This window comes from Miniopterus natalensis, chromosome 2, assembly GCF_054644295.1.
Source record: "Miniopterus natalensis isolate mMinNat1 chromosome 2, mMinNat1.hap1, whole genome shotgun sequence".
Taxonomy (NCBI): domain Eukaryota; kingdom Metazoa; phylum Chordata; class Mammalia; order Chiroptera; family Miniopteridae; genus Miniopterus; species Miniopterus natalensis.
In genome coordinates, this window is record NC_142082.1 from 170,103,042 (window position 1) to 170,175,130 (window position 72,089).

The 72,089-nt window shown below is 39.9% G+C and overlaps 1 protein-coding gene across 1 annotated transcript; it reads left to right on the forward strand.

Annotated features, from left to right (window-relative positions):
- Positions 1-455: 455 nt before the first annotated feature.
- On the forward strand, positions 456-34,689 carry NEDD1 (NEDD1 gamma-tubulin ring complex targeting factor). Its single transcript, XM_016221821.2, has 15 exons — positions 456-891; positions 2,140-2,283; positions 5,017-5,111; positions 8,983-9,099; positions 11,767-11,907; positions 19,467-19,696; positions 21,425-21,626; positions 22,025-22,208; positions 25,197-25,325; positions 27,637-27,684; positions 28,619-28,821; positions 29,722-29,875; positions 30,919-31,075; positions 32,520-32,586; positions 33,036-34,689. Exons 2-15 carry the CDS (start codon positions 2,148-2,150, stop codon positions 33,138-33,140), a joined length of 1,968 nt encoding a protein of 655 aa, XP_016077307.2. The 5' UTR covers positions 456-891; positions 2,140-2,147; the 3' UTR covers positions 33,141-34,689.
- Positions 34,690-72,089: the final 37,400 nt, after the last annotated feature.

Here is a 72,089-nt window from a genome sequence, read left to right on the forward strand (position 1 = left end):
CCCCGCCCGCCCTCCGGCCGCCTCGGGGGGCGGGTCGGAGGTCCCGGGGTTCCGCGCGCCGGCCGGTCCCGCGCTCGGGGCGGTTGCGGGGCGGGGCGCGGCGGCGGGTTTGGCGCGGAAGTTCCCGGACGCCGCGGGCGGGGGTCGCGCGCCCCGTTTGCTAGGCGCCGGGCCCGCTGGGGCGCGCGGGCGGCGGCCTGCGGGGGGTGTGCTGCCCCGGGAAAGTTTGCCGCGTCTCCGCGGCCCGGCCTGTTTGCAAACGTCTCCCGCACGGCTCGCTCGGCCGGCGCGAGTGCGCTTACGGGCCGTCTCCCGCGGCGCCGCGCGGCCTCCAGCCTGCAGCCGCGGGCTGGTCTTGGTTTGCAGCGCGTGTCGCGGCGCAGCTGCCTCCTGGGCGGTTGTCCCCGAGCCCGGGCCGCGGGGCCGCCGGGCGCCGCCTCGCGTCCCGACCGCTCGCTTTCTGGGGGCTGCGCCCGGACACGCCGGCGTCGCTCGCGCCTCTCCCGCGAGTGTGCCCTTCCCGGGACTGGCAGGGGGCAGACGCGCCCCCGCCCCGCTGCGCTTCACAGAAGGGCATGGACACAACGACTCGGCCAGGGTCGCTGTCGCCTAAATTCTGGACACATCCCTTGAATCCACTTTTTCTGAGCCCCGGCTCAGTGGTCTTCGCACCGCCTCACGCCCCGCGGGGGCCTGGAGTGAGACTGAAGCGAGGGCGCCTTTCGGTCGTGCGGGGCGCAGAGGTCGCCTCTCCTGCCCGCTTGTTCCTGAGCAGGGCGCCAAATCCAAACTCTCTTCCCACGTTGCTGCAGATGACTCTTAACGGCTTTTAGTAGCACCGTATTTATCTGATGAATGAAGCGTAATGAATCACATCAGTGACTTTTTTAGGTAACGCAAGTTTTGGCTTTTTTATAAACACGTTATTATTATTATTATTATTATTATTATTATTATTATTATTATTATTTATCTCTTGGGACTCAAAGGGCCCTGTAATTTATTATTCCTCTAACTTGTCCTTCCTTGGAAATAGGGTATGCTGGACATAAGTGCATCGTTTTGCTAATGACTTGGGAACCTGCCTGTGACATCACTAGTGATGTGCCTGTGCTCTTGCACTGCCCCCACCAGGAAGGCACCCAGGGTCTATTTCCAGGTCCCCTTCTTTCCCTTCCCCTTCCTCATGTATTTTTGAGCAATTCTTTTGACCTGTCGTGTATTACTGCTTGCCGCTCTTTAAAGGTCGGCCTAGAGCAGCTTTTTTGCTTTCTGTCTTCTTTCTAGATTGCTTCAATTTGTGAAGTCACTTTGTCAGCATTGTGCTTGAACTATATACTGTGAATAAATGATACGAGCAAGGACATTGTAGACCAAGAATCGGTATAGGGACTAGTGACATCTCTTTTGGTAGTATTTGCTCATTTTGGAATTTTTTGGAAAAACTGGAGTGTCTGGATTCAGACCTGCTACAGTTTATGATACAATTTTTTAAAGATTAGGAGGTAACCTATTCAACACTTACTTGTGAGTACCTACTGTGTGCCAGGGATGTTTCAAGATGTAAATAAGACAGAACCCTGTTCTGAGGATCTTTGTTTTTTTCAAGTTGGCATGGGGACAGGAGAGCAGACATTATGAGTAAAATAAGAATTGTATATAGGAGAAAGTGCCATGAAAAAAGTGAAACAGGATAATGGGAATAGGGCAACTAGTATGGGGCTGCTTTAGCCATGCTGATCCGAGTAGGCCTTTCTGAGAAGGAGACATTTGAGCTGACACTGGAATGATGTGATGGACAAGACCATGGGAGATCTGGGGAAAGAGCATTCCAGGCAGGAGGAGGGCAGCAAATGGAAGACACTGAGGCAAGAAAGAAAGCTAGTGAGCCTGGTGGGTCTAGGAAAAGAGTTGCACCCAGGCTAGGTAGGCCAGGTAAAGCATGCTTAGAGGTTGGATTTCATTATAATTGCTATGGAGAGCCATGGGAAGGGTCAACTAAGAGTGCTTGGAAACACTCTCCTGGACAAAAGTGGACAGTAGTGCCACTTGTCTTGGATAAAATGCTTCACTTTAACTTTTTTTTTTTTGCCTGTGTTTAATTGTTTTTTTAAATATATTGTTCTAAATTACTTTTAGGTGCAGTCATGCAGGAAAACCTCAGATTTGCTTCATCGGGAGATGATATTAAAATATGGGACGCTTCATCCATGACATTGGTGGATAAATTCAACCCACACACATCACCACATGGAATCAGCTCAGTATGTTGGAGCAGCAATAGTATCCTTTAAAAAGAAGAAATAATCACTCTTTTGTTAGGTTTAACAACCAATGGAACTTTTGCATGTGACCCATAATGAGAACTATATTTTGCATAGCTATAAAGACAGATAAAAAGAAACAGTTTACTAAACAGTATATTATATGAATACTCACTGATTTTTCTTGATTTCCTTTTCAAAAACTTTAGTTTCAGCCCACTACATTGAAAAACACTGCTATTAATATATATACACACACTTATATGTTAATTATTAGATCCAGACCATAGAATTGGTTTTGTTATCTAAAGTGTGTTATTGAGTCAAATGGAATAAGGTAGGTAATGGTAGAAAAAATTCTGAAAGGTTTTGGAATGATTTTTTGCGTCTACATTTGAATATTTGTGGATTTGGTCTGGAAATCAATGATAGAACTCAAAGGCAGAAACAAAGGTTGGGGGAGGAGATAAAAATTAAAATTGTCCAGTATCCCCATCTTACTGATGTGCTCTTGTATTTTTCTTCCTTCCTGTCTCTGAGGAAAATAGTCTCATTTCCCAAACGTTCAGAGAAATTAGAAAATAAATCCTGTCTTTGTAGGCTCCTATGTGTGGATAAAATAAATGAGGCAGTGAAGCTTATAAATCAGGATTTTTCAGCCTCGCACTATTGACATTTTGGGCCAGATGATTCTTTGTTATGGGGCCTGTCCTGTACATTAGAGGATGTTTAGAAGCCTTTCTGGCCTCTACCCACCAGAAGACAGTAGCCCCTTGTTGAGAATCACTGCTGTAAACAAATTACTCATCACTTTTTGTATGCAGATGTTCTATATACTTGGTGCGCTAGAAATTGTTATTCTTTTGTGAAACTCATACACTGCTTCTTAAACAAATTAGGTTTTTACGTGTCTGAACTTATCAATACCAAAATGCTAATACTCTCTTTCTTGATGAAAATAAAAATATCAAAGTTTTAAAATGTGACTGATTGATGAACAAAACCATTAGACATTTTCATGCTCAACCTAATTGTTCTTGCAAATATGTAACAAAAATGACAAATTTTCTTATTGATTAAATTGACTTCATCATTCCTTGAATTTGTATTATAGTAGCAAAATAAATTACTTCAGTGGTCTATTAATCAAACTCATGGTGCAGTGGCTACAGTTTTGAAGCACTCTCTAGATGTGTAGTGGGGGGGAAATGTTTTTAAAGAGAGCGACAAATAGGTGAGGTTGCTTCTCTATTACTGGATTTTTATTATGTTTAGAGGTTAATTTTTCTTTTTGGTTTATTTGTATTCCAAGGAGTTTTATTAACAGTTGGCATTTACTGATAAACCCCTTAATGGTCTGTCAATAAAACTGATGTGACTATGAGGAGGTATCATATGACTTGGAAACTGACCTTATTTCTGTGTGGTTTCCCTGTGCAGTAGATGTGCACTGGGAGCCTTTGTATAATCTTTTCCTAATGAAGCTTTGACCCTTCCCATGGAGGTTAGTTATGGGTTAGTTATGGGTGAACAAGGACTTCCCAGGTGCAGAAACTTGGGGGCCACTTTACATGGATTCCAAAGACGGCGTTAATGAAGACATGCCAGGGAGATTTGTTTTCTATGTTTTTGGTTTTTGGTCTTCGAGAAAATGTTCCTCACTTTCTCATGATCTCTAAAAGTACCTGAGAAATAAAAGGATTTACTATTTTACCCTCATAGTATCTTTCTGTTTTTTCATTTCTATATTCTAAGGAGAAAAGTAGCAGTAAATAGAGGAAGAAGCAAAGGAAATGATTTATTTTTCTCAATGCTATAAATCTAGGTAGAAATGATTTTGTTTGAATCATGTATCATAATAAAATCACAACCCATGGTTGGTTCACAAAATATCAGAATGTTATGCAAGTCATCCAGAAGTAATGCATTTATAACATTGCTTGTTAAAAAGCATTAAACTTCTGATATTTTGTTATGAGTTTCAAAATCAAACTCTTATTCTTGGTTATATACTATTATTTTTAGTTTTAAAATACTTACATTGTTTTGTGTTTACTGATTGTTCCACATAAAATAAGGTTAATTTTATTTAAAGGTTAAGGTTATTTAAGTTTTAAAATATTAAATTTTAAATAATTTATGTTTAATTTAAAATAAAACTCTTCCATAACATAAATAGCTGCTATCTAACCATATTTGTTTATATTTGGTATACTTACTGTAATATTTACTCTTAATACATTTAAGATTGAAACATTGTATCACAGAAATTCTAGTTCTGAGAAAATACCAGGTCTTATTTTTTTAGTGGACAAATAGGAGACTAGTGTAGATATTTTCTTTCTAGTTTAAATGGGCACCAAACACTGCATTAATAAATAACTATCTTGAGCAGTGTTTATAGATAAAGAGGCTGATTAATATTTGCTGATGATGCCTCGTTATGCTTTTGTTCTTGAAGGATGAAATTAGACCTTCTGGCCTGCTTGTTGAAAGTGGAGTAGTGTTTCACGTGGGTTAACTAGCTCTCAGGTGATAGCAAACCCAGAAAGGATCATTCCTCCCTGCAGTGGTAGTAAAGAGAATTAGTGATTGGTAAACTGAGCCATTTCCGAAAGCTAATGCATAAGCTATGTTCATTTACTTTTCTTTTTAGGCGAGTGTGCTTGCTTTTATCATCACAATTCTGTGTTAATAGTCTGGTGCCAGTGATGCTCATGGATTGTTTTATGCTCCATAACTCTTCACTTAGATAACTTTCTAGTGACAGCATCTTCCAGTGGTGACAAAATTGTTGTTTCAAGTTGCAAATGTAAACCTGTTCCACTTTTAGAGCTTGGTGAAGGGGTAAGTGATTTTTTTACTTAAAAGAAAAATCTTAGTTCTGCGTGGGTGGTAATGGCTTATTTATTGTGGTGCTCGCAACTAAATATAAAGGTGTTTAAAAGCATTATTCTTAACCTAAGCTCAAAATAATACCGTAACACTTACAGGTGAGATAGGTACTGAAACATGTTTCAAGTAAAATAATACTGGATTCCAGGGGAGCAGCCAAGGACTCATATTTTGTCAACTAGGCACTTGCTTTCTCTATTTTTCCTCTGTGGGAGGTGCCCTGGTATTGCTGCCTTTTTTAGGGCTAAGTTCTACTTAAGTCACGAGGTTGATATAACAACAAAGCCCTAATGATGTAGCCCTGCCCTCACCACGTCGGGCTGAGGACTCTCAGCTAAGGACCTCTGTCTGATGGTTGCCTTCTGCTTTCGCTTCTCTCCACCTGTACTGAAGGGCCCACCTGAGTGTCCCCAAGCGCTCCTGGAAGAGAATGGCTTTGTCAAAATGAGCTTTGGTCCCGGAGCCTTTAAATGAAGCTTTCATTACATATTGTTTTCTTACTCTTTTATAAGTTAATCTCTGATTCAGGATATTGCTGTCTATCCCATTTCCAATGTACTGGAAGCTGTTTCCAAGCTCTTTTTAAAATAAGATACGAGCTAAATAAAGTACAAGTAGTTGATCACTTGTTCTTTTTTAAATTTCAGATTTTCCTAGCAGACCCTAAAACAGTATGAACAGTCCTAATTTTACACACTGAAATAGGTAAGGGAGCCCAGTTGGAAAGAACACAGCCTGGCAGTGGGATGTAAGCTCATCTGATTAAAAAAGGACTTCTGATTTCTCCCGGTCCTTTCCTAAAGGTATCTGGTGGGACTGACCAAAGCTTCAGTTCCAGCCCGTGTATGTTGGAGGCTGGGGCAGAGAGGATGCTAAGGGTGGAAGTGGAGCTTGACGCCCTCTTCATAGTCAAACCCAGTTAAGTAAAATTGAGGCAGAGCATCCCTGGTTGATAAAAGTCAGAGTGTACCCTTCAAGAGCAGGCAAAACATCTTAGCCACCATCTTTGAATCTTTAAATCCCATCAAAGGTGGTTGACCAGCATGTGTTTAATTAAATATCAACATCAAAATAATTTTGATTGCCACCTCCACCACAATATATGTTATGCTTCTTTTTACCTTTTTGTTTTTGTTATTAAAACATGAAAATAACATAGATGATATTCACCAGTGTAACACAATTCTAAGAATTTTTGTGAATATTCCACATTGGTTGCTGTAGATCTGTTTCCCATACATAGTTAAGAAATCACATCAGAGTGCACGTGGCTGAAGCAAGGTCATTATTGTTATTATTTGAATCTGCTTTAATTTATTCATTAAAATATTTTGCAAACATTGGTTCTTTAGCCGTTATTAGTAATTTATTGTAACATATTAGTGTGTTGAACACCTTTGCTTTGTAGGATCCAAGTTCTTTTACTCATGTGCTATTTGAGATATTAGGCCTATCCTACATGGGAAAATATGATTCTTACTTAAACATTATTTTTTGAGTAGAACTTTAAGCTTATATTTATTTTCCTTGATTTCGTATTTTACTTCTTTAAAGTAAAGAAGACTGGTATTAACAGTATTATAAGGGATATGACAGGCTACTATATAACCTAGAAATTTGACCAGCTGTTATTTTTAGATTTTAAAACTACATCCATTGCTTGTGTCTTGGGGTGTAGGATTCCTGTAATAATTACACAGTTTCTATTAATTATTTAAGTTCATTAGCTACATTAATAATATATTAACATAAAAAATCTTCTATTATCCTGGTGGGCCAGCTATAAATATAGCTTTTGTTCTGAGCCCTTAAGAATAATTAGTTGTTTTTGACAATTAGAATCCTAATATATCAACCTTTGATCGACATCATTCTTGTCTTATTTATTTAAAGGTTATTTTTATAGCTCTTAGCAAACTGTCCTGATTTGCAGTGATAACCACATTCTAAGTCTTATTAGCTTGTTTAGACTGAAGTCAGTTCCTAGTATGGTGCATTGCAAGAGAATGATACCTTCTGTACTGACACACTGACCTAAAGTGTCCCTGATATTTTTATATGTGTTAGTAATTTTGACTCTTGGTCAAAATTTGAGAGTGGTAAGAATCTTGGGTGCAGGGGGTGGGGGTGGAGGTGGGGGTGCGTCTGCACCCTTGAGAATTGTATGCTCTCTTGAGGATGTTGTTGAGATGTGTGGACTCTCACGGTAGGAAAAGTAGATCTAGTCGTTTCTCATTTCTCAGATGAAGAAACATAGGCTCAGAAAGGTGAGATGACTTGCCTAAACCTACATAGCTTGCCTTTTAACTAAGTCACAAATATATCCCCTTTGGAATTTATTTCTCTGTGTTTTTCCCATAGCATTCATCTGGAGGTAAGAGTGTTAGTATAACTACGTAGTGTACCTGAAGGCTAAATAGGAAAAAACATGCAACCTCCATAGTGTGCTGATGGATGGGCACCACCAGGTAGTTGAACACTCAGATAATTATTCCGAGAAAAACTTGGTAGCCTCTGTATTATTGGCCATTTATTTTATAAATACTTATTGAGCATGGATATGGTCTTTGCTCTAGTGAAACTGACATTCTGGTGGAAGACAGACAACAAACTAATAAACCTAATACCCGGACAGTGATAAGTTGTTATGTCAAGAACTAAAATAAGATATTGAGATAGCAAGTTACCTTAGGTGGCCAGGGGAGGTCTTCTGAAGAGGTGGCATTTAAGATGCTGTCTGTTGACCAGAAGAAGCAATACAGCCAAAGTTCAGGGACTTGAGCTTTCCAGGCAAGAGTAGCTGTTGTAGAAGCCTTGAGGCAAATTATGTTTAAGGAATGCAAGAAGGTCTCTGTGGCTGGAGAATTAGTGGGCAAGGAGGAAAATGAGAGAGGAGGTAGGAAGGGGCCAGATGAATAGGCTTTGATAGCCACGTTAATGGGTCTGGAATTCTGGGGTTGAGTAGAAGCCATTGAAGATTTTTAAATGGGAGAGACATAATCAGAGTTACATTTTTTAAAGGTCACCCTACTTACGGAGAACAATGTGTAGAAGTGGGAGTAGAAGCTGGACGACCAGTTAGGAGACTGCAGTTGTGGGTTTGGATTAGGGTGCTAGTAGTAGCTGTAGATATAGGAGAGGCCATGTGGGATTTATTTTAGTGTTGGAGTTTAGAGAATTTATGGTAGATTTGGGGGAGGTTAGAATGAGGAATCAAGGGTAATTCTGCAATTTTATCTCGAGAGACTGATGGATGGTGTCCTTACAGATGTGGGGAAGACTGTAGAGTCAAGTTCTGACGACTTGATGTTTGAGAATTGGGTTTCTTAGAGCGAGATTTGCTATGAGGCTTTAGGCAAGTCTCTTGTCCTCTTTATAAAACTGTCCCCATCTGTAAAATGAGGGATTTAGACATCCTTTAAAGTCTCCTCTACCTTTAGTGTTTCCTGAGCTGTGGGCTGATTGGAATTCAAGGTTATCCTATGGAAGTGCAAGAGCAGGTTTCAATAAGGGGAGATAAATATTAAGGGCAAGTAAGCCCTGATGGGGCGCCAAGACTTGCTGGTATTTCCCAAGCTTCCTCGGTCACCTCTATTGTATGGCAGAGAACATGAACCTGGTTGATTTCCTTGAAGCCTTTTTGAATTTACAAGCTGTTGGATCCATGTGGAAGATGAGAGGTAAATCTTTAGTATAAGTATTAGCATGTTTGTAGCATTTAATTCCACAAATAGTTATCAAGTGCTTACTAAGTATCTAACAAGACTTGAAAGTCATCTCTGGGCTCTAGTAAATTAAGATAATTTTTTTTCCCCTTTAATAGCAAAAGCAGACATGTGTCAGTTTAAATTCCACATCTATGTATTTGGTAAGCGGAGGCCTGAATAACACTGTCAATATTTGGGATTTGAAATCCAAAAGAGTTCACCGATCTCTTAAGGTAAGGAACTTGGGGGGGGGGGAGGGGTGTTAATCCTTACAGAAATGGGTATTTCACAATGTGTTTAGTTACCAAACTTTTCATGTTGAGCTTTTATGATAAAAATAAAATGCTTCAGAATTGAGATTCGCTAGGGAAAATAAAGATGCTGTTTAGCTGAAAACTTATGTATATGTATTTTTGTCAGTTTTTTTTTCCCCTCCCTGTATGTCACTAAGGCATGTTATTGGTGTTTAAAATGTTTTATTTTTTTACTCAGTTCTAGTCTCATTTGAATGAACCACTTTCTTTACATTTTCTGAGGTATGCTTTGTTGTCATCAGAGATCTTTTTGAAGGCACTTAGGAAAAGTGAGTGTGGTTTTGGGATGACAGTAGTTCATCTGGTAGTTAGAGCTGGAGGATTGGCTTTTTCTCTAGTATATTTGGCTGTTGCTGTTTGTGTTGTTTTTGTGTGTATGTATTTTGACCTTGATAATGAGATATTTTCTAAAATAATTTATTACAATTATTATTTCTTTAAATAGCTTTTTGCAGTTTCAGAAAATAAAAATATTCTTCACATATTTGGGTTGTGATGATATTTTTGGAATTTTGCTTTTTACTATTGTGTCTTTTTAATATTTGGAACATTTATAGAATTGGGGAGTTTAGAAGTCTCTGGCCAGTTTTGTCACATATTGTCACACAATTTAGGAGCATTACTCACCCCCATCTCTCCTGTATGGCAAAATCCCACTTATTTTTTTCATCTCTGCATCCCAATTACTCCAGATGGTATTTTCTCTTCAGACTCTTACAGAACCTCATTCCTTCCTTTATGCAGTTAATAAGACGGACTAATTGTGATAGTGGGAAATCTAATTTTCACCTCCGGGTCCCTTCTCTACAGTGCTTTTTCTGGTAAAAACACAATTTCTGGCACTTGGTAGGTGCTTAGTAGGTGTTTACTGAAGGACTTATTTTCCACAGCTGAAATAAGAAAGACACCTGTATCTTTACTAAGTCATAGACATTGCATTGGACCTCATGTTCTTAATTTCCCAAATGGCAACAGTGCACTAACTGTCTACTCTTTTCTTCTCATCAGACCTTTTCCCTCAGGACAGCAATTGTTTCTTTGATTTAGAAAAGGAATAAAATGTAAATACATCTCCAATCATGCTTGAGAAAAAGTTGGAAAAAGTTGTAATACCATAGTTATTACAATAGAAAAGTTGTAATATAATAGTGGAATATTATAGTTACTATTCTTGGTATTACATTAACCTAATAATTAGATACAAAGGATAGTTTTTTTACATTATTAAGGTATGACACCAACTATTAAAAACTATACTTTGAATCCTGATCACTTTTCTTTGTTCCTGCTAGATATTTCTGATTTGATGTTGGAAAACATAGTCCTTGTGAACTCAGTTTCTTTAAAACCAAATAGTTTTATTTCCTGCAAATGGATTTCCCCTTTGGATTTGGGAGACAGCCTAACATAGAGGGAGGCAAATAGGCTTTGGAGTTTGACCTGGAATTTAATCCTGGCCTTTTCACTTAGTTACATGAGCTTCACAGATTTCTTACTTTCTGTGCCTCATTTAGTTAACTCATCTGTAAAATGAGGAAAATGACATTTTCTCCAAGATTGTTCTAAGGAATAATAATAATATATAGGCCTTACCTGTGTGACTTAGTTGGTAGGAGCGTTGTCTGGTACACAGAAATGTCATGGGCTTGATTCCCAATCAGGGCACATACCTAGGTTTCTGGTTCGATCTCGAGGGGGTTAGGGCATGGTCAGGAGGCAACCAGTCAGTGCTTCTCTCTCTCTCTCTCTCTTTCTCTCTCTCTATTTCTCTCTCTCTCTTTCTCTCTCTCTCTGCCTCTCCCCGCTCCCCTTTCCCTTCTCTCTAAAAAAATAAATAAAATCAATGGAAATGTCCTTGGGAGGATTAAAAAATAATAATAAAATCATAGTAATATATAAAGTTCCCAGCATTAGTAGGTACTCAGCAAACGGAAGTAGCTGATACCATCTCTCAAATATACCTTGCTCATTCTGGCTTTGGGGCTTTTGTTTTTTGCTCTGTTCCACTTTGTCTGGTTTATTTCCCTTTCTCCTAGTTTAGCTGTTTTCCTTTCTTTAAGATTGAACTTAAATTTTATGTGTTCCATAAAGCTTTCTTTGTCAGCTCAGTTCATGGTGATGCCTCTTTCTTTTTCCTCTTGACACTTTGCCTCTACCACTCACTTAGCATTTCTGCCATTTTCACATTAATTTAAATGTCCTGTCTTCTCAAGTGAACAGTAATACTCTCAAGGGCGGGACTCTCCTAATAGTCAACTTGCAATACATGTTACCTGTCTGTGGAAGTGAATTCTTTATAAGGGAGACATTGCCATTTGGACAATTACCTTTCCTTTCTCTCTAGTTTCAGAGGGCCTGATCATTATTATGGTTATAAAAAATAAATCTCTGTTCCTTGAGAAGACTTGGTGTCAATCACATAGTTCCCTGCTTAGTTGAGTAATTTTTTAAGGTTATTTGAGGAAAATGTTAAAGAAATATTAGATTGACAAATAGATAATATTTATAAACCATGAAATTTACAAAAACATGAAAATGTGCTTTTTGAAGGTTTTATGGCACTGTACTTTCATTTTTTTCTTTCAGGATCACAAAGATGAAGTAACGTGTGTAACATATAATTGGAATGATTGCTATATTGCTTCTGGATCTCTCAGTGGTGAAATTATTTTGCACAGTATAACCACTAATTTTTCTTCTACTCCGTTTGGCCATGGTAGTAACCAGGTAAGTATGGGCTTACTCAAAATAAAGTTGATAAGATAGATTTTGAACTCTTATATAAAACAATGAGTTTTAAGTTTTTAAAATTAAGTATTTAAAATTTACATTTAGCTTGTTTGAAAAACTTAGAGCTAGCTATTTTTTAAAGATAGTGTTTAAAAGTGCTCAAATAGCAGGCTAATTCATACTATGCTTATATGATTAAGTTCAGAGTATGCTTACTTGATTAAGTTCAATTAGGCCATTGAATATAACATGTTCCTAGATTATAACTATATATAACAAAATACAAATAGTGTTAATAGGTTAAGCCCAAAACATGGGTATTAATCTTTCTGTATGACATTACCGCTATAGACGTGTTGCATAGCTCAAACTGTGTTAGCTACAGGACAGATACTTATGCTCATAAATACTCTGGTGGACATGTGACAGTTGAGTGTGTTTAGGCACAGGGCAAGTGGAGTTTTGGTTTTGGTTTCTTTAAGTATGTGCTAGTTAATGTATGAAAACTTATTTATGTATTTCAGGTTAATACAGGAGTATGTAGGGGAAGTTTTTGTTGTTGTTGATCCTCACTCAAGGATATTTTTTCCATAGATTTTTTTAGAGACAGTGGAAGGGAGGGGGGAGGGACAGAAGGAGGGAAAGAGAGAAACATCGATTTGAGAGAGACACATTGATTGGTTGTCTCTTGCATGTGCCCCGTCCGAGGCCGGGGATCGAACCTGCAACCCAGGTACGTGCCCTTGATCTGGTAATCTAACCTAAGACCCCTTGATGCGTGGGCCCATGCTTCAACCACTGAGCCACACTGGCCAGGGTTGTAGGGAAACTTTTTATAAAGGAATATTAGCCGAATTTTTTCTTTATAAAAATTAGTCTATCAACTTCTTCGAAGAATAAATTTAGTTTCTCAAGAAATCTAATTTTTAGCTAACTTTCCATGAAACTCTCCTCAGAAATTTCCAATGAGGTATAACCTCTTTTAATTCTTACTTTTTATTTTATTATTTTAATCTTTATTGATCTCAGAGAGAGGAAGGGAGGGGAAGAGAGAGAGAGAGAGAGAGATAGAAACATCAGTGATGAGAGAGTCATTGATCGGCTGCCTCTTGCACGACCCTGACTGGGGATTGAGCTGCAACCTGGGAATCAAACCTCGATCTCCTGGATCTTAAGTCAGTGCTCAACCGCTGAGCCACGCCTGGCTGTGCAATTCTTACTTTTTATTATAATCACTGTGTCCATTATTATTATTAGATAAAAGATGGAAGTGCCTCACTTTTGAAAAACAGTTTTTAAAATTATTGTTTGAATAATATATATTTTGTGTTTAAGGAAAATTTTATGGATATTAAAAATGTATAGAAAAATGTCTTTTTTCAAGTTTCCTGTGTATTGGGGAATAAAAGAGTTATACATGTAAGTGATAATATGGCTGATTGATATAAAGCAATCATGGTGAATCAGAACAGTGAGAGAAAATTACCTGATTGGGAATAAAATGGGGAAATTAACGGAGGGAGGATTTCAGCTGGGTGTAATGCTTAATTGATTTATTTTTACTACAGTATCAATTGGCCTCTTGGCCAAGAACTTGATTCTGACTTGTATTAGGGTTAACTCGTTACATGCCCACCCTCTAGTTGGAACCATATCTTGTTTTCTTTGTTCTCAACCATTGTCCAACTTTGTGCTTTACCTGGAAAAGATCCTCAATAAATATGTGAATGGATGAATACATTTAGGGATAACAAAGATTATAATAAGCTAATATAGAACTTTGGGGGAAGGATGTGTTATGTGGAGGAAATCACATGAACAAAAACAAGTAACAGGGAAGGCGTGTGGTTTTTTATATAGGGCCAAAGAAAAGGTTGGAAAGGACTTTGAATGCTGGGCTGTTAAAATTTTGTAAAGATTTCTCAAAATTCATTTAAGATTTCAAACATACTAAGTATTCATTTCTTAAATTTAAACAATGTTCATAAAAATTCCAGGTCTTTACAAAAATTGACATAATTCAAATACACTGTTACTCAGCCCAATTCCTGTGTTGGAGATTTTTATTATAGATAGGGGTCTAGGTTATTGAGAAAAATAGTGTAGGTGGGGCACATCTAATGATTAAATTAAAATGTTTCTGTTTTTGTTTCCATGAACAATCAATTTGAAATCTTGTAAAATTTATCAAATTGATTTCTTAGCAAAACTGATAAAACCATGGAGTCTCATGAATCTGCATTACACTGAATTTCCTATTGGAAATGAGATTGCCTGAATATATTTAGAATCTTACTTTGAAGTGTATGAGCTGAATTGAAGCTGTTAGTTTTATGTGGATCACAGTGTCTTTCTGCAGGAGAAGAGAGCCTTACTGCTTCTGCAGACCTGCCAGGGCTGACAGATTTCTGAGATTATAATTGCATGTCACTGTTTGGCAAATTCAGCAACTTAGGCTCACAAACAGGTTAACCTGTGTTGCCTTTTGAAACTGTAGCCCTATTTAAAGCAGTTAAAGAGTGCATCTATTTTATTGATTCTTTGTCTTTAAAAATGATCATTAAATATAGGAGGCTTTCTGTGAGATTTTAAATATAAGGTATTTCAGTATGTATGAAATAAGTTTATTGTCTTTGGTGAAATTTTTGGCACTTTAGGTATAGATTTTGTAAGTAGCAATAAGACTGTTTGAGTACAGAGATCTGGTAAATGTAAATAATTATTTTTACATTTAAAAAACAATTTTATGAGGAATGAGTTTAATTCTAATTTGGTTAACTTGGTGACTGGTTATGTTTGTACCTGAATTTTGGCACTCAAAAAAGTGACTACAAAGCTTTATTTCTAGAATAGTGGTCTCCTTTATATTACATAGGAGCATTGGTATATAATGTTTGCATGATAATATGGCCTTAATTCTCTTGATATATTTTCTTAATATTTGTGTATACTTGTCTAGCCTATATATTATGTTCTTAAGCAGTTTTATAGTTGGCATAAAATGAAGTTCCAACCTATATCTTTATGTATTACTTCCTAAAGGCTACTTTTCCCCCCTGTATTTTTCTCCTCCAAATTTCCTCTAATGGGAAGTTATTTGAAGAATGTGTCTTGCACTATTCTGTGTGTAGCTCTGTGTTCCTTCCCCACAGTGTTAATCATGCCGTTGGTCCAGTCTTGTTTTCTACCTTTCGCTCATTAGTGTTTTATCCCAGGTGTTCTCATATTACTAGTCTCCATAACCATACTTTTTAGTGGCTATATAGTATTCCAATGTTCAAATGCCACAGTTTAAACATTTTTATGTTTAGGTATTTTCTCAATTTTTATGATCAGTGAGCACCATCTGTTAATATGTTTCCATAAGCATATATCTTCTGCTTTTGACTTTTCTTTGAGATGACAAATTGTCTGTCGGTGTAACTGAGTAACAGGCTCACATTGTCTTTCCTTCAGGAGCTTACATGTGTTACTCTGTCATTTTTGGTCTCAACTGTCTGATGACAATTTAAGTATTTTTTCCTTATAAGTTACTTGTTCCTTTTCCTTAGATGACCAAAGGATTTTTGTTTTCTAACGTCCAGTGATTTTGCTGGACTATGGTTTTGGTCATTCTACTTGCTATTCATATGTACATGATATGCTAATTGAATATGTAGTTCAGATCTTTTCTTCTTTCAGGAAAGTTTTCTTGAATTATAGTTTTTAGTGTTTCTTCTTTTCCTTACCCTTTTTCTTCGTTGATCTTCTTATGTACAGTAATTTATTACAGGTCCGCCTCAGGCACCCTGTTTTCCTCTGCTTCCTCCTGCATAGGCACCGATACTGTGAAGAATTGTAGCTGTTAATTTTTTGACCTATAGCATGTATATGGGGTTGTGGAGATACCAGATCGTCTAGTTTTGTTGTAATTGTTGTTCATAGGATTTTAGTTTTGGTGTTTGGTTTGCTGTTTGTCTGTAAATTACTCATACAACATATACATACACACGCTGCTGGGGGATCCCCAAGACCCAGTTTGATGATTCATTAGCAGAACTCACATATGCGTATATAGTGTCTATTATATGTATTGGAGACTATAAAGCTATAAGGAAATATGCATGTGCATTCATGTCTCTGTAAAAGGAAGGCTTTTCTAAGCAGATTTAAAAATTTTAAATCTGACAAAAAGAAAGACCTAAAAAAATCAACGAAATTGAAAGGAAAATATTAATGCCCGTGAAAGCATTAATGTTCTTATTATGTTAAGATCAGTTGCAAATTATTACTTAAAAAATCTTAATAGTCCAGTGAAAATAAGCAAAATAGATTAATGGGCATTTCACCAAAGAAAGAAGACATATGATCACTTAGCATTTTTCAACTAAGAACCTTTAAAGTATGACAAACAAATACAAATTCTTTCATAAATTAGCAATTAAAAAAAATATTTCAGAGAGAGCGAGGGAGAGAGACAGAAACATCAGTAATGAGAGAATCATTGATCACCTGCCTCCTGCAAGTCCCCCACTGGGGATCAAGCCCACAACCTGGGCATGTGTCCTGACTGGAAATCGAACTATGATCCAGGCGATCATGGATGCTCAACTGCTGAGCCATGCCCGGCCAGGTATCAATTAGCAATTTTAAAAATGATAGTGGTCACGGTGCTTGGAAACTGAAAATAACCTAAATGTCCAACATTAGATTACTTAAATAAATTGATATACTCATACATTCATATATTATTCAGCTACTAAAACCATGCAGTAGAATATATTAATTACAAGGTTATCTTTATAATAATAAAGTTTGATCCCAGATTTTCAGCTGATACTTTACTGAATACCCACAAACATACACATACACAGAAAAGTACTCAAAGAATATCCCCCACAATGTTAACCAATCTTTCTCTAGGTGGTGGGATTATGGACGATTTCTTCTTTTTTTTACTCTTAAATATTTATAGCAGGAATGAGCAAACTATCACCCATGGGCTGGCTTTGTTTTTGTAAATAAAGTTTTATTAAAACACAACCATGCTAATCTATTTATGTATTGTTTATAACTGCTTTTGCAGTACAACAGTGTAACATATTTACTATCTGTTCCTTTAAGAAAAAGTTTGCCAACCCCTGATCATAGTGAGTGATATATTTTTTATACTTAGAAGCAACCTCCCTCCTCTACAAGCACACACATTTCTTACATAATGTATTGTTAGAAAAAAATAGCATCGCTGCTTATAATGCTGGTATTTTCATAAGCTTCTTGACAATATTTTTTTTCTTAGAAATAGCTTGACTGTGGAACAAGATAGGGGCTGAATAAGTGCTACTGATACTAAAATAAATTAATACTTACTTTAAAAAGAATTTAGTAGATTAATACTTTGTCTAATCCAGGATCATTGCATATTCTCAATGATATTCTAAGGAGATGATGATTTAATGGATTTAGAAAGTTCAGAAATGCCTATCTTATCAAAGAGATAAAGGGGAGGCATTTAAAGAAATCAGTGTGGTTGTTTTAAGGGTCTTTTAAAAAATATTTGTGAAAGATGATTGAGTGGGTACATACACAGCAATGAATATGGGAGTCATGAACCTTTGAGAGTAGTTGCCGTAGGTACTAGGTACCTGGATCTGTGCAGAAATGCTGTTTAATCCTCAAAATAACTTTGTCAGGCAAACAAGAGTGTTTTCTGTTTTGTAAATGAAAACATTGAGGCTTGGTATTTAAGTAGCTTACCCAAATCGTATGGAATTTGGTTGAACCTCTACTTGAACCAGGTTTTTCTGGGAGGAAGATTTATGGTTATGTAGCCATTGTTTGCTTTTTTAATGGGTTGCCTTGTAGATCCACAGAGATTGAAACAATATATGGGATTTAGATTTTGACTTAATCAAGAAATGACTTAAAGTTTTATTATATAAAAGTAGTTCACTCCCTGTTCCTGACTATATTCAGATTCTGGATGACCATGTTTTAAGTATGTTTTAGCAAATTGCTGCCGTGGCTGAGAGGTTGAACTTCATGAACTTGGAGAATCTATGTGGTCTGTGGTTTTTTGTGGTATAGTTGTGTGTTTTGGGGTTTTATTAAGTTCTGCCTGCGCAATTCAAATTTAGATTATATGAAGGACCATAACTGTATGAACTCTTAAAGCTCTTCAGAAATCTTTAAAATATTAATGTTTTGCCTTGTGTTTTGACAGGTTGATATATGACTAAAAACACTATAATTCACTAAGAGATCTGTGTCTTACAGTTAAGGTCCATGTAGTTTTTTTTTCCTTCAGTATGGACGAGGCGAAAGATTTGTCTGTTCACATGGATACACTTTTCCTCAACAAAGATGGAAAATACACACCAGCATTTTCTCTTTGCACGAAAATGAGCCAAATTTAATAGATGGCCATAGTAATTATCTTACCTTGTGTCTGGTAACAAATACTTTTGATTCCTTAGACTGATTCTGTTTTGTTATCCCTGAATATTTTTTGTTGTTGAGGGCCAATATATGTTATTTTGAAACATTTTAAAAGTAAGTAGAATATGACTTTTTAAATCCTTTGAGTATGAAAGATAAAGCGAGGTGGAACAAACAAAAACCTTCAATTTTAACTTGTGCTCTGCCCATTTCATCTGGGACCACATGTAAAGCTGATAGCCACTTACTAGAACCTGATTCATTGCCTTGACTCGGGACTTAACTGTTCGAAGGTGGATTGTACTTAATTTCTATACTTGTGTTGCTGTTCCTTCACAAGGAAAAATTAGGTTAAATGTAAAATACCTAATGCTTAGCACAATAAATATGAATGTAAGTTCGAAAGCAACATTTTAGTAAAAGTAGATAAAATTCAGTCAGCTTTAATCCGGGGCCGGTTTACTCAAACTCAGTCTTTGCTTTTTCTCTTCCAGTTAGATCAGAAACTAGAAAGAGAAGGAAATGTCTCCACAGCCCCCAGGGACAAATGTTTAAAATCTAACATCGCCCTGGGGCTGATGCTTTTGAAAGAATGGATATGTCCATCCCTGGTCTAGATTATTGACTATTCCTCCTTTGTGGTTTACTTAATTTTTATTATGCTTCAGGTGTTGAATTGGCAGCACATCAGATGCTCAGATTCAGACAAATATATTCAAACATCTAAAATATGTATAAAATGCAAATATTGTTTATTCTCTGCTAGTGTTCCCTTATACTTATTTGTGATTTGGCCGTGACTGGGCCTTTTTTTTATGGTGGGTGTTCTAACCCTGATGAATCAATGTATTATATTTTTCCTCTGGAAAAAAAGAGGAGATTGAGGTAGCTATACTCCAAGTTAGTAAAATCATGACAAATATTCAATTATTAGAATATTGGTGTTTCTTGGGGTCATCTTATATAGGCCACTAAATGATTTTAATGGTGTATTGATTGAAACCTGTTACTCTCTAAACCAGAGAAGTCCTAAATCCTGTCTACCTATTGTGTCTGTGGTTTGCCGTTATTTATATAGTTTATATAAAATGTTCTTATGAATGCTAGCAATTACATAAAATTTATTCTTATTTTTCTAGCCTGTTCGGCACTTGAAGTACTCCTTATTTAAGAAGTCGCTACTGGGCAGTGTTTCGGATAACGGAGTAGTAACTCTCTGGGACGTGAACAGTCAGAGTCCCTACCATAACTTCGACAGTACTCATAAAGCTCCAGCTTCAGGCATCTGCTTTTCTCCTGTCAATGAGCTGTTGTTTGTAACCATTGGCTTGGATAAAAGAATCATTCTCTATGACACATCCAGTAAGAAGTAAGTGTGACTTTTCTTAACTTAGCAACAAATAATTATCTCATTAGCAGATATATTTGTGATTTGTATAGACCTCTGATTAATGTTCAGGCGCTCTAAAATTTGTGTACTTGATATCTGATAAGGTAGATTTTTTTTTTTTCCCATGCAGAAAGAAATAGAGGCATGAGTATTTTTTTTTTTAATTTATTGGGGTGACACTGGTTAATAAAATTATATAGGTTTCAGGTGCACAATTCTATAATACATCCTCTGTATATTGTATTGAGTGTTTACCACCCCAAGTCAAATCTCCTTCCATCACTGTTTATCTCCCCTGTACCCTCTTCTACCTCCCCCACCCCCCTTTCCTTGTAATCACCATCCCATTTGATTGTGTCTGTGAGGGGTTTTTTGCTTAATCCCTTCACCCTTTTCACCCAGTCCTCCCAATCCCCCTCCCCTCTGACAGCTGTCAGTCTGCTCTCTGTATCTATGAGTCTGTTTCTATTTTGTTTGTTAGTTTATTTTGTTCATTAGATTCCACATATAAATGAAATCCTATTCCTTGTCTTTCTCTGACTGGCTTATTCAGAGTTCTTCTGGATTGTGAACATTGAAGGACAACTAAGTACTTGTATTTTTAAATCAATATGATGAAGTTGCTTTAAAATTAATTCCTTGTGTAAAGCAGGGTGTCTAAACTATCAACATTTTGTGCTGGATTAATTCTTGGTTGTGAAGGGCTGTCCTAGGCACTGAGATGTTCAGCAGCACCCCTGGCCTCTATCCACTAGATGCCAGTAGCATGCTCCCAGTTGTGACGTCCTGACCACCTCTAGTTGAGAACCACTGGTCTAGAGCTAAAGGGCACATAATCTAAGTGTCTGGGCCTGTTGTGCCTTCTTGTCCTTCTTAGAGTTATAAGGGCGCTTGGTTAGCTTTAAAAATTTTTTAAAGTTGCAAGATTGCTATAGGTCTGTTCAAGATACCTAACAATATCTAAAGATCTTATAAGAAGAAAATGATGTTACTACTGGAGACCTACTGTCAGCCCTTATTAAAAGTTTACTGTTACTTATTTCACATTCTTTTTCCTTTTCTGTTTACTTTTTTATTCTTTTTTTGTACTTACTTACTAAGAGACCTGAGCCACTAAGCCATTTCTCTCTCATACCAGTCACTCCAGCAAAGAGCTCAGCTTCAACAGATCGGTACCCATATTTCTTTCTCAGCTTCCCGAGGATCAGGCCACATAGGTTCTGTTAGCTTTTGGTCAGGACACGCAGAACTGAGAACAGAGCAGCAGCTGCTCCCCCGTGAAAGGCCAGAGTCCCCTTGAGGCTTAAGCAGGTCAATAAATGGAAAGGGGATACTGGGAGCCGCCTCAATTCTGAGGCTAGAGCCTTTTTTGTGGAGTAGCACCCAGGAATTCTGTCACAGTCATTGCCAAAGTAATAATTACTCAAAGAAATAGGTACTGCTTCTAGAACATGTGGAGTGTAGTCACTGTTAGAAGTGCATAGAAAAATTGGATGAAGCGTTCAGCAGTTCCTTTCTATGCCACTGCCCTGTAATGTCTCTAAGTCTAATTCTAAATTTCTGCTTTAAATAACTGTTTGTTGTGGGTATGTTATTGCCCAATTCTGAGTAAGTTTGGTTTGGATATACAGTGATTTTTTTTGTCACATGAGCTTATATACCTGTATACACTCATATATCTACATAGACTTATTCTTCTTTCTCAAGGCTAGTGAAAACTTTAGTAGCTGACGCTCCTCTAACTGCAGTAGATTTCATGCCCGATGGAGCCACTTTGGCTATCGGATCCTCCCGTGGGAAAATATATCAATATGATTTAAGGATGTTGAAATCACCAGTTAAAACCATCAGTGCTCACAAGACATCTGTGCAGTGTATAGTATTTCAGTACTCCACTGCTCTTTCTAAGGTGAGATATGCTTTTGCTGAATTTTTTCTTTTACTAAACATATCTAGCTCAGAATATGGAAATTTTATGTTGTCAATCAAACACAGTGTAGTTTTGCTTCATAATTACTTTTATGTAAAAAGCATTTAATAAAATTTTCATACAAAGCCATCTGATACTTGGTTTTAAAACTTTTTTTTTTTTTTTTTTTACTTTTAAACTTAATTCTCCTATTTCCCTCTTTTCATATTTTAAAAGGCTTTTTTGGTTCAGAGGGAAACTTTAAGATATACCAGCAAGCTTAAAATTTGTGGGGGGAAATATATACATATTTTTAATCTAATAGGGAATTTATAAAATATTAATAACAGTAGGGAGCATTAGAAACCTGAGCTTTTAAATATTCCATTGCATTTCAGTCAGGTTTAAATAAAGACTCTTCAAATAAGGCCTCAGCTGTGAATAAACGAACTGTTACTGGGAGTGCTGCTAGTGGAGGAGCTCAGAATTCTGGAATAGTCAGAGAAGCCATGTCCACGGTTCTACCACAGCCCATGACAACAGCCGTGGGGAAAGGCACAGTTGCTGCTCCAGACAAAGCAGGTAAGTGTTGCTTATACATAGTATTTGGAATGACACCCCCACTCCCAACCCAATATATATACAATTACACTTTCTTTAAGAACCTAGAACTCAAATTCATTTGAGAATTTAAGTAAAATTATTAGTAGATATCTTTAAAGAAGTGAAAATTTTAACTTTAGCTATGTTTTTTAAAAAAAAATAATGAAAAGCACTTCTCTTAGTCTATTTATTTGAACTTCTGATGTAAAAATATTCCGTTGTGTCTTCAGGTTAGTGAGTGAAACTTTGATGATGTCATGATTTGACCTCTGGAGGGGTTTTTTTGGTTTTTAAAAAGCTATTAATGACTCCTTTTATTTCATATTCTAGAATGGAAAGTAAGTCAAGTAGTGAAATGAATATATTTTAGTGTTAAATAGTGCCTGACACATTTTAAGCATCATACTAGTAGTTTGTTAAATAAAAATAAATGAAAATGTTCCAATTTTAAATAATTTTTTCTATGCCGATAATCAAGCATTTCTTAAAGAGAAACTCATTAGACTCTGTGAAGGTGTAATATGATGATAAGCTTCCCCATACTTACTGTAGGATAAGATGTTCTTTGCCCAAAAGGCAGATCATATTCCCTAAATTCCTGGAAACCTTCTGTTTTTTATTTTAAGAATTATGCTGAACTGTCAACTTGCAACAGATATTTTTAAAAGTCTACATGGTGCATATGCCAGTATGTTTTCAAAACATTCTCATAGAAATAAATGTACCCATCCATGTCTTTTTAAGTTTTTAGGACAAGTACTTGACTTGGACAAGAATATTTGTTGGTGCCTTCTCAGTCCAAGTTTACTATTTCCAAGTATAAGCAAAACTTTAATTTGTTAGCATTCATAGTGTAGTTTTTTTAAAGTAATAGGTATATTCAGTATAAATTTTCTGTGAATAGCTACATTATCCTTACATAAAAATTATTACATATTATGTAGAAAAATAATTAGGCCCTTATTTAGGAACTCCTGGAAATAAGTGCTATTGCTATCTATTTAAAAGAAGAAAATAACTTTTCAAAAATAACTTTGAGTAATATGTGCCATAAATGTTGAATTTAACTATATGAAAATTGCCATTATTTCCAAAATTTATTTTATCTTATGCATAATTTTCAAAAATTAAAATAAAGGTTTTCTCATTTACTGTACGTTTTCTGAAGTCTGTTATTCATTTAATTTTTAACAAGGAGGCTCATGTGTAAAAATGACAGCATTCATTAGGAAGTGGAAGACTTGGGTCTGCAAGGCCATTGATTAGTAGCTCTCAGCCGATTAGCAAAGTTTCTGGCAAAATGAAGGTTTGCTCTGTACCTGTAGTTAGAAATTTTGTTCATTAATTTTACTTTGAAATAATTGCAAACTTACAGAAAAGTTTCGATAATAGTACAAAGAACTACTGAGCTCCACTATCTAGCAGATTCACCATTTTATGAATTTTGCCACTTTTGCTTCCTAATTTTCTCTCTCAAATACACACACACACTCACACATACACACATAGATATAGATAGATATAGATATAAATAGAGATAGATAGATAGATAGATAGATAGATAGATAGATAGATAGATAGACAGACAGACAGACAGACAGACAGACAGACAGACAGAGACATTTTTTTCCCCTCTGAAACATTGAGAGTCTATTAGGTTTAAGCCTCAGGTTTTTCACTTCTCACCAGGGTGACTTTGGGCAGTTTTCTTAACCATTCTGAGTTTCATTTTTCTCTTCCACAAATAATAACTTAACCTTTAGAGTTATTGTAAAAATCAGAGCAAATGTTTCAAAAACATGGTGGGTGCTCAGTGATCGTGGTGTGATTAATAATATTGTTATCATGATCATCATCATCATCACTATTATTATTACTTTAAGCTTCTTGTAAAATAAATCCAAAGTTTGAAAAACAGTTCTTGTTGCTTCTGCTAAAGGGGTCCTAATATAGTTATTGAAAACAACCTCTGCAGACTTGCTCGTGCTTATTTTCGGTAGGAAACAGCTATTTAAGGGGTGAAACCGGCGTCTGCCCCTTTACTGTTCGCTGTGAGTTTGGTGTTCTGGTTTCCTTCCTCTTAGGAAACTATTGTGAGGTTAGTGAAGTCCTTTGAGGTCGATAATGCCCAGAGTAATGTTAAGCTCCCGCTGGTAGTGAGGGAAAAGACAGAAGGGGGGAAAATATTCACTGCAAGTTGGGGAAAGAACTCACATAGCTTAACTCCTGCTCTCTTAGGCATTGTGCTATATACTATAGCCTTACGGACTCTTTTTATGATTATCACTTGTAGATAATCATAACACTGAATCAGTCAGTACAGAACTAAGTTATATGTTCAGACAGAACAGCTATTTGTTTAAGACGGAAGCAAAGTATATACGTTATTTCGGAAAAGTTTCCATCAAAATGGCTACAATAAGGTGGTGGTGTATGAATAAATAAGTTACTTGATTTGGGGGGACCTCTTTATTCTATGAAAATGATGGTTAACTGAGCATATTGTTAAATTCTGCTTTATTCCCCCCTGATGCTCACAGTTGTAATATTACCAGTAATATGGGCAATACATTAATTTTTATTATTTATTGACAGAATCATTTATTTTTTAATTAATTATTTTTTAAATTAGATTTATTGGGGTGACACTGATTAATAAAATTATATATTCCTTCAAGTGTTTAATTCTATCATACATCATCTGTGTATTGCATTGTGTGTTTACCGCCCCAAATCAAATCTTCTTTCATCACCATGTAATTTGACCCCCCTTTACTTCCCCAGTTTCCTTCTCCACCCCCTTTCCGTCTGGTAACCACCATACTGCCATCTGTGTCTTTGAGTTTTTGTTTGTATATTTTTCTTGTTTGTTCATTTGTTGCTTTTAGTTTTATATTTTTAGAACCTATCCTCTGATAAATTTATTTAGATGTAATAACACATACTTTTATATTTAATTCCTATAAGGTTTGTCTCGAAGCATCAACACAGATATTTTATCTAAGGAAACAGACAGTGGAAAAAATCAGGATTTCTCCAGTCTTGATGATACGAGAACAAGTAGTTTAGGTGACATGTTCTCACCTATCAGAGACGGTAAGTCTGTTCAGACAAGAGGATTATGGGCTCTTGCTGGTAGTCGCTACATTTTATTCTGGCTAAAAGATGTGAGTAATAGCTTCAGTGTAACTCTTGTCATGACAGTTTGCTAATTTTCTCAGTCCCTGGGGCGGTATCTTTTCCTTTGGCATGATATTTTAAATATTATCATTTCAAAATATATGCTGGTAATTTTCACATGGGAAACTTGCAAACAGCTCTCCAGTTAGCATTTTAATTTCCACAGAAGTTTTTTAAAGGAAGTTTTGCTTCCACAGGCAGTCTTTTATTTGTATTTACTTCTAAATAAATCTTTATAAAATCTCAGATATTGAGAGATGAAAGGTATCTTCCGAACTTTATAAAAAAATTTGTTTCTGTGATTATTAGTATTTAATTGATATTTATTGAATGTTTTCATGGAGAAATATGGCTAGGTAATACACTGCCTCGTCTTTTACACTATGTGTGAAACTGTCACACACACACACTCTTCCCATTTCTAGTAGACGTTGCCGTTGAAAACAAAGCAAAGCAAAAAACTTTGCCAGCTTGAGGAATGGAAATATTTTCTCATTGTCGTTCACACTGTACAGACTAGGCACATAGTTTGGCCATGTTCTTTTGGTGCTAATGTTCAGTCTCTTAACCTTAATGGAATAGTTTCACTGATAATAGCAGTATTACCAACAATATGGATAAGTTTTTAGAGGATAATTTGGCAGGCTTAAATACTCATACTTTTTGGCCTGTTAATTCCATTTCTATAAGTTTACCTAAGAAAATATTCAGAAAAGCCCACAAAGATTTGTATTTTTATTGTTTATATGTAATAGTGAAAAACTGGAATGAATTTAAATGTCAATAATAGGATGTTTAAATTGTTACATGTACTTATGATCTTATAAAAATTTCATTTTTTACTTCAAAATTGTGTTTTCCAAATTTTCTGCAATTAATTTCATAATCAGAAAGAATAAATACATATGTGATTGTATAGAATTCTGAGTGTCTTCTGCCTTACCCCAGCCTGAAAATACTTCAACTGCCAAGTCAAATTCCTTTATACTTCATCTAATGAAAGAGGGAAGGATTTCTTCCTTTCAGGACAAAGAGAGGTCCGACTGCATAGTTAGAGTAAAGAGAGGAAGGATGTGGGTGAAGGAGGGAAAAGTGGCTTGGGCTGGAGTTGAGAAAGGTTTCTGAAGTAAGTGCCCAGTTGGGAACCTTGGCTTATGAGAACCCCTGGAGTTAACTATTGAATTGAAGAGTGTAGGAGAGAGCCTTTTGGAGGGTTTTGAGTTATAAAATGAAATCCTCTTTAATGGTTTTCCAGAGAAATAAACAAAGGGCAGAAATTCCTCTTTAATTACTTAAGCTATTTTTAAAAATGTGATTAGTATTTGAGCCGTATGCCTTTCATTTATTAGAGTTTTATATTTTTAATGAGAAGAGAACATGGATAGTAAATGTGGTACTGGTTTCATTATCAAGAAATTTTCAAGGATGCAACTCTACTGATAAAAGTTTTAATCTGTTTTGGCTCAATTTCTTCATCTTTTAAATACTTCTGCTTTTGTTAGGGGACAACTGATAACTTCTAAAAGTGTATGTGTGTGGTGCAATTACTAGGTATATATACACACATGCAGACAGACAGATGGATGAACTAATATGGTAATCATTTATAATAATCAAGTTATTGGCCATGTGAATTTCTGATAGATTTGACCATTTTTCTATTAATCGTTAAAACGGAGTTAAGCAATATTTGGTTGTTAATTGGTAAATGAATAATATTACAGTATTGAAATTTCTGCCATTGAAATAAACATTAATAAACTCATGTTTTTTATAGCATCATATTGCTTGCAAAATATTTTTACATTATTTCAGTTGATACTCAAAACAACCTTCTGAGATGATCAGGGCATTATTCTCCTTAAGTAGATGCAGAAACTGAAGCTTAATTCTATTAAAGGTTGATCCAAGGTCACAAAGCTGTTAAGTGGTATTGGCAGAACTGAATTTACAGGTCTTTGGACCTCCCTACAGTGCTTTTTCTAGTATACTTTGCTGTTTCTCATTAAAATAACTATATCATAGAGTTGTCATTTTATATTTGCTGCTGTTCATGAAGCTAAAAGAAGGAACAGGGAAGTTTATGTGAGCTCTAGCTTTAACTTTACTCAGATTTTCTTCTTAAAGTCATTACTCTCTGAACTATTTGGGGAATGAATAGGACGTCTAAGTTGCTATGGCATCTTTTTCACTGTCTTTTAAATTTGATTTTCTAATTTTCTTACAGATGTTGTGGTTAACAAGGGAGGTGATGAGTCCGTAGGCAAAGGAGATGGTAAGAGCTTTTGAGAAGTATTTTTATGAAAATTGAAAGTGATATTGTGTTATCTATTGCTGTGTAACAAATTACCCCAACATTTTGAATTTTAAAAGAACATTTATCATCTCATAAATGTGAGTTAAGGATCTGATCATGGCTTAGCTGTGAGTGCCTTTGGCTTTGGGTCTCTTGGGGCTTTAATCAGGGTGTCAACAGGGCTGCAGTCATCTCAAGGCTTAACTGAGCAAAGATCTGCTTCCAAGCCCATTCATGTGTCTCTTGGCCAAGACATCAATCAGTTTCTTCCCCTGTGGGCTTCTCTACAGGGAAGCTGACAACACGCCAGCTGGCTTTCCTCAGAGCTGGCGAGCAGGAGAGTGAGAGAGGGCACTCAAGATGAAGCCGCAGTGTTTGTAACATAAGCTTGGAAGTGACATCCACTTTGCTGTATTCTCTTTGTTAGAAGCAAGTCACTACGTCCAGCCCACATCCAAAGGAAGGAGATTACTCGAGGGCATGGATTTGGGCCAGAAGTCAGGGACCATTAGGAGCCTTCTTAGAGTCTGCCTGCCAAGATATATATCACAGGTGTAAACCAAGTAAATGCTTTTCAGTTACCAAAAACTAATACCGACTAAAGTGTTCATTGTGTGTTGCAGTTGTGAGAGTATTTTCACATACAATATCTCCTTTAAGCCTCCCCACTCAGGGAAATGGGTATCATTAGTCACATTTACAGATCAGGAAGCAGTCACAGAGAGTCTTACTGTTTTTGCCCAAGAATGCACATCAAATAAGGGCTAGAGGTGACAAATGAACCTGACTCCTGAATTCACATCCAGTGTCTTTCTACCACGTGAGCCTGTCTGTCATGTTAAGTGCTTTTGTTAAATATCCAAGATTGGAGAACATCATATGCAAATGCAGTTTTTTCCCTCCTCTTTTTCAGGCCTTGACTTTTTAACACAACTGAACTCAGTGTTTCCTCCAAGAAAAAACCCAGGAGCTTCTGGCACTTCAGTATTGCATTCTAGTCCTTTTAATGTCTTTATGGGATCTCCAGGGAAGGAAGAAAATGAACATCCTGATTTGACAGCTGAACCTAAGAAAACGTATCTGGGAAAACAGGAACCTAAAGACTCCTTAAAACAGGTATCATCCTGAAAGTGGTACAGAATTCACTGTGTGTGCTTATCACTTGCAAACATGATGAACTTCATCTCTAGGAAGCAGGCAGCTTCCAGTGCAGTTTTCCTAACTATTCACAGTGCTGTGTACTTAGTAGGTAGAAAGATACTCTTCATATTTGATGTCACATTACTAAAGGATACTTTTGAAATCTGTCTCAGGATATGATGAAGGTAACAGCAGATGTAAACTTAACACTATTTTTTTTTTTATGAGACAAGAAACTTGATTTAACTGTCTGTGTGAGAATATTTTATACCTGAATATTTTAGGATGTATTTTCCATTGTGGCAGAAAGCACCAAGTTGGTGGTCAAGCCATTTACCCTAAGTCTTAGAGTAAATCGATGGTGCTATAATGCAGTATCAGTAGAGACGTTAATTTATTATGTAAGGGTTTAAAATGATCAAATATTACCAGGAAGGCTGAGACTGTTGAGCAGTATAGCCATTTATTTTTAGGATACTATTGAAAACATACCGTTCAAGAAGTACAGAAATGTGTTTTGACTTATTTTTCAAATATTCCTGACTAGTTATATTACATGAGAGGTTGGACATGGTGTTTGTTTGTTTGTTTGTTTTTTGTCTATGATAACTGTAACTATTTTAAATGATACTCAACAGCCTGGTGCCTAGTAAATGAACTTTTCTTTATCATGTTATCATTGAGATTGTTTTTCATTAGTAAACTTGATTTATTTTGCCACTAGTCTTTGCAATTTTTCTCTCTTTCTATATGCCTTTCTATTTTTGCTTTACCTGACCCTACCTACTGGATAAAAAGAGAAAGTTGGTACAAATTATGTGGATGACATGGGTAAAACCAGAATTTACATATTAATTGTTTATTTTAAATGTGAAGTTTGCAAAGTTGATCTCCGGTGCCGAAACTGGAAATCTAAATACCTCTCCATCATCTAACCAAACAAGAAGTCCTGAGAAATTTGAAAAGCCAGAAAAAGAAAATGAAGCCCAGTCACTATGTGAACCCACAGTCAATGGATCCTCAACTCCCAGTAAGTACATAAAACTTCCTTATGTTTGGAAGTGTTAAGTTGAAAACTCCCACTATTTAACTTGAAAGGATAAGTAAATGGAATGATCACAGACTAAAAATTTTAAATGTTCAAGGAGTTTAAAATTTATGACATTTCTTTAGAATGACTCTCTTACTAGAAGGTAATATAATGTATATGAATTGTTAAATGTAACCACATTTATTTGACACTCTTGGTGTGAATTTCATTTTCAATCTCATCTGTAAGTGTCTTGATCTAATATGGTACAGATAGGAATATAATGTAGAAACCTTTGGAAATGGGTCATTAATCACCTAAAATTGTCTCTTTTTTTTTTAAATTAAAATTTATTTGCAAAGCTGTTCCTCTCAACTGTATTTGGTTTTTGTATTTTTTAATGTTATGTGTTTTTACTTGTCAGTTACAGTTGACATAGAATATTACTTTATATTAGTGTCTCCCCCCCCCCCCATATTAAAGTCTTGTTTGTAGAGTTAATACTGCAGACCCTAAAAACTTGATCACATTTAAAGGGATATTAGGTTCAGCTATAAGAGTTATCCATACAAAACAACTCTTTGTATAGAAGCAACTCTTTTATTATAGATAGCTATATTACACCATAAGTTTCTATGGATAAATTGCACTAGCTTAAACTCCAGGGCTTTGCCTGTAGCACTGCTTTACTCCTGTACTCCCGGTTCTTTGTAATAGCCTTGGTTTATCCAGTTTGTGCTGTGGCTTTTCACATTCTTCTTTTATAAGAGGAACGGTCCAGAGATTCTTTAAGATCAATTCCTGCCATGTGTTGCTGCATTAGTCAGTTGGCAGTTTATATATATATAGATAAATGACTATGAGAAAGAATGTCATAGAACATTTCTAAGATTTGCATTCCAAACAGTGAATTTTTCTAAATGTCACAGGAACACTGTTGTTTACGAGTTTTTCAAGTTTTCTCATGTCAAATCTTACTTATAAATGTTTGATGTCTCTTAATCCAAGTTGACCATTAATACTTTCTCCATTTTTTGTTTTAGATCCAAAGTTAGCATCCTCTGTCACTGCTGGAGTTGCTAGTTCACTATCGGAAAAAATAGCTGATACTATTGGAAATAATCGGCCAAATGCACCATTGACATCCATTCAAATCCGTTTTATTCAGAACATGATACAGGAAACATTGGATGACTTCAGGTAGTAATTGAAAAATTGCTCTTTCTATTTGGACTGTAACTGTTTTTTTATTAGGTTAAAACTGGAACTGTAAGTAATGTTGGTGGTTACTATTTGTGCCTAGGCTCTGGTGTCCATAAAACCATAGAAAACATAATGATTTTCGTTGATCTTGAGGTACTGAATTTATTGAATATCAGCCAGGGAAATGCATATTTACCTAGGGTAATTATTAGATAACTTGGCAGGGCAGTCTAGCAGGCAGGCTGGCATTGTGGGGTTTTTTTTATCAGCAAAATGTGGACAGATTCTGGTAAGCTCAAATGGGATTTTTTTTTTTTTTTTTATATGTCTGTTGATTTCAGAGAGAGGAAGGGAGAGAGAGAGACAGAAAATCAGTGATATGAGAGAGTCTTTGATCAGCGGCCTCCTGCACACCCCCTGCTTGAGATCAAGTCCGCAACCTGAGCATGTGCCCTGACCCGGAATCAGACCTCGATCTCCTGGATCCTAGGTTGATGCTCAAGTGGGATTCTTAGCACAGTATTTATAGATCACCTGTTAATTATGCTACATGCAGTAATGTAGTAGAGAAAAATATTTTTAAAAGGAATTCTGAATTTTTTCAAATAGAATGCATTAGAATATAATGCTTAATTTAAACATTTTTTTGCATGGATCGATTTGTGTCTTCTTGTCCTTTGAATTTTGAACATTGTTAGAATTGTGTTCTAGAATGCTACTTCCTTTTACCTATCATCTCAGTATATTTTGGAGGCTATTTTCAAGTATTAGAGTCTTTTATTGTGGTTTTTTTCTGACTTACAATTACTCAGTATTCTAACTCAGATTTGGGTTATCATGAGCAAGAATGTTGGAGAAGTTATGCAGTTTTTGTTGGTACATGTTCCTATTTAATGTAAAGAACTCTTATTTAGAAAGAAAAATCATTAAAAGACAGAGTCAGCATTTTACAGAAAGAAATGGTATATGAACATAGGAAAGATGCTCAATCCCATAATTAATCAGAGAACTAAAAATGCAGTGATACCATTTCACACCCATTAGAAGGGAAAATGTAAAAAATCAGACACTTTTTTTAAGGAATGTAGTGTAGTGTAGTGGAGGTAGGTAGCCTGTGTTTATATCCTAACTCTGCTATTTACTGGTTGTGTGACTTCAGATAAATTATAACTACCCTGTGGCTCAATTTCTTTATTAGTAAAATGGAGGTAATAATTGTACCTAGTTGTGAAGATTAAATAAGTTCTGACATTTGAAGTACAAGAAACAGTGCCTAGCACATAAGTAAATAAATGCTAGGTGCATTGGTATTTTTATTATTGTAATAATAATTGTTGACATCCAATAATTTGAAAAATGAGAAAGCTTAACCAGTTTCTTGAATGATGTAGAATTGGTGAAACTGTCACAGTTCTAACAAGTATTTCATATTTTTCCCTAGAGAAGCATGCCATAGGGATATTGTGAATTTGCAAGTGGAGATGATTAAACAGTTTCACATGCAGCTGGTATGTATGACAAATTTCATTGTAAATGTGTATAGAGTAGTGGATCTGCAAAATCCACTAAAAGATGATGTAATTATTACTTAGTTGTATCTAGTTGCTATGATAATAAACAGAGAGTTTTAGAAATTTAATAACTAAATAGTTTTTAACTAGTCACACTTCTTTTTAACTTTTAATAACTAAGGCAACTTTTTTACAGCTTTTATTTCTCTTCAGTAAGTGAGAAAAAAGCATCCCAAATGTGCAAATATAGGCTTTCCAAATATCTAAGTTTTATTAGTGGTCTTTCATTTATTAAGAGTGGTTAAGTATTAAGAGTGGTTAAGTCAGAGGAATATCATTTATCTAGTTAACTGAACATGAAAGAAATGATAGCTGACAGTATGTAAAACTTGGCCAAATAAATGTGAAATACCAATAATTTAAAAAGCATTTTTGCCTTTTTCTAGAATGAAATGCACGCTTTATTGGAAAGATACTCAGTGAATGAAGGTTTAGTGGCTGAAATTGAAAGACTGCGAGAAGAAAACAAAAGACTACGGGCCCACTTTTGAAATTACAGTGAATACCTTAATGTTTTGTAATTTGGGAAGTTTCTGGCAACACAAAACTACATGGAATCAGTATTGTTTTCATGGCCTCTGGGAAAATTTTTTCAAGTAAACGGGTGATGAGATTTTACACCAACCATTATTTCATTTTCTCTGTCAAAAATATTTATATTTTTATATTAAAAGCTGTACAACATATCATCTGCCTAATAAATAGGTCAATAGGATCTTTATTTTTCTGAAAGCTTTAGCTAGACACTAAGTGCCCTTTTTCATAAGAAAATTTTGCAAAAAAGAAAAGGTTTTAGATGTTTTAAAATCACCTTTTTAACACATCTATTTTTGATTGACACTTGCCTTCCAAATATTTGTGGATATTTGAGAATTAAAGAGTTTGATATGCATTCTATTTTTATGGAGAAAGTAATTTTAAAATCGCAATTGGTGTTTCTAAGCAATTGACTAATAAAACACAAGGTTGGCTAGTAATTATTTTGTTAACTTGATGAGGTCAAGGATAACTATTATTTATTACTTGTACATTTGATAAGACAATTTTTGGAATCTTGAATTGCACAGATTATCTTATAATTTATCTATTGCATTTATATTACTGGATTGTACTTTTGACAGAGCTCTACTCTGGGTTGATAGTTTTTTTTAGCTACTTCACTTTACCTATGAAAATATTGAAGGATCTGAAAGATTTGACGAGAGCTGCATATCTGCAAATTTTCTCATGAATTAATAACAAGCAAAATTATACTATAAAGTTTTAACCAACATGATTCAATTTATAATCAGTGAACATTTCATATTAGGTACTAAATGGTACTGTATTCTTGCCATTTTTCCCCCTCCCAAATGAGAAGTGTGGATTTTTTTGTGGTTTATATCATTAACTTTCTCTAATTCTTTGTGTGCTGTGTTTAATATTTTTATATTATTGACCTTACCATAAGATTTATAAAGGGTAATTGTCAAAAGAATTTATAACTCTGACAATAGATGGATGTATGCATCTACCTGCTGCGATCTGGAATTTTAGTCGTATAAGATTAGGCAGGTTATTGGCTTGTTTACCTTCTTATAGTCTCTTGTCCCAAAGATTTAAACTTATATATAGTACTCCTGCCCAATTTTGAATTCTGAGATAAAATACTAAAATAAAAAAGAAATTGAGCTTACTAACTATATGGTTTTCCAAAACAATAGAAATTTTTAAGGATATTTTTAATAAGTGTAAACATACAAATAACTACTTCAAGGAATAAAAACAAATACTAATTTTTCCTAGTGTGGCTCAGAGAATACATTTGTATTGAAGCATAAAGTGGTCCTACTGTGATCTTCTTGGCAGATTATGAAAGCATTATGACTTGTAACAAGTTTCCTTATATACCATTATCAAGCAGTTTTCGAGAACATAAAAGTGTGTTTTGCCTACATGCCTTATTTAAATTCTTTAATACTTTCCAGTTGCCTTTTTCTGTTCATGTACTTGATGTATATTAAAAGAGGAGGGATAAATAAAACCGTTTTAGTAACTTTATGTGTATAGAAGAAACATTTTTGTTATAGTATTTAAAAGGTAAATAAGTACAAACAATAAAATTTTTATATATGGTAAAAATGGGAAACCTGAAATTAAATTTTTACCTCTTGCCAAGATAGAATAATAGGGATTGGGTTTATCCATCTGAAATTTTTAAAAGAGACAAAATATGTGAAACAGTTTTCAAATAGTGGATGTCACGTGGCATAGGACCATGATCCCTGGGAGAGGAAAGCAAGTGAGACCCAAGAAACTAAATGAACCCCAAGCACAAGAAATAAAAAATTACACCAAAGCACATCATAATTAAATTTCTTAAAACCAGTGACAAAGGAAAATTCTTAAGCAGCTAAAGTCAAAAGACACAATGGAACAAAGATGTCAGAAGAGTGGAGCAACCTCTTTAAATACCAAAAGAAAATACCCAACTTAATTCTATACCCAGCAAAAACATCTTTCAAAAATTACAATGAAATTAAAACTTTTTCAGACCTATGAAAACTGAAGAATTCGCTGCGAACAGACTGGGCTACAGGAACTGTTAAAGAATGCCTTTAGTCAGAAGGAAAATGGTACCAGATAGAAATCTTCTATTCAAATTAGTAAAGAACACCAAAAATGGTACAGGAACAAATGTGAGACTTCTTCTTTTAAATGATCTCTAAAGGGTAATTGACTGTCTAAAGCAAAGATGATACGGTCGTGTGTGGTTGACACATGTAAAGCGAAATGTCCGACGACAACATCGAGAATGGGAGGAGGGAAGTGAGTGTGCTGTAAGGTTCCTGTACTGTGAATCAGTATATCGCCTGAAAGCAGTCTGGGATAAGAATGTGTAATGTAGACCCTAAAACAACCACAAAAAGGAAAACAGGTAAAGCTAATAAACCAATAAAGATGGTAAAATACAGCCATAAAAAGACATAATCCAAAAGAAGGAAGGGGAACAAAAAATAGGACAAATAAAAAATAGTAAGATAGTCGACTTAAACCACTATCAATAATTACATTAAGTGTAAATTGTTAGGTGCTCCACTTATTAGATTGAGCCTTTTTTATCCAACAGTGAATCTGAGAAATTCACTTTAAAGACAAATAGTTTTAATATAAAAATAAATTCAAAACTATATTGAACTAAATCCAAGTGAAGACAAACTATCAAAATTTGTGGGAATCAGCTAAAGCAAATACAGGGAAATTTATATCATTAAATGTCTGTATTAGAGAAAGAAAGGACTCAAGTCAATGACTTCAGCTTCCAACTTACTCTAGAAAAATAATAGCAAGTGAAACACAAAATAAGCAAATGAGAGGATAAAGATTAAAGAAATTAACCCAATCGAAAACAATCGAGAAAATAAGTGAAATTAGAAGCTAGTTCTTTTAGATCAATGAAATCGATAGACCTTTATCCAGACTAATGAGAAAATAAAGAAGAGACATAAATTACCAGTATCAGGAATGAGAGAAGTGTAACAACACTGCAGGTTCTACAGATACTTCTGACAAACAAAATGCCAAACCTAAATGGCTACTCTGATGCATTCTTTCAAATGTTTAAAGGAAAAATTATTTAATTCTCAACAAATGCTTCCAGAAAATAAAAGGAGATAACTCCCAACGCATTCTTTGAGGCCAGCATTATCCTGATAACAAAATCAAAACTACACATCCGTATTCATCACAAGCACATGCAAAAGTTATAAACAATATTTTAGCAATTTGAATCCAACTATGTGTAAAAAGGATAATACATTTGAACTAGTGTCTGGACAGCCTATGCACTTGTTGCAATTTTACATTATGTCTCTCAGTGCTTGGTCACATCGTGCCTTCGGATCTTGACTGTTTAGAGTGACTGACATTATGAAAGACTGTAGGAATACTTTGAGTCTCTGAATACTATTATTTTTCCCTAGAGAAAATTTACTTTCATTATGGCAGGCAGCTGGGCTAGGGGAATGAGACTCCCAGTGTCATCTTAATTCAATCGAGGGTTGAGATGCCAAGTTAAGGTTAAGTCCCTGGTCTATTCTTACTTTTAAGGTATAACCCTTCAGAGTTCCAGCCACACCCTTGGGGTTCCATCATGACCGTCCTGCTTGGTGAGTCATGAACTCTAATATTTGTCTCCCCATCTCTGCAGGTGTTTTCAAAGTTCTGCTTCTTGACCTTGTTGATGTTTAGATGTGCTCTTTTGCAGTTGAAGCTAACAGAGTGCCAGATAAGATCATCGCTGCATCTTATCTAAAATATTTCTAGTAAAGTATTATTTTATGTATTGTCAAGTTTCACATACTTATCTTAGACAGATGGAGCTCTTAAAGACTACAGAAATACAAAGATGAAAAGATTGTATGTTTAGATTTATGTTATTTGTTGGAAAATCAAGGATGTGGCTATAGAAAGACTAGTTAGAACCTCTGAAAGGAAAAAGGTGTTTTTTAGTAGACCAATGATTCCACAAATGTGGTTTGGTGAACCCTGGGAATTCCCAACATACTTTTGGGTGATCATGAGGTCAAAATTATTTTCATAGTAATACTAAGACGTCCCCTTTTTCACTCTTATTTTTCAGTGGCATAGAGTGAGGTCTTTCAGAGGTTACATAACATGATTACATTATTGCCCTGATATCTAATGGAATTAGATGCTTGTATGTTCTTGTACTTTCTTTATTATTATTATTATTTTTTTTTGTCCACACCCAGGGATTTTTTTCCATTGCTTTTCAGAGAGGGTGGAAGGGGGGGAGAGAAAGAGAGAAACATTGATGTGAGAGAGACACACCGATTAGTTGCCTCCTGCACATGCCCTGAGCCTACAACTGAGGTACGTGACCTTGGCCAGAATCGAACCCAGGACCCTTCAGACCACAGGCCGATGCTCTAACCACTGAACCAGATCAGCCAGGGCTCTTCTTGTACTTTCTAGAGTTTTCTAAGGGAAACTCTTTGGACTCTTCAGTAATTTTTAATAGTGTAAAAGAGACCTGAGACTAAGAGCACTGAAAGCCTGAAGTATACCTTCTCAGCTGGTAAAAAGGACACTTGTGAAGCTTAAGGGCATGGTTCCTACATTCGCCTGATATGTGGTTAGTGGCAGTAATTGAATCAAGAGAGAGAGTAATTGAATCAAGAGTAATTGTATCTAGGAAAGAATTGCAGGTGTGACTTGGCTTTTAGCACACAGAGCAGACTGGAATCAAATATGTAGAAATTCACCAAGTGTTTTAGACAGTCAAATTAGCAAAAGCACTACCATCTAGGAGTAAAAGAAATGGAAGCTTTTCAAAAATATTAAAAAACAACAACTCTGGGCCCTCAACTTTCTAATGCAGTAGGCAGGCTGAGAAAGTTGCTCAGTTGCCGAAATGGCATATTTTCCAAAGCCCTTTTCCGAAATGGGAGAGGAAGGCCAGGATAAAAGGGGAAGGGCATCTAAAAAGAGCAGAGCCCAAAACTGGAGAGCAGTGAACTGGGGAGGCACTACCAGGGAGTGGAACCCAGGCCTAATCAAGAAACATTCCCCATCCACAGAGCAGCATTTGCCCCGTGGGATTTCAGAGGCGCTATTGGCCGGTGTTTATTGTAGTTTCTGGAGTGTTTATTGTGGTTATCTTGTGCCAGCTTCACCATGGTTGGTAGGCTGTGTGTGTGTGTGAGAGAGAGACAGAGACACAGAGAAAGAGATGGGGTGGGATACATAGCTCATTGTTTTGTTCATTGGACCAGAGAGCAGAGTATGGCATTGCATTATTGTCACCAGTCCTTCACCCCGACTTGTATTCCTGTTCCTTTCTGTTTGACTTTTGTGTTTCTACTAAAAGAGGTAGAGTATGTTTCCCCACCTGGTGACGGTGGATTTGGCAACGTGGCTTGCTTTGGACAGGAAAACCTAAATGATGGTGAGCCAGTTCCCAGCCTAGGTTTTAAGAGGTCTTTCATGTTTCCTTATACTTCCAACGTGAACACTAAAAACATAAAACATGAAAAGCTACCTGGGCTGGCTGCTGGTCTCAGGGGGAACATGAGGCATGTAAAGCATAGTTGTCTGAACCAAGCTGCTCAGCTAAACCAGCCTGGTCCAGCCCAACCGCCCTCAGATCTATGGGGATAAATGCCTACCGTAGTAAGCAAGCCACAGTGTGTTTTTGGTTCTTTATTTTGCAGCAGTAAGTAGCTGATAAACATCTTGACTCACCTGTATTCCAGCTCCTGTGATTTAGAGCTGCTTTGTGCCTTGCTGGATATTTGTAAGGGTCTCCAGACTGGGCTTCTGTTTTCCTCTATTCCTTCTTGTCCGTTGTATATACCTCTACAAGAGTTCTCTTCACCCAAAAGGCAAATCTAATTGTCCACAGGAAAAGTACATGGTTCTTGGTTGACATCTTGTCCTTCCTTGAAGATTTGTCTTCTGCTGTTCCACACACCCGGCCCCTGATATTCTAGTCTCAAGTTCTAGAGAGCACTTTCGTGGCTCTGGACCATCACTTTCACTCTTCTCTCTGCCTGGCAAATTCCTACAGGTCCTTCAGGACACTTCTCACATGTCACCTCTTCTGTCAAATTTTCCCTGACCATAAAAGAAAGATGTTCTCTCTGTGAATCAAAAAGTGCATTTTCTACCACTATTATAATTGTTATAGATTTGTCTCCAGGTCTCTCTCCTCACTGGGCAGAGGCCATCTCTGAATGCTTTCTGTAGATGCACTATCTAGCATGATGCTTTGACCTCCATCAAGGTTCGGTGTCATCTCATGTCTAATTGTATCCCTTGTTGAATCAGGTGGAATACATGTAGGGATTGTTATAAATTGTTCATTCCTGTAATTCCTGTATGGTGTTTGTGATACATGCAATACACTGGAAATTTGATTAACTGTGATCTTTCCTCTTTTACACATGTCAAATGATGGCATGTATTTTAGGATAAATTCATGAACATAGAAAAACGACAATAGTGGTTGAAGATAGTTGACATGCCCTTGATGTAGCTATTGTGGGTCCTTTTCAAGTGAAATCTATTAGCTCACTTAAAAGTAAAATGTCAAAATTCAATTGTGCTTCATTTTGCATTCAGACAAATTGAACTTTTCAAAATATATTTGAAGCACATCTTATGTCAAAAGACACCTACTCTATTATTTGAATACTAGTGAAATGAGAAAACATCTTTTTCTTAATTTTAAAATCATACACGCTAGATATGTATCTGCTAAAATGCGACTGAATAATATCTGGAAGTCTAAATATTGCTATCATTATTGAAGTCTTTTTAACAAAGGCAATGACATGGGCGAAGAACAAAGTTGTCTAAATTTAAGAGGAGGAACTGCGGGAACATGGGCCACACAAAAAACCTGTGCAGAGAACAGACCAGAGAGGAAGGTGGGGGCAGATCAGGAGGAGCTTTGGGAGACATGTCACCCTTTTTCGTGACCTCACATTGTATGAGCATTTATCCCTGAAAACCTCTCCTCTCCCAGTCTTACTCACATTTCAAGACCCACCTAAAGTTACTCATTCTGCAGTGGAGCTCTGATCACTTTCTCAGGAAGAGCTGGCTATTGCTGTCTCTGTTCCCGTGATAATTTTGACAAACCTTTTCCACATCAGTTTTTTTTTAAATATATCTTTATTGATTTCAGAGAGAGGAAAGGAGAGGGAGAGAGAGATAGAAACATCAATGATGAGAGAGTCATTGATCAAGCCCACAACCCGGGCATGTGCCCTGACTGGGAATTGAACCCCGATCACCTGGATCCCAGGTCGGAGCTCAATGGCTGAGCCACGCCCAGCCGGGCTCTACATCAGCTTTTATCTGGGGTGGTAGCTATTGGTTCACAGACCTGCTTCCTTGCTCCCTTTGTGCCGGGAATCATGGCTTTCTCTGCTCTGTATCTCTAGTCCTGGATCTACAGTCCAGGACTTGACACGTAGTAGGTACTCCATAAATTAAACTTCCACGAATGGGTGAAGAATGAAAATGGGCTAGAGTAATAACAATCTAACTGTAGAAAAATAGAGTAAGGGAAAGCAGGAAGACAGTGTGAACAGAATACAACAACAGAATGTGAGGATGGGCATGTAAAGGAGAATAGTTGTGAATAAAGCCTACAGAGATCAGATGACAGCGTCTTGAAATTTCCAGGCTAGAAAATGTGGGCTTCATAGAGCTCTAAATCTAAGGGGGAATACATACAAGTCAGGAAGTCTCACAGACACAGAATTTCAAATTTCTTAAAGTCCTATGAAGGAAATAAACAGTGTGCTGTAATAACCATTAGCAAGGAAACCTGATCTAGCAGGGGTCACTTGAATAGGTAACATTCGAGGTGAGACCTGGAGGTTGAGTAGGAACCACCTAGTTGAAGTCTGGTAAAGAGTGGCGCATGATCAGGTTGGAGAGGAAACTCAGAATCAGGTCGTGCAGAGCCTTGCAGGCCACACTCTCATTTTGCTTTTTATCTTATGAACAATAGGAGAAAGTTGAAAATTTTTTAACAAGGTGGGCTTGGTGTGGGCAGATTTGATTTGTCTGATTTGATTTGTCTCTTTTAAAAAGGTCTCCGAATATTAGACTAAAAGAGCATAAGAACGGACGGATCAGGGAGAGGAAACTAGATAGGAGGCTTTTTAGCGATGTAGGGAATAGACCACAGTAACTCGATCTAGGAAATGGCAGGAGTTTGAAAGAGTTGGACAGATTCGAGATATTTTATATTGACTCAATTGAGAGGAGTTGGATATAGAAAGTAAGGGAGAGGGAAATGTTCCTAGCCTCAATGGTTAGATGAATGGTGGTGCCCCGAAAGAACAGCGGAGTATGAACATGTCTGGAGGGGTGAAGACCATGAGGTCTGCTGTGGTAATGTTGAGGTAAATATGTTGAATAGCCTGTTGGATACACATGGACCTTAAGCTGGGAAGAGAAATCTGTATAAAAGATGATAAAGGTTTTCTTATATTTATGGTTAACTGGTTTTTGACAAAGGTGCCCAAACCATTCAATGGGGGAAAGAACAATCTCCTCAACACATGGTATTAACTGAACATCCATATGCAAAATAACAAAGCTGGTTTCTTACCTCACAACATTTATAAAAATTAACTCAAAATGAGAACTCAAAAGACCTAAATTTAAGAGCTAGAACTTTAAAAACTCTTAGAAGAAAACAATGGGCAAATCTCATGATCTTGGATTTGGCAATGATTTTATTTTGCAAATGGTTTCTTAAACACCAAAGCAAAATCAATAGTAGAAAAGGGTAGACTTGACTTCATCAATGTTAAAAACTTTTGTGCATCAAAGAACACTATCAAGAGAGTAAAAACTCAACCTACAGAATGGGAGAAAATATTTGCAAATCATGTATCTGTTAAGGGTCTAGTTGAGAATATGTAAAGAACTCTAACAATTCAACAACAAAAAGACAACTCAATTTAAAAGTGGACAAAGGACTAGAATAGACATTTTCTCAAAGAAGATATATAATAGTTAAAAAGCACATGAAGAGATGTTCAACATCATTAGTCATTAGGCAAATGCTAATCGAAACCACAAAGAAGAAGCACTTCACATCCACTAGAATAGCTGTGCTTTTAAGAAACAAAAATAATGAGTGTTGACAAGTACATGGAGAAATTGGAAACCTCGTACATTGTAGGTGAGAATATAAAATGGTGCAGCCATTATGAAGATGAGTTTAGCAGTTTTCCAGTAAAGCATAAAAATACCATATAACCAAGCAATTGCACTCCTAGGTGTATATCCAAAATAATTGAAAACAGGTATTCAAGCAAAATTTGAACATTAATTTTCATAGCATTATTCACAGTCTTTAAAAGGTAAAAACAACCCAACTGTCTATTAACAGATCAATGGGTAAACAGATTAAGTTATATCCATACAGTGGAATATTTTTCAGCTGTACAAGGGAATGAAATACTGATATATGTAACAACATGGCTGAACCTTGAAAACATTATGCTAAGTGAAAGAAGCCAAACACAACGGGCACATATTGTAAGATTCCATTCATATGGTATATCCAGAATAGGTAAGTCCATTGAGACAGAAGATTAGTGGTTGCCAAGGGTTAGGGGGTGGGGAAAATTGGGAGTGACTACTTAATGGGCCTTGGGTTTTCATTTGAGATGATAATAAAATTATGGGACTAGATAATAGTTGTGCAACATTGTGAATGCACTCGATGCCATTGAATTGTACACTGTAAAGTGGTGAAAATGGTAAATTCTATGTGTACTTTACTATGATTAAAAAATAATGAGATTTGTTGGCATCTAGATGTTAATGAAGGCCTTGTAAGGGTGGGGTCACCTAGGGAGAAGATATAAAATGAGAGGAGGGGCAGTGGTCAAGATTCAGGCAGTCCTAACATTTTGAAGGACAAGTAGAAGAGAGAGCTTCAATACTGGAGACTGAAAAGAAGCAGCATAGATGTAGGAGAGAAAATAGGAAAATGTGATATGTCATTAGTGAAACACTGCTGAAGGTAATGGGGAGCTGTTGAAGGTTTTGAAACAGAGCGATGGGATCAAAGATTTTCCTTAGGAAAATTCATCTGGCAGTTGTATGCAAGGAAGATTGGGGGAGAACCTGGAGTGAAGGGAAGCAGTTGGGAACTATTCCCATGGAGAAGGTCCTAAAAAAATTTTAAAAATGGGACTGCCTTATGACCCAGTGGTTCCATTTCTGGGTAGGTGTATATCCAAAGAAACCCAAAACACTATTTGAAAGCATATAGGCACCCCTATGTTCATTGCAGTGTTACAATAGTCAAGATATGGAAGCAACCCAAGCGCCCATCAATGGGTGAGTGGATTAAAAAGCTGTGGTTCTTACATATAATGGAATATTCCTCGGCCATACAATAAGAACGAAGTCTTACCATTTGTGGTCCAACATGGATGGACCTAGATGGTATTATGCTAAGTGAAATAAGTCAGACAGAGAAAGACAAATACCATATGATTTCACTTATATGTGAAGTCTAAAGAAAATGAAGAAAGAACCAAAATTGAAACAGACTCATAGACACAGACAGCAGGCTGATGGTTGCCACAGGGGAGAGAAGTTGGGGGATGGTGAAAAAAGTGAAGGGATTAAGATGTACAAATTGGTGGTTACGAAATAGTCATAGGGATGCAAAGTACAGTATAGGGAACATAGTGATATTGTAATAACTTTGGTGCCAGGTGGGTACTGAAATATTGGGGGCAACATTTTGTAAAGTATATAATTAACCACTATGCTATACACCTGAAACTAATAGAAAATAATATTGCATGTAAACTGTAATTGGAAATAGAATTTAAAACAACAACAACAAACTATTCCCATGGAAAAGAGAGGTTGGATTTGAGCAGCTTCATGGAAGTAGAAAAAATTGACAGCAAGCTAGGTTTCACTAGGCTCTTACAGCTTAGAGGTTTGGAATTAGAACTTTTATTAACGGGAAGCTAAGAATCCAGCATTTCCCAGACCAGTACGTGGGCCATTTTGAGCTGAACTATGTTTTAGGCTTGTACTTTTAGCTCTCATCAGGGACTTGACGCAGAATTTTTTCAAATACATGAAATTTCAAGAGAGTCTTATCCATATTTAGGGATTACTCCAGCTCTCAGTGTTTTAAGTACGTTCTATAGACTTCTATCTGCACCCCTCTAGATTTTTTTTCTTTTTATGCAGAAAAATCATGTACTCATAGGGCTAGAAGGCACCTTAGAGGTCACTGATCTAAATTTGATTTTTCTACAACTGATGGGTGGTGCATGGAGAGTCTCTCTCCGTGGATTACTGGTATCACCATCCTTGTGGGCTTTTTTCTTCTTTAGTCTTCCCCTCCCTCTGTCAGTTGTCCCACTGAAAACGTGTCGGTGTTGTCAGATGGCAGAGGTATTGGAATCTAGTCCTTATTCCGTTTATTTACTTATGTTTTATTTTTTTAATTTTATTTTGTTTTTCCCATCACCTTTTATCCCCTCTATCCCTCTGCCGTCTCCACCCATCTGCTCCACCCTCACAAGCACATCTTAAGCACCTACTAGGCAGTAGTTGCTGGTTAAGGTCCTGGATACATGGGAAGAAAACAGACATCAGGCCCCCAAAGTTTGCTATTTTGAGAGTGTGTTTAATTAGTTTCCAATACTCTTTTTGACATCGCAAAGGATGATAGTTTCCTTGGCTGTTATAAAAAAAAAGTAAGTAACATTTTTTATCACATAATGTGAGGACTCAGAAGGGGGTAGACTAAGTCCCCCATGGGTGTGGAATATGGATTTCAAGATTTAGTCGACGTGGTAGCCACGTGTGCTCCACATCACCATGCTCTTGTGTCTTGAAGTCAGTGTTTCTGGTGGCGTCCAGCGCAGTGTGACCTGGTGGGGAGTCAGGCCTGGTTCTGTTCCTCCAGATTCTCTGTTCTCGGGGCTGTTCACCATGCTATTCTTTGTGGCTTTTGTTCTGAACTTACGAATTTTCACTTTGTCTTGGTGTTTATCAATCCGATTTGGATTTGACGTCTGCCTATTGTCTGCCACCAAGCGTCCCTTGACCTTCACCATAATTGTGGACTGACGGATGCTTTCACCTTGTGGTTCTCATGTCGCTCACTGCCTTAGAGCCCCCCCCCCCACCCCGGTCAGAGGGCAAGCACGGCTCTATCCAATCGACGTGCTCACTCAGTTTATCCTGTGACTCGAAGTCCACGGCCTCTTACTGAAAACCCTTGGGGCTCCAGAATTTATAATTTTTGATTTGAAAAATGGAAGCGTTTAGATTCTTTCTCTAGTCTGGTGCTTCTGGCAGGGCCTGCGGTGGCATCCTGCAATCACACACGTCCCTGGTTCCTTGGCAGGAGAGAGGCAGAGTCACATTAAGTGGCATAAGTAAAGACCACGAGCGGCCTCATGTCCATGCAGGTCACGTCTGTTTTGTCACCAGATGAGCTACAAAGGGACTTTGGCTTTCGGAAGTATGGATTTTGGAATCTCAGGTGAGGGAATGTTTGGTCGTCCGCGAACAAGATGAAGAAGATGTAGCACCTGCCCTGGAAGGATCCGCACGCTCCGTGTTTGCTCCACGAGGCCTTCTTTCCTGTTTGTTTTCAGCCACCTCAGATGCGTTTAGATGAACCCAAAAGGCGGCGGTGACTTTCTGACTCAGTAACGGAAAGCCTAGCGGAGATTTGGGACGCTGCTGTGCCCAGGGCCCCAGTGACGCCAGCTGGCCGGGCTTCTCTCCCTCTTTCGCAGGCTTTTCGTTCCCAGCCTTCGGTGCCCCTGCCCAGCGGCCCGTGTGCTCCAGGCTCACCCTCTGCGGAGCAGCGCGCCCCACGCCTGGTGTCCCGGGGGAGGAACAGCCCCTCCTCCTCTCCGCACGCTCCTGGCAAGAGCCTTCTGGTGCTTCGTTGGTTCTGCTCTGGCCACATACTCACCTTTGAGCCTGTCACTGAGCCGGGATCTGAGGCTGCTGACTGGCCGAGGCCTGGGAATGTGACCCACTCGGGGCCAGGCGAGTCGAGCGAGGGCGACTTTCTCAAACCAAACTGGACGTGTTGCCAGAGATGCGAAATGTTGGATGGCAAGGAATAAATAAAGTTGCCCCACAGGTTGACACTGGATTTTTTTATTTTTCAGAGAGAGACACAAAGAGAGAGTAACATTGATTTGTTGCTCTACTTAGCTAAACATTCATTGGTTCGTCCTTGTCTGTGCCCTGGCTGGGGGTGGAACCCGCAACCTTGGCGTATCAGGACAACTCTCCAACCAAGTGAGCTACCCAGCCAGGGCAACACTGGGTTTTCTTTTCATTAAAATTCATCTGATGGAATACAGTGGAGTTAAAGTCAATATCTTTTCAGCTATTTATAGCTTTCCTGCTGATCCTATAGCAAAAGCATTATTACCCTTTTACATATAACAAGATATATAAGAGCCTGCAAGTCTAAAATCACACTTAACTCTAAACTGGACTCCCCGTCAAACTGTCATCATCAGGAGCTCCTTGCGTCCTCAGCCACAACGTGGCAAGCATGGAGACTTTGGGCAACATCGGCAGAGAAGTATTAATTAAAGTCGATGCCTAGATTACCTTTTTAGTTCGGCACTGATAACGTGAAGCTTTCTATCTGCATATGTTGTTAGTATTATCTTACTTTTTCATACAGAAGCTATTTTGCACGATCATTAAGAGCATGGACTCTGGAGCCCAACTGCCTCGGTTTGAATCTTTGCTTCTACCACTTACTTGGATGAGTCGCTCAGCCTCTTTGTGCCTCGGGTTCCTCGTGTATAAAAACGGTGTAATGATAGGATCCGCCTCACCGGGTCGCTTTGGGAACCCCGCAAATTAACACATGCAAAGCACTTAGAATGGGGCCTGACACAGTAAGTGCGCTGTAAACGTTAGTCTTATATTCCCGAGGGGAGCGCTACCTCCGAAATTCACTGGAGTGAAGTGAGAATTGTCACAGCATGGACGGTAACATCTCTGTGCCTTGAGCTGATTTTGCCGCTGCCCTGTGTACATTGTTATGGATAATACCGTTTGTCTTATTGTCAGGTTAAAGTTAAAAAAATAAGCCAACTGTAATTTTTTCCGGGAAGCATTTATTTTGACACAAGAGATCCCAGTGAGCCTTACAAACTTAGAAAGTGGAAATCCTCCCTGAACTGAGGGAACAGGAACCCAATTTCACACCCCAAACCAGATTCCTGTTTTTGTTGCTATTCTTCGCCTAAAAGACAAAATCCGATGTTGTCAAGGTGTACATAAGACAGATTTTAAAATCCATATATAGCATACTATTTACCACATGACCCTGTCCGTGGTCATGCATATCACAAATTCTTTAAATTTCCCAAACATGAGATAAATGTCAGATCATCCCATAAATTGACTTTATGAAGCATTTCTGAGCCGAGCTTCCTGACATTCACACTGTTTCCATAGTAACTAATATGTTCAGAAAGGGAACAGCGGGAGGAGATGAAAAACAAAGGATATATCCAAATAAAAGAGATGCGTAAGTAGGGGACCATAGAAGGTTCTAGAAACTTTAAACCATTGCTTCTTGCAGGAGACAAGCATTCTTGTTCACACGGGTGACTTCCCCTGGGCTGGCTGATTCAGGGGTCCTTAGTGGAAAAACTCCCAAAGCTTGACCAGTTGACACCCGATGACACGTGGACAATGACTCATTAATGCCAATTTGGACGATGCCTTTTTCCTTTTAATTTAATCTTAATTTTTTTCTATAGTTGGAGGTCCCGTAGCTACCATGGTAACAGTGAAGTAATTTGTCCCTGTCACTGAACTGTCAAAAAGAAAAAAAAACCACCACAGTATCAAGTCAACTTAAAGAACAGTTAAAAACAGGGTCGGGGAAACATAGGCGTTAGTGAGCCTCCCAGTTTGCAAGTATTGGGTGAAGAAGGCTAGGATGCTACTAAAATATAGGTTCTGCTTTCAAATCGGATTAAGTGGTGCCCTATGGGTTGCATTTAAAAGCAAATGTTAATGATTAATTTTTCTCTTGTGATGTCGAGAGCACAGTTGCTTTTTCTCACTAACCTTCAGCAGACTTACTTCAATAAAAATATATTCAAGCCCCAAGTTGTTTGTAGGCTAGACCAGGTAAGTGGGCTAGAGATGAGAAGTGTTTTTCTGAATCATTTATGAGGGGAAATACACTCACAGGCATCTAATTCAGGGAACTAGGCACCTGTAGTAAAAAAAATGGCTCTTCAAACTCCTCAAAATCTGCACATCCCAGACCCCCAAACCTCTGACTATGTTGCTTTACATGGAAAAAGAGACTCCGCAGATGTGATTAAGTTGTGGTTATGGACATAGGAAGAGTGTCCTGGGTTATCCAGGTGGGCCCGATGTAATCACAGAGATCCTTGTAAGAGGGAGGCAAGAATGTCAAGGTCAGAGGAGGAGATGTGACGACAGAAGCAGAGGTCACGGTGATGTGGGTCCAAGAGCCAAGAAGTGCAGGCAGCCCTTAGATGCTGGAAAAGGCAAAGAAACGGATCCTTCCCCAGAGCTTAAGGAGGAATGGGCCCTGCTCACGCCTTCATTTTAGCCCAGGGACACTGATTTCGGACTTCTGACCCCCAGCACCGTAAGAAAATGAGTGTGTTGTTTAAAGCCACTAACTTTGTGGTCATTTATTACAGCAGCCGTAGGAAAATATACAGAGCAGTTCGCAGTCATTGGTCCCTCCAGCTCCTCTAAGACTGTCTCATTTGATAGTTACTCTTACTTGGCAGAAGTAAGTGGAACCTTCGATTCTCGGCTGAGCGTTCTGGGTGTCACTCAGTGAGGGTCCCACGGGTTGGCCTCTCTCTGTGTGACACTTCAGGGGCCTTATATCCAGCCACCAAGTAGGTTCTGGTCATGGCAAGGCTAGCTGCTGCGGTGACACAGACCTTTGAGCTTTGGCTTAATCACTTGGGGAGGCCAAGCTCTTGCAGGTCCGGGGTGAAAAGTCCTTGAGAAAGAGAACGCCTGTGCTCACAATCTATCTCTCCGTGAAAGCGCACCTGTTTGCTGGGAAAATTGCCTTGTCTTTCACCTAGACTGTCTGTGACTCAAGGTTAGACATCATGGACGCCTGTAAACCCCGCAGTTTCCAGCGGGGTTCTGGGTGCCCAGTAGATGCTATGAGAAATAGCAACTCTTCCTTCTCCAAGCTGCTTGCTGGGTAGGTTTCATATTTTTGCAATTATTTTACTTTTACCATACAGGTGCTGTGTTGAACACTGGATGCATATACATGATCTCATGCAATGCTGACAACCCGGAGGGAAGTCTGATTGTTTTCATTTTGCAGCTGCAGAAGCAGAGATTCGATAACTAGTCTGAGAGTGGCAAGGTGAGAACGTGGCAGAGCTGAGCTCTGAACCCAGGTGTGTCTCCTTGACCCTTCCACTTCTAATTGCTGCCTCGCTGCCAGGCCAGAGGCACCATGGGGGGGGGGGGGTCAATGCCTTTCTTCCCCGTGGCCCTCAGTAAATTCCCTGAGTCCTCTGAGCTTCAGCATTGGCTCCCATCCCTACCCATGCAGAGGGCCAGAGGAGGGGAACTGGGAGGTTGGAGAGGTCTGAGGGCCCGAGGCCAGGGAGAGGGAGGGGTCCTTCAGCTCCTGTAGGTACCCGAGGCCTTAGACGTTCGTTATTTTAGGTAGGAGTCTGATATCTGTAAATTAGCATATCCCTATAGCTTTATATTTTCCTGGTTTATTTTTCTCTTTTCCTTCTACGGTTGGTAGAATTGTTACATGGCTAAGATTCCCACCCCCATGGTATGCTTGTTCTCTCGCTGTGGACTGAATGCTTGTGTCCTCTCCAAGTCCACATGTTGAAGCCCTAATCCCCAATGTGGGGGCATTAGGAGGTGGGGCTTTTGGGGGGAATTAGGTCATGAGCGTAGAGCCCTTCATGCTGGGATTGGTGCCCCTTATAAAAACAGACGGGAGAGAGATGGCTCTCTCTCTCTCTCTGCCATGTGAGGACACAGCAGAAAAGCAGCCGTCAGCAGGCAAACCAAGAAGAGAGGTCTCACTAGGAACTGAATCAGCCGGCACCTTGGTCATGGACTTCCCAGCCTCCAGAACTGTGAGACAGAAATGTTTTGTGTAAGCCGCCTAATCTGTGCTATTTATTACAGCAGCCTGAACCAAGACACCGGTATAATCCCCTCCCCGGTGAATGTGATGGGAGGTCACTCCCATGATTAGGTTCCTAATTAATGGACTTCAAATTAATCAAAAAGGAGATTATCTAGGTGGATCTGATCTGATCAGGTGAGTTTTAGAAAAGAGAATGGCTATATGAGAGGGTCTGCGAAGGAAACCGTGGGGCCAGGACTGGAGAGTGGCCTCTAGGAGCTGACCATGGTCCTTGGTTAATAGTTAGCGAGACAACAGAGATCCCAGTCCCACAGCCCCAAAGACAAGAATTCTGCCAACAACCGGAGGGAGCTGGGAAGTAGGTGATTCCCTAATGGAGCCTCTAGCACCTTTAGTTCAGCTGTGTGAGACCCTGAGAAGAGAATTAGTGCTCAGGTGCCCAATCCATGGAAACTGTGAGATAATAAATGAGTGTTAAGCTGCTAGATTTGTGGTAATTCTCATAAAAATGGAAGACTACTACTGCATCTTCCTGAAACTCATGTAAAACAAAAATCGGTCTCAGTGGGCCAAAGCAGAAAAAGGCAACAGACTGCCCTGTTTAGACGGAGTTAAAAGCTTAAAGCACCTAAAAAAATTGAGAAGAGTGTTCGCATTTGTCCACGATCTGTTTTTACAAAGATGGGACTCCCTTCAGTGACATAAGTTAGCATCTCTGATCAATTTCTTTCAGGGGGAACTCTGAGAGAAAGCCTCTGAAACCACTAGGAAGCCCTAAATATACCTACAAAAGGAATAATCTAGGGGATAGCTAACAGCCAACACGCCTCTGGAAGCTTTTAATGAGAAGGCTCTGGGCTGGAGGGAGTTCCCTGAGCAGGCCCACCCCTCTTTTCGTGGAAGAGGCTCCTTTTTCCTTGGGGAAGGGGGTCAGTCCTTAAAGATGCAAGGCCCTCCCCAGAAGGAAGGGCACCCTGAAGGTTCCATGCCAGCCCCAGGAGCATTTGCCTCACGAGTGGGAGGGTTTTGCCCTTTCCCATCCTTCCACTCTCCTCCAGGAATCCAGGGGATGGTTCAGGCAATCACTTCATTTACTCGTCAAGCTCTCATCGAGCTGTGACTATAGGGAAGGCTGTGAACCACCTGCAGGAGGTGAAGGAGCGGATGCAGACACAGCGCCTGGTGGTAGTGAGCACCAGCACTCCCCGGGACCGGGCAGGGGCTGGGAGCCTGCGCGGTCGCATTTCTGCTCCCCGGTAAATCCCATCTGGGTGCGCAGTCCGAGAGGGCAGACACCTGTCCACCTGGATCGCCGAGGTATCCCTGGCGCCACCACAGTGCTAGGAAGACAGCGGGGACCTCCAGGTGCATTTGCTGTGAATGAATGAATGAATGAGTGAATATATAGTCATAGCTGACAGCTGCGGCTTAGATGGCAGTGTTATTACTATTTTCTTAAGAGGTTCAGAGAACTTAAAACACTCGCCTGTGGCCGCCCAGAGCGCAGCGCACCCTGGCTCCGCGGGGCACCTGCGCGGGCCCCGGGCGGCGGGCGGGGCGGGGCTGGGCGGCGACACCGGCCGCGGGCGCCCTCTGTCGGCGCGGCGGGGGCGCAGCGGCCGCGCGAGCGGACGGCAGGTGCGCGGCCCCGGACGGCGGGAAGGCGGGAGGCGGGAGGCGGGAGGCGGGCGGGCTGCTGCGGTCGCCGCGGGCTACCGGCCGGCCCGCCGTGCGCGCTTCCCGCTGGCGGGGCCCCGCCGCTCCCTCGGCAGGACCCGGGAGTTTCATCCCCTGTGAGTCTCGGGGGCGTCGCCCTGGGCGTCTCTCGGGAGTCGGCGCTGGGGTAGGGGGCGCACTTCGGGGACCCGCGCGCGGCCGGGGGCGGGGGCACTTTGAGCGGAGAGCCGCCCTGGGGGTGCGGGAGCCGGCGGGCGCCCGGGCTTCGCAACTTGCTCCTCGACGACCGTGTCGGGCGGGGAGGGGGTGGGGCTGCGGAGCGGGAGCCGGGACCCGCCGCCCGCACCTGTGCGCAGGTGGCGCGGGGACATCACCTCGGCTGCGCTTCTCCAGAACCTCGCGCAGCCCCGCCCGGCGCAGGGACCTGTGAGGCGACCGCAGCCGCTGCTCTTGGGGAGCCTGGGCTTCACCTGGCCGATGGCAATTACCCCCCGGTCCCCCGCGATTCTTTCAGCTTCTTCCCCAATCTTTTCGCAGAAACACCTCCACCCACACCCAAGGCCACTTTGCAATCAAGGAGGCGGCTTCGTTTCCTCCTTAGAGGTGGCGGCTGCGTTCTGGGTTGCCCAGGTACGGACCACTCTTGGGGTTCTTTTGTTTTTAATTCCCCCTCCCCATAATGATATCCTTCTATTCATTCATTCATTTATTTTTAAACGTCATTTATTTTTTTATATATATGTATATTTTCCTATTGAAATTCCAAACGCACCAAGCCAACTTTAGTACTTTCTGTCTCTAAAATTCCCACAAGAAACACTTAACTTCTTTCTCCAACTGGAGAGAGATGTTCTCTAGACGGGGACGTTGAGCTCCATTTATTTGGAATAAAGTATAAGAAACGGGTCAAAGGAAAACTGCGAGAGGAGGTGAATTGATTCCCAGGCGACAGGAGGGGCGCATGGGCTTCCCGGGAGGGTGGGTGTGGAACCGGGAGGGGAGGCCCTCTGCTGCCCGCAGGCCACCCAGAGAGCTCTGAGGAGGCTGCATTCCCAAGACCCGTGCTTGCTTCTCATATCCAGCTTGCCCCTAACCGTCCGATTCCAGAGATGGAACACAAACTCTTCATTCCTTCTCCCAGAAGCTTTCGCACCCATTTGAGCACTTCCGAAGTGAAATTCTGAATTAGTGTTGGTTGAAAAGTGGCTTGATGCAAAGCAGGGAGCAGGGATGAAACTTTCTAAGTCTTCTTTGCATTTCCAAGTGCGTGGTCAAGTCTTGAGGAAAGATGTTATTCTTCATTTAGTGAAGACTTATTCAATTCCCAAGTGCCACCTCCAGAGGGCACAGCTGTCTCAAAAAAAAAAAAAAAAAATTCTTTTTGTATGTTCCTTCAGTTTTGCCAAATAAGGGACCCTCTAGTCCCTAATTGTGATTCTTGGGATCCAAACTTGAAATATTTTTACCTAATACATTTTAATGTTCATTTACACATTATAGTATTCTATTTTCAACAATTATTTAGTATTGATAACATTTTACCTTTTTATAGAATGAAGAATTAAACCCAGTGTTGTTAATTGACCCCAAGTTAAAAATCTCTCTGATTCTCTTCAGTTTTAATAACTTCAGACAGATTGAAGCAGCACCTGTTAATTTTTTAAAAAATCTTTAAAGAGTTTATTTGCTTCAACCTAATTTTGTATTTCCAAGAAGTTGTACTAAGTCCCCCAGGTCTTAAAAGAAGTGGGAAATGTGCTGTACCTTCCATATAATATTATTTTGGGTTTAGTGCCCAACGTATTGTTGTAGAGTCTGCTATTATGTTCTGAGAAAAGGCTTTGGAAGTACTTTCCTCCTGAAGCTACATAAAACAGCTGGGGGATTTATCTTTGTAACATCAAAATATATGGTGACTTTTTATTTTAAAATGCTTTTATTCATCTGCAAAGGAGGGGTGTTGACATGGATTTGCTCAGGACAAAGATGGGGTCACTATCTCCTAGAATGTACCTTAAACGCTTCATTCCTTCTCTCCTTTGCCTCAGACACCTCTGCTGTGTTTAGTGTGAAATCGAGTCCTGGAAGGTCATAGTCAAAGAGGGAGAGCTAGGGATTCATGCAGACGCTTTATATACATGTCTTCCTTGTGTCTGCTTTCAGCTTTCACTTGCTACTCACTTTGGACTATTTTTCTTTCCCCCTTTTTTTTCCCTCCAGTTAACATTACACACGAGGAAACTGGCAACTGGGTGCGAAAGGGACTGTAAGTATTTAAAACTGCTTAACATCTATTTCTATGAAAATGCTTTTTTTAGGTTTTGGAAGCTTATTTCCATGTTGGCATGGAGAATTTGGGAACTAATACAGGATAGGTGTTGAAAGTGTTTGACTTTCATTTTTGCTTCACATAAAATGGGAAAGAGCCAGAGCAGCCACCACACCGAGGGGCTTCTGTTCGAAACCAGGGGTAGGCAGGGACGTCAGCTACAAATGCGGAGGAATCAAGAGAGGCCTTGATGAAATATCCCTGAAGCCAGGTTAAGCCGTGGAAGAGCCACTCAGGGCTAACGGGCATGGCACAGAGCTAATTAGCAAATCCACAAATTATCCCTCTTCTCTTTCAATTCAGAAACTAAATGTTAGTTTAACGATTTATTCCTTGGCCTTGTCTATTTGTCTTGTCTCCCCAGTGAGCCTGTTGGTGAAAGATCTTTGACAGCAAAGACCCACATCTGATGAATTTTTTCTATTCCATCATAGTAACCAGCCCAGCAATAAGACCAAAATGGCCTTCCACAGATAGCTGTTGATCACTTGTTAGCCTATGTCTCTGTTGACCCGGATCCAGTCCCATTTTTGATGTTCAAGGTGCTTTTCTCCACTGTTTCCATGCAGTTTAGGGCATACTCAGCATGTCCTTAGGCAGGCGGATGTGCTACTGTGAGCTGGTAGGTGGTTTGCAAGACATTTATCATAAGCATTTGGGATTTTTGGTGCTGCCATTCTTCTGAATTAGATAATAAATCTGAGGATAGCGTAGTGGAAAGAATTCAGATGAAGGTGAAGTTACTTCGAACATTTGAAATGGAAAGGTAAGGGGACCAAATGCTCCGGCAGAACAGAGGTGACTCAGATAAAAGTGTGCTTTCGCCAAGTGCTGCCCCGTTCATGTACCGTGAACTTCACTTACTCATCTGTAAGTGTTCACTGTTCCCTCCAAGGTCCTGTTCCATTGAACTTGAGGAGCAAACACAGAGGAGCCTTGAAAAGCCGCCATGTCCTGTCAGAGAATGTGCTCTAGCAGAGGCAGCAGGCCTGGGCCTGTGGGGCCCCTGACCTTGAAGGGAGGTTTTGACCTCCAAAGCCACCTGCCAGTGAAAACGCTATGTGATTCTGCGTTAAGCTCGCATCACACTTGTTTTATTAGCACCAAAGACAGTTTTACAAATGCTGAAGCATCAAAAGCAAATGCGAGATGTGCTAAAAGTGTGGCATCATTAGATTAAGGGCGTGTCATCTCCACGCAGGGTCTTATTTCTAGGCCTCCTAGCCGAGGGACCCGTGCTAATTGTATGAGTAGTTCAGATTTTCTGTCTGACAGTTGTGTCTAGTTTGAAATTTTACAGCTCTAATCCAATTAGAAATGCACTCAAAGAGCTAATGTTATTTGCAGGAGTTTAGAAGTAAATTAGTAAAATTAATGGACCTTTGGTAAAGTGAATCATAACCTAATTCTGAAAGTATGGATGTTTTTCTATTGCTTTTGCTTGAAGTCTGGCAGCACTTTTGAGAGAATTCTGGTATAGGAGCAGGACTCATCTGTGTTCACTCTATATGACTTAGTCGAGGATCTAAGATTAAAGTTTCCCTTCAGCTACCACCACAGTCTCCAGAGATAAGTCGTTTATTTATTTATTCATTTATTCATTAATTTATTTTTTTAAAAAGTCAGTAATTGAAACAGTTTCTTCTCATTGTCAAAGCATCCCCTGGTTACCTGTACATTCATGTCGGGGAGTAAATTCCTAGCCAGGGTCAGTGTCGCAGGTGGATTGATGCTCAGTTTAAACAGTTATACCATTACCTTCGGTTGTGTGCAAGTCATTTTTAGTCCACTGTAGTCAGGGGCTGATTTCATGCAATCAGAGGCTAAAAGCCAGGGCAGGACTGTGGTGTTTAATGTAAGTGGCCTCCTGGTGGCACTAGAAGGACACTTGCTCTGTGCAGAAAGGCCACACGTTTGGCAGGCAGAAAAGAGAAAGGGTACTCTCCCTGCAAGGCTCATTGTGCCTTTTCAAAGCCTGTTTGATTGCGTTTGCTGTGATGTGGATGGGTTCCTACAATTTATCTTCAGTCTCAGAAAGTGGTTGGAGGCTGGACACGCATTCTGGAGTTTGTGAATTCCTGAGGTGACACTTTTAAGTCCCGAGGTTTGATGTTCCACACAGTCCCAGAAAGAATGATTTCTGACTCTGATCCCATAAGAGAAGGCCTATTGTCTCCTATCTGGCAGTTCGTGCCAGTGGCTTTTGTTCCTTCATGGTTTTAGCAGATGTTTTCTTTTTCAAGCCAGAGTCATGGTGGGTGGAGGGAGGGCCGTCAGGAGACGCAATCATACAAATAACAAGTGGGCGGGATTCCCCGCGGAGCGGAGTGATAGTCTCCAGGGGTGAGAGCAAAGATGGGTGATGGTTCTCAAGCTGGAGAACAGTTTGGCATGGGCCAGAGCTTTTTAAAAATGTCACATCTGTAGCATTTCTTCCTTTTGAAAGTATCCTCTGTTCTCTAAGAGAAAACACAAGCTAAGGGAAAAAGCGCTCTGGACAGGTTTCATTTGGTTGGGCCCCCTCCCCACCCTTGGTCCTCTTGGTGGTTTCGACCTCTTCAGTTCTCTAATAATGTTACTTGGAGAATTAAAGACATCCTGTAAAAGCAAAACAATAGCAAGGAAGATGGGCAGCAACAGTAACAATGGGCTGAATGCTCCAGATTGTTCGCAGAAAGGCAGCAAAGACAAAGAACTTTGTTTCTTCTTTAGAAAAGCTGCCATTACCTTTTCTTCCCTTTCAGACCCTTTTCTTCCTGTTCTTGGCTTCTTTGCAGGTTTCAGCATCTGATCATGAATGGCTATTTTAACTTCTCCTTATTAATAAATAGATGATATAACTGTTACTAATTTACTCTTTGGAAAGTGGAGGCTTTAGAATGGCCCTTTTGAAGGTTTTAGAATAATTGCAATATTAGTCTTTCCTTTTTTTTTTTTTTACCCATTGAATCTGATTTTTCTCTTAGCCAAAGTATTTTGCCTATTCTTTTACTGCGGGGTTTTTTTTTTTTAAGGTACTTGAATGTTGTTCTACAAATATAGCTAAAAAAATCATGTTTCTCAGTGAAAAACAACAACCCTGAAATGAAAGCCAGCTTAAATCCTAACAGAACAGACTTGCAAAGTGAAGCTGACGTGCTGGAAGGAGAAGGGAGGAATGCTTCTGCTCCCGAGTGATCAGTTTGGGCCATTTCAGTGCTAAATGACAGGATCAAGAAGAAAAATTTTGAAATTGATTTTTAAGACTGTCTGAAAAAGGAGACTGAAATGAATATTAAGTGATTTCTTTGGGGCTGTCAGAAATAATAATGGGAGAAGAGACAAGCCCAGTCTTGCTGCTGATGGTGGGATCAGGGAATTTAGAGTCAGTGTGGATTGGAGATGAAGCTCTGAACCAGTTTTTAAGAAATGTTAATGAACAGAAGGGAAAGGGAGCAGCAAGGGAAGCTCTTATGAGTAGGTAGGAGCTGGAAAGGAGAGAGGAAAAGATGTGGCATCCCACGTTGGGGTGTTGGGAAAGAGGTACCGGGATCGGTGTGTGCTGTGCTCTGTATCCTGTGAGGATGACAGAACCCTGTTCCTGGGGGCATGTGCCATACAGCGTGTTCTTGCCGTGGGCATGGGGTTGTCTGGACACACCCACCCTCCCGACCTCCCCACCTCCCCACCAGTAACCACATTCATCTATCTGTCAGTTGGCTGGTTGGAATGGGGCTCCAGGCTGGCTGTTGAACAAGCCCAGATGGCATGAGGATTGGATTCAGGTCTTTGGTCTCATTAGCACCATGTTGGAACCAACAGAGTTAACCAACTAATTAATACAGAGATGCATTGGGTGTTCTCTGGGATTTGGAATCAGTTTTCTTTAAATTGGCCACGTCAATTACCGCAAGTCCGCAGGTACCGAGAGTTGGAGAAGATCTGGCAGGATTTAAAAACAGACAGGGAGACATGAGGAGTTCGAATAAAAATGGAAAGGGACACCGACCTCACTAGGACATGAATGCTAACTCACGGCATTGGGAAGGCCTGAGACAGCGTTCTGATGACTTTCTCTGCAACCTGTTTTCAAAATTTCTTAATTACCACTTCTTCTTTCCTGTTCTCTGAATCCATGGGCTGGGACACTTAACCTTCTTCAACTTTCTGCTCGTGTGTGTTATATGCCATTGAGTTGGCCGGTGACTCCATGGATGAGTGGCGTCTACACTGCTCCTGTCCTCAACAGCCTGCTCAGGTCCCATAGACTCATGCCTGTGGCTTCTTTTATGGAGTCAATCCATCTCACATTTGGTTTTTCTCTTTTCCTGCCACCTTCTATTTTCCCCACATCGCTGTCTTTTCCAACGATCCCTACCTTCTTGCGATGTGCCCGAAGCAGGACAGCTTCGGTTTTGTCATTTCTGTCTCTAGCAGAGTTTCAAGCTTAATTTGCTCCTAGGATTTTCTCCTTCCCAATGTGGACATGGACAGCAAGCATTAATCCCCGTGTCTTTTGGGAGCGGTATCCTGACTTCCTTTTTGGAGACTTTCCACCTTCCCTTTGCCTTCTGGTGTACCTCGTACACCAAGGTAGTCGGGCAGTCTTGTGATTCTATCTAAGCCAGTGGTTTTTATCTGGGGATGATTTTGCCTCTTGGGGGACACTTGGCAATGTCTAGAGACATTTCTGGTTGTCTCTACTAGAGGGAATGCTACTGGCATCAAGTGTGTAGAGGCCAGCAATGCTACCAAATATCCTACAATGCATAGAGACAGCCCCCTACTGCAAAGAATGATCTGGTCCAAACTGTCAGTAGACCGGAGGTTGAGAAACCCTGATCTAAGTCAACTTAGACTTTCCCTACTGGTGTGCTAAAGCACTGATGATGTGGTATAAGCAACAGACCCCACAATGACTCGGACTCACTCATTCCAGTAACAACGCCTCATTAAGACTGTCAAGTTTCTCCTTTGGCTAGATCTCCTCAAACCTTTCTGGGCTCCCACTTTTTTTCTCAGCTGGATCTCTAGCCTTTCTATCTATTCTGTGAGCTCCATTATACCCTTTGATACAGTCTTGTCCAATGGAATTAGCCAGAGTCACTTTCTGTTGCTTGCAGCCCAAGAACTCTGAGCTGGTGTGGGATAGCTGATAGCTTGTTAACATTTGTGTGTCACACGACACCTCATAAACAGATGGTGCCTTATAAAGCCTATCTATGGTTACTAAGTAGTTACCTGGCGGTTGAGGGTCAAGTCAAAGTAAGTACAAGCAGTGGAGCAGAGAACCCCGTGCATTGGAGGTTTTTATCACTGCAATGGTAAGGAGAGTCAACAGACCAACAGATAAACTTGAGAACTCTCTTCTGAGCAGGAAAATAAAGTTTTCCAGGATAGTTGGTCATCAAGGGCAGCAGACTAAGTGCAAATGTGATACCGTAGGATTTAAAAAACAGAAAGTGCCCTGGTATCTTTGAAACTGTGCCTGCTTTTGACCTCCTTGGGTTGCTGTGCACAACACAGGAACCAGGGGCCACCAATCTATAATTTCTTTTCAAAAAACTATTTTCATTTCAAGGTTCATTTCAAAATAATGAAAGCATAGATGGCAGAGAAGTTTATTCACAGGCATAGAAGTTTAAAGATTTTAAAGCTCAGGGCTGACACTAGTGTGATGCACTGACTTTTTTCAAATTAAGATGAGCCAGGGAATAGTCTTGATTACCGAGGCCGGGCTAGGCGAGTGTGGGTGTTGCCTGAGCCTCTTTGGCTGTTGGAGACCTTGGGGGCTGCCTCATAAAAAGACCTGGCTTGTTGGAAGCTTCTCTTTCACTAAGTGCATGGGTTGGAATATGTTAAGCTGTTTTTCACTGAACAAAATCATAAAAATATGTGAGCATACAAATAGAGGATCATGTTGGAGATCTCATGAGGTTCATTGTGCTTCTCAGAGAGGGGTTCTTTTTTAAGATGCCAGCAAAATGCCACGGTATTTTATTTTTGTCTCCAGTAAATTGCTTTGGAAATTTAAACAAATTAAACATCCTGTTTTGTGTTTTTGAGATTCACTGGGGAGACTCAGCCTCTCTCGTCTGATGTTTCAGGTGGGAAGTAAGATATGTGTGTAATCACCTTTTTGAAATAGTTTATGTATGTGCTGGGGTTAGGGGAGGGTGCACGGGCCATTCAGTATCACCTGGAGTTGCAAGCAGTTGTGTTTACTATCTAAAGGCGGGGGAAACAGAAGTGAAGTTGTGGGACTGTGTGTGTGTGCGTGTTATGCTATAAGATGAGAAATCTCTTCTGTTGCTTTTTATAGTTTAGGAATTGCTTTCTAATAGAGCATATTAGTGATAATTAAAATCCATTGTCGAAGACATTTTGAAACAATTTAAAAATAAATATTAATAAAAATAACGATCATCATTCAAACAGAAGGCAACAAGAGAGAAAATAGCAAAGAAAACTTAGAGCCTGCCTTTGGAATTGAACGGGGCTCTGTTTTTCTTGGGTTCCCTGCCACCCTAAAGCATTTTCCCTTTATTCCCACGTTGGTAAATGGAAACAGCTGTGAGACACACGCCCCCTCCTCACACACTGTGTTTCTCTGGCCGGCCAGGACTGCTTGCCTTCAGCACCTTCCTGCTCGGAGGGATGGAAGCGTCTGGAAGGCTCGTGTCCCCGGGCCCAGTGATGAAATTACGCCGAGGGGCTAATTTTAGGGCTGCTCCTCTCAGCAGGGTCTCCTTGACAATATGAACCGTCTGGCCTGGTTACATTTCATGAAAACATCCCAACCCCCCCCCCACCAGCATGAACTCTCGGTCGGAATATTACATTTAAAGGCCAAACAGAACCCAAATGAACGGGTGATCGCAGCACCTTTCAAATGTCACCTTAAAAAAATCTGTGAAGCGAAGGCTGAAGTCCTTTGGGAAGGAGAAATGAACTGTCACGGCGCCCTCTGTTCGCTAGATATTGGTGCCCGCTCTCGACCTCCTGCCGGCTTCCTCTGCTCTCCCCATCCCCCCCCCCGCACCCCCAGCCCTCCCCAGCCCCCCCCCCCACCTGAGCTATATGAAACTCTGGTTCGGGTGTATGCCCTGGAGGCTGAACTGTGCAAGAAGTGTCATCCTCGGACGTGGGGTTTTTTGTTTTTTTTTGGAATGTCATTGTTTAACTTCAGGGTCTTGTTTTTCTTGTGTGAATGGAATGTCAGGAATGCATTTCAGCGTGTAATTTCCCAGGCATTGACAGGCCTTTGCCACCTGTCACTGGATCGTGGTTTTACCTTTGGTCCTGCCATGTTTAGACCTATCCCTGTGAGCCCCCGTATTTTTACCTCTCAGTGTACCTCCGATGGAGTCTCTGCCACCAGGTGTGGCTTCTGTAACGTGAAGGCATGGAGGGATTTCTTCCACAGGCTTTGCTTTTGATGATTTTTTAAATCCCATGTGTTTTGAATCCTGCCACTTGAGCAGCGCCGACCTGCCATCGGCCCCGCGCGCGTTATCTGTGTGTCCCCGGTCCTCGCTGACAAGGACAGCCCGGCCGTGCTCCCCGAAACGGACGACTGAGCTCTCTTTGTTGAAAGGGACCGTTTCTGGGGGGCAGAATTGGAGTGGGGGGAGAGAAAGAATGTGACGGTTTTCGTAAAGATCCCACACTTAATCGGGAAGATGGAAAATGCATTTTTTCCTGCCCTCCATAGTGAAGATTTGGGAAAATCCCACTGCTCTTGAAGTCAGGAGATGGATTTTATAAAGTACAAGCCGATTGTTTTTGAACTGAGTGTTAAAAGCTCTGCTGTCAGAGTTGACAAGTTCCCGAATTCAATTTTCAAGCTAAAACTCAGAAAACTGAGGAGACGCTGTGTCTCCTCAGTAGCTTATCAAAAGAAATGCCGTGGCAGTTCCCCTGCTGTCCCCAGCCCGCCGGGCGGAGGCAGGCGGTGCCCCCGTCGGCCAGCTCCGCTCCCTCTTGTAGACGATGCACTTTTGAGATGCACTTTTGAGCCGGCTGCCTCAGGAGGGGCTCCAGCAGCGCAGGCCTGCTCGGGTTGCATGACAGCGACGGGCCGCCCAGCTTGGCCCTCCAGGGGCGGGGAGAGTTCTATACCATTTTTAGAGAGGCTTCAAGCACCAGCGATCTTTGCCCAGGACTTACTGGTCTTCATGGTTGGCAGAAAGCGGATGGAGAGGCATAGATATCAGGCACTCTGGGTGTTGCCTTACAGGAACGGCACATACGTGCATAGAACTCCAGGCACAGCTACCACCAGCCCTCTCATCTTTCTTTCTTTTGGGTCAAAAATTAGCTAGTTATGGCTCTTGAGTTCTCAAGAATTTCCTTAGGCATGCAGACAATAACTGGTTGTCCTAAACCAAGGAGGAAGTTACAACTGCTAGGTTAATACCTGCTGGTATTAAGTATTTACAATGTGCCACATCCTGCCTTCGAGGCCATTTGGACTTCATAACAAACCATGAAGTAGATAATGTCATCACCATTGTGCCGGTGGGGACAGTGAGGCTTAGAGAGTTTCCTCAGGATTTCCCAAGTCCTGAGAGCTGGGATTTAGACCCTGCTCTGTCGAACTCCCTAATCTGCCCTCTTAAACATTACGCCGTAAAACTACCTCCAAAGTGATGACAGTGATGAGCTCAGTGGTAGAATTTCTTCCTACAGATTTTTTCAAAAGTGAGTAAATATCATGACCTTTTAAATACTCTTCAAGTTGTGTGATTCTATTAAATCTTTAAAATTTCACAGGCTTTCATTTTGTATCCATTTGGTCTCTGACAATTCAGATTTATCAGTTGCTATATCTTGTTTATATTCCTGTAACTGTTATAAAACCCTATTAAATTGAAATCTTATTACCTGGAACTCTCAATTAGCCAGATGTTTGCTTGTTTTTATTTCCCCACCTGTATTCCAATGCTTAGAAAGAAGAAGAAAACCACACACACAAAAAGTTCCTATCAGATTTTCTTTTAAAGTTTAAATATGTCCTATGGTCCTGTAAGTTTTAGATGTTATGTGTTAACATCTAACTATAAATTAGTTAGGTTTAAATATGAGTATATCTCCTTCTGACTTAGAAATTCTTAATCAACAGCAAAGTCTGCTTAAAATGTTAAGGTGATTGTATTAGTAAGGGCAAGCTAATGTCTGTGACAAAGAGCCCCTGCATCTTTAGAGCTCATTGTACTAAAAGTTGATTTCCTGTCCATCTCACAGTGCCCTGGGAGTCAGTGGTGGTGATGGGGAGGGGTGGTTGCTCTGATCCATACACTCATTCTTGCCTATCTGTCATACCTGAGAACGTGGCATTGGCCAAAGTAGGGGTGTGGGCATGGCCACTGCAAGTGTGGGAAGATTTGGTACATAAGCTCCTGAACAAAGGGAGTTCACTCTCTTGGCTCTCTTGGCCTTCTTGTGCTCTTGGCTCTCCTGTTGCAGGAGGCGTGCTCCCCTGCATTCGCCCACGTGGCTCACAGCCATGTGGGACCCACACAGTGGATTAATGGATTACAACTAGACTCATGCTCTGCCACCACAAAATTCCACCTTGGAATGGAAACTCTGGACACTGGCTTAGCTTCTAGCTCTGCTGAAGTCCCAGCTGCATATTTTCCAGGTCTGGTTTAAGGAAAATGAGACTTTGGAAACAGAGGGATATAATTTCACGTAAATAAACCTTTCTACCACATCTCATTCTCCCATTCTTGTCTTAGAAAATTATGTTTCTCAAGATATTGTAAGAACCCCACTCCCACTAGCAACAGAGAAATTCCACCCATGCAGTCCTCTGATAACATCAAGGGGTTGTATTAGTAACGGTGACAAAGAGTCCCTGCATCTTTACCGCTCATCAGAATAAAAGTTGATTTCTTGTCCATCTCACAGTGCCCTGAGAGTCAGTGGTGGTGGTAGGGAGGAGTGGTTGCTCTGACCCATATACTTACTCAGATACCTGGACTCTTTCTATCCTGTGGCTCTGATGTTCCTCTAGAATCCCAGTTTTCTACTGAATCTAAGGAGCCTGACTGGAAAACAAAGGAAGGCAGCCACACTGGAAGATTCTCTGGGAAGTTTTTAGGGGCCAGGATTAAAAATGGTACACAGGTCTTCAGAACGTCCACATTCCAGCGGCAAACACTCAGTCACAGGACCCCACCTAACTGCCAGGGAGTCTGGGAAATGCAGTCCAGCACTGCACCCAAGAGAAAAAGGAAACAGGGTTTGGTGTCCACCTAGAAGGTCTCTGTCTCAGCAGCGACGTAAAATCCTGAGGTTTTTACGGCCCTTCTGATACTGTAAGACATGTAAGAGACCTCTAACTATCATTGAGATTAGTGGTTTCCAAAACCTGGGTCTTTAAAAATTATCTCTGGAACTTCCTTTAGACCCACTCAAAATCAGAATGGGGGTGGGTGGGTGGTGGGGGTAGAAGCAGGCCAGGATCTACTTTTTTCAGAACCTCTCCAGTTGATGTGGGTGTAGCCAGCCCAGTGCCAGACTGGTGTTTGGAAATCACTGATCTAGATAATGCACCTAATAAGGCAAGATTATGGATGAATTCATTTCAGGATGATTTTTAGCAAAAAGGTCTAGGAGGAAAAAGAGTGGTCTTCAGTTACTTAGTAAAGTAAATAAATGATCCCAAATCTCGGTTTCTCCCCACCATTCTAATTAGTCTAGATTTCAAACTGTGGTCAGTTGTTTTGAAAGTGCATAGAGTGCTTCACAGATAAAACGGTTTCATTTCCCAGTGAAATGCCCCATACAGGAGAAGAGCAATCCTGGAAATTGTGGACAATGACTACCTTTATTTTTATTATAATATAAAAAAAAATTCTCCATGTCTCATTTCAACCTTTTTTGTTCTCCGAGAAAGCACAATTATAGATTCCTAGTTACATAAACTACCCCAGTAGACAGGAAGGCAATTGCAGTAGCAAAACTATTTCCTAAAGCAAACAGTCATTGGGTTTTAAATATCAAATTGTGTGTTTCCTGTTTTGGTCTTTAAGTTTATGAAGTTGCCAGTTTGCTTGCTTGTTTCTTTGTTTTGAACCCACATGTTTCTCACATGAAATTCTTCTGCCCCATGGGAATTTCTAATAGTGTGTGGCTTTTGAGGGATAAAGGTAACCTCTTGTTACCAATAAAAGTTGCCGCGGTGAAATTGGTCTGATCAGTTTGCAGGGCTGTTCCGTGGTTACTACCCCAGGTGAGATTGGGAGTCACAGGGTGATATTTCAGGTTTCCTCGTTTGTGTTGCTATCAGGTTGGATTTATGACAGATAGCAGAAATTTATCACCTCTCTCTGTTATTCCAAAACCATAATTTTCTAGTGTCTTGGCTGCTTGTGAACATTTCTGATAAAATGGATAGCTCTCTGAACCTTCCTGACAAGGATTTGAGACCTTAAATTCTGCACGGCTGTGATCCAAGCAGACGAGAAGCCTCAGGAGGCTGCTGCACTTGCTTATTGAGGGCAGCGTTGCAAACGGTTCTGCTCGGAGTTTTAATCCTGGTCCTGTCACAGTTACTCTGCATCGCCTACTAATAACCCCACCTTCCCTCGCCTTGCATTCAGGCCCCCGCATCATCTGACCTGTGCCTAAAACTGCTGGGGAGCTTTCCAGACACTTAGCCTGTACGGTCTCACCTGAAATCTCTACTCTAGACAATTAATTTGTCATCATCTTCCAGAACATCTTGAGTTTCCTGCCCCTTTATCTTTGTACCTCACAGTTCCAAACCCCATCTCTTCCCAAGTGAAATGCAATCCACTCATTAAGATTTAGTTTGAAATGTCCCAGACTCCGGAACCTTTCCTGTTTAACTTAACTGTGGCAGTCGCTGCCTCTTATCCCATTTACCATGATACATTTAGGATGGGATATGCATGGTAGATTTTCCGCTGGAGTATAAGCTCCTGGAGATCTCGTATTCATTTCTTGTTCTTTATAGGGCTTTAATCATAGTATTTGGTAAATAACCACAATAAATAGTGTTCAGTTGAGGATTATAATGTACAGTGAATACCCGACCTTGGATTATTAATTTAGAGCCTGGTTTCCCAAAGTGGAATATGTTTATAGGATGTAATATGCTAAGAGGGAATGTTGTGGGCCTCATAGTTCATATTCTTTTGACCACAGAGATCTTTTTTGTGAAGCATATTGATGAACCCTTGCTTTCTTTAACTCTCATTGTTCATAAGAAAACAAAAAATAGTGTTTTCTAGTTTGCACTCCCAGACATAATTATTTTGGGTATTGTGTGTGTATGTGTGTTTGTAAACTGCCAAATTCATCAAATATGCTGTTTGCTTTAGCTAAGAATTACATATAGTTAGGGAAAATCCTGATGATCCAAATGAAACTGGTAATAATGAAGACATGCCGCTGAGAGTTATGCCCCTGTCAGACATCTCTGAGACACATGCAGAGACCTTTGTCTTCATAGTAATTTTCGTGAAGGTCACTCACCATTCAGACTGTTTATGTAAATTTCCACTAATGCAAGCTTTATTTAATGATTTGCTGAATAAAGTCAACAATTATAGTATGTTTGTGGGCTTTTTTGGTCATTATTGATTTATCTGTTCCACACCTTCCTTCCGTGGGTACAGATAAAAAAAAAAAAATCAGGTCATTGCGTGTTTAGATTTCTCTCCTTTAAATGAGGTCTATTAGCGTCAGCAATCATTTGTCAAGGCTGTAATTGCATGCACTGTACAGTGGGTGAGATCGAATTTCAGAGCAAGAGGAGTTAAAGGATCTTATAAGTTGAAGTTAAACCTATGATTTTTTATGAACTTTGGGCACCTAATTAAGCGATTAGTAACAAGCAGGAGTTTCCAAATGTCAAGTGTATAATTATGAAATAAACAAGAGCTGGCTTTTCCAATAAACGCCTATGCTATGCCCTATTATCTCTCAGTGGTCCCCAAACGGCGTCTTTTGGTGAAGGCTACAAAGTTAGGATGGCCTTCTACTGTGGAGGGCAAGGACGCTTGTCTTCTGGAATGGAACCACTAAATGTGTCGGGTAAGAGTAACTTGCAACCTGGTAAATCTACGGATGAATGTTGATTTCATCTCTTGAACCGCATATTATATAGAAATTCAATTTTTTCCCTTTTCATATTTTTATTTTGCTCCATTCCACTTCTCTCACTGTTGAGCTTCACCACCACCATTTCCCTCTCATTTTAGAATTCAAAATAGTTACTTTTTAAACTGAAAATTCAATTAAGTTTGGTGGGGGTGAGGAGTAGGGGATTGTAAAACAAGTCAAATATATTAATATGTAATTGAGTATAAAGTCTCCTGTGTTAGGGCTGATAATAGAAAGTTAACATTTCAGACTATAAAATATTGTAAAGTTATCCTGGGCAAGGGATTTAATTTTTTGGCCCCCAGCCACACCACCATTTACCTTTGGTGTCTGTCCAGATAGTCAGTGTTTGACAAATTCCCACAGGTTTTAGCCAATCAAATATTATGGCCTATTATATGCTAGGGAGGGTGGCAGACACAAAGAAAATAATCTTATCTCTGCCTCTGGGAAGTTTAAAAAATTACTGAGGGGGCAAAGTATACACAGAGTAGAGATATTTTACACTCCTTATGATTAAATTTTTTTTGTCATTTGATATACAAGTAATACATAAATCTGTTTTTTTACTTTAAAATATTAAAATGCACGTATGGCTTATTTTTAGCTCAGATAAATAGAGGGGTAGGGAGGCAGGTAGATAGGTCGACTGATCAGTTGATCTAGTTGTTTTCTTTCAACTACCTTCATATCAACCTCCTTTTATTGGTTCATTTCTCTAATGATTGGCATTTGCAGTATGTTCCAGCTTGGCTGCATTAAATAGAGGAACCTAAATAACAATGGTTTGAACAAGATGAAAGAGAAGGCCAGTGGCAGACTGTATAGGGATGATGCTGGTAGTTAGCCGGGCTCTTGCCAGCTTGCTGCCCTGCAAGTCCTTGCCCTCATGGCCCAAATGGCTGCTAGAGTTCCAGAATCACGTCTGAATTCCAGGCAGTGGGATTGAGAATATGGAGGAGAAAGGTGTGTTTCTTCCTCATTGACCAAAATTTAGTCCTGTGGCCATAATTAGCTATAAGGGGGGACTGATAATGTTTTTGTTGTTATTGTTTTTTTGTTTTTCAAGCTGGGTGGCAATAGGTCCAGCTAAAGGTCAGAGTTTTTATAATAAAGACAAAGGAGAGATTTGGGGAGGCAGTTGGCAGTCTCTGCCACAGATGATTACCGATGTTTTGTTATCCAAACAATGCAAAGATGACCATTCTTGAACATGGATAATTGTGTTGGTTCCTTCTGGTAAGTCACATGCATCCAGTGAGTTTTAGGGACAGTAAATTCTTGAGTAGGGGCGTGGGGAAGGGTGAGATCACAGTGGGCTGGGGTGGCTGGAGAGGCCATTGTCGTTTAGGTGGATCTGTGCTTGGTCCTCATGGCTGGGTAAACTGCAGATGGGAGGACTGGGAGTGCGTCTGGGTCACATGAATAGCAGGCACCGATTCATTCATTCATTCATTCATTCATTCATTCATTCATTCGACAACTGTTTATTGAGCACTTATTATGTGCTAGGCACTGTTCACACAGAGATGGGGCTAAGCCCCTGCCCTCATTGGAACTCACAAGTAATATATGCCGCTGTACACAGAACACATGCCTTTGGGACAGGCAGCAAGGGGACCTAGGGCTGGATAAGGCTTGGAGACAACTTGGAGGTCTAGTTCAAGAGACTAAACCAGCTTTTGTAGCCAGTGCGGAGCCACTGAAAGTTTTTTATCAGAGGAATGATCTGATCCAAGTGGTGTTTGAGGAAAATGAACCTGACGTGCCCAGGTCAAGTGGAGGAGGACACGGAAAATGTGAAGCAAGGTGCTGAGCTTTTCCTGAGTGGTGATGAGGGCCTGAGCTAGGGAGCTGGCGCCGGGGGACTGTACAGCGTGGTGGCTCAGGGCATGCTTTCTAGAGAGGGGTGGTCCTAGCTTTGGATCCTACCTCTGTCCCCTAATATTGGGCTGGCCACGGTCTTTGTCTTAGCTTGGCCTGCCATGACAAAATACCATAGACTGGAAACAAGGGAAATCCATTTCCTCACAGTTTTGGAGGTTGGGAAATACAAGATTAAGGTGCTGGCCAATTCAGTTCTTGGTAAGAGCTGTCCTCTTGGCTTGTGGATGGATGCCTTCTTGATGTGTTCTTATCTGGGGGGTGAGGAGAGAACACACTCTGGGGTTTCAATTCCTCTTCTTGCCAGGGCACGAGCCTTATCAGATCAAGACCCTGTCCTCATGACCACGTTCAGCCTTTATCACCTCCTCACAAGGCCCTATTTCCCAGTGTTGGCGGTCAGGGCTTCAACATCTGAATTTTAGAGGGGACACAACCATTCAGTCTGTAACAGCCCCAGAGGCATCTGCACCGCAGTTTTCTCATCTGCACAATGGGGGAAACTCCATCAGCCTGCTCATAGGGTTGCCATGAGGATTAAGCATGGTAAGGCCTGTAAAGTACTCAGCACAGTGTCTGGCACATGCAACATATGCAGCACTGCAAACTAGAAGGCATAGGTGGGCCGAGCGTTGCAATGGAAAATTTTAAGACTTGGGGGATAGATGCAGATGACAAAGGGGGAGTGAGGGCACAGACAGGACACCGAGGATCTGTGCCAGGGTGACGGGGAGACTGATACCAATTGACAGAAATAGGAGAGTCTGGGAAGGAGCCAGTTTTGGGGGAAAGATTGATGAATCTGATTTTAGGCGTGTTGCATTCGGTGAGATGGCTGGATATGCAAGCGGAAATTTCCAGCAGACAGTTGGGGTTTATTTACAAGGGAAGATATACGGCTGCTAACGACAGCTCCTGGGGGACACAAAATTGATAGAGGCTGAAATTCAAGAGGAGAGAAACAGAGCATTCAAATGAACCCGCATGGCCCCAATAAAACTGGAGGACATAGCCTTTGCAGCAGGAATGTAGTTTTAGAAAGTTTTCTGGTCGAACAAATGAATGGTCCGAGGCGAACTTTGAACTGGGAGTTGAATTCTCTGGCTGGTTTCCTCAGTTCTCCATTTTACTTTGCAGATTGTAGAGACAGGGAGAGAGTTCGGGATCCAAAGCCAAACAAATGTGCAGGAAGAAATTTCCATCTCGAGCATTTGGACTGTGGGTTTCCCGTGAAAGAGAGAGGTGGCTTTCTGGGTCGTAGGGCTCAGTAGCTGTGGAATTTCTGAGCTAGGACATTGTCTCTAAACACTGTGGAGTCTCAGGGCAGTCTGAACAGCCCTTAGCACTTCAGGATCCAATTAAAAGGGAATTAGTTTTCCGTTCCACAGCTAAGGAAATGGATCAACAAAGAAGCTGAATGGCTGTTTTAAGACCTGACAGATGTAACACGACAGACAAGGGAATGGGGTTCAGAAGGTTCCCTCTTTCTGTGTTGCTAAGTTATTTTCTCCTTAGGGTCATCTGTCAGTTCTCCCAGCCATGAGTCCCCTGAAGTCAACTCTGGATAGACTCATGCCAGTAAATAAAAATAGCCCACCTTTATCCAGGCAGGCAATGGAAAAGAGCAAGTATTTAGAATTTATTGCACTCTGCTATTAGCTTTTCATTTTCCATCTTGTGTGCTCGACCCACACAATCCTTCATACTCCTCCAAATAAGACTAAAATACTGTTTTCCTCACTTCAAATGGTATCCACTTACTCTAGTCTGTGGAATTAGTGCTTGCTAACAGCCCCTAATGCCTTTTAATGACCAGATCATTTGGACTTCTTTTTTTTTAAGTTCCCCTTTTTTCCCCCCCAAATGAGCATTTTAATTAATTTCAGAAAGAGACGTCAGAATTTGGATTAGAAAACGTGACAATAGGAGGCTTGTTTTTCTGGAATTGCAAGGAAAAGAAATAACCTGTAACAAGTTCAACAATTCTGTTCATTGGTTGGAGCCCAGGGTCTCCAGCTCCCACGTGGTGGGGGATTCGCCTGTCCTGGCTAGAGGGAGGTAGAGAGGGTGAATTGGCTCTTGGAGTATGTGCTTGGGGGAGATGATATATAGTTTCTGATGCAGGAGAAAGATCCAGAAAATTAAGTCCCTTTCTTGACTTTTCTGCTGTTTGACACTATTTCATCAGAATCTCTGTTGTGTTGGCTTCTGTGAAACCTCCCTCTCCTGGTTGTCAGGACACCCCACAGACTATCCCTTCTTCCTTTTCTTTAGGCATCTCTTACTGTTTATCAGTTAAATTCTGGCTTTTTTATTTTATTTTGTTATTTTTTGCTTCTCTCCTAAACAAACTATTTTCCTCATTCTGCGAACCCTCCTGCCTGGCTGACCTAACCCATCCTCATTACTGTATCAGCTGTCATCAGTGCACCAATGACTCCTGGATTTTATCTCTGGCCTGGGTTCTTCTCCCAAGCTTTATTTTATTTTTATTTTTTAAAAATATATCTTTATTGATTTCAGAGAGAGGAAGGGAGAGGGAGAGACAGAGATAGAAACATCAATGACAAGAGAGTCATTGATCGAGCCTGCAGGCCGGGCATGTGCCCTGACCAGGAATTGAACCCCGATCGCCTGGATCCTAGGTCGACGCTCAACCGCTGAGCCACGCCCGGCCGGGAGCAAGCTTTAGACTTACATATCCAACTGGACAGCTTTATTCAG

What these genes read in the sequence shown, in the direction of transcription:
- NEDD1 (XM_016221821.2), top strand. Translation starts at nt 2,148, where the DNA reads ATGCAGGAAAACCTCAGATTTGCTTCATCGGGAGATGATATTAAAATA. An exon ending in AGTATGTTGGAGCAGCAATA is followed by an intron (nt 2,284 to 5,016) that starts GTATCCTTTAAA and finishes CTCTTCACTTAG; the next exon opens with ATAACTTTCTAGTGACAGCA. An exon ending in GAGTTCACCGATCTCTTAAG is followed by an intron (nt 9,100 to 11,766) that starts GTAAGGAACTTG and finishes TTTTTCTTTCAG; the next exon opens with GATCACAAAGATGAAGTAAC.